Raw genomic sequence first — 72,089 nt, 5'->3', positions numbered from 1 at the left:
AAATATTGCTCAAAACAAAGCAGATGATAAATTTTTCGACTTGGACACCTTATTTTTTTACTTTGTAAGTTGCACATTGAAAAGTGGCTTAAAGACATCACACTCATACTAGCAAATTAATAAAGTCTTTATAACTAATTTTTTTTAAACCATTCTATTTTAAGTGACATACATCTTAAATTTTTTGCCAAAAACACATACACAGCAGGCCATGAAAGAAAGAAATAAATAAAAACCTACCAAAACCTGTATATCACAAAGAAATGATAAATGGACAGGTCACATAGTCCACTATTATGAAAAAAACTCAAGAACTTTTAACAGAGGCAATCATGACCAAAACCACTTATCTGTGCTTATTTTACATAACATATTCAAATTGTCATGTACAAGGTAGAGTCGAACACACTGAAGCTTCATCGTGGTAAAGCATAAACCATTAAAAGATGTAACCAACTTGCAATTAGGTCACTGAACTCAAAAAGTTTGCAAATGGTGATCCATTTGCAAACTTTTTGAGTTTCAGTGACCTATTTTGAGTGGCTATGAACTCTTATAATAGCCGTGTGCAAATCAAATATTAGCACAAGAAATATACCTTGTTCATGCAACCATAGAAGTCTTGTCAAGGAGTGTGTACATTGTGGATCTTTGTTTAAAGCATCTTCGAAGCATGTTGAAAGACGAATGTGGTTGTTGCTATCAAAATGCTCGAAAAGACTAGCTTTATATCTGCACAAATCATATATAGATTAAGCATGATATATTCATTCAAGAAATGAATATGCATTACGAAACATTGTCTTTCCCTTAATTTAGTTGCAAGTCTGTGACATATATGTCTAGTTCTTAGAGATGTAACAAAAACCAATCTAGTTTGAAGGAAAGAAAATTGGAATATAAATTTTCAATTCCAGAAAGAAAATAAATTGGGGAAAAAAATATTATATGCATAAACTGTCTTGATCAAATCATTATTACCAGATAGGATAAAGATATATTTTCCGTAGTCACTTGGCCTACAGATCACATCATCTAGCAGCGCCAAGGCCAATCCAACAACATACTTTTAAATTGGCAGCAATAAAAAAGGGTGATGCACAATTATTATGCTTATAGAGTTATAACTGTCATCTATTACCCACAGGTCTATGCATCGAGAACTCTATAACAGTTCAGCATAATAATTATAATCTCAATTGTAAGTCAAACATTGTGTTCCATGTACTTCAAAAGAAACAGTTCAGTAATTCAACAAAACACATTCTGTTTTACAGTGATCACCTTGCATACACTGGTGAGTCCGAACTAAACTTTTCAACTTCATCTATAGCTTCCTTGACTTGATCTCCAATAAGTAGCATCTGAAAAACAAACTTGCTTCAGATATAAGAGTGAAGTTCAGTTATTGAAAATGATAAAAGATAAAACTGCATGCTAGTACATGAAGAGCCACCTAAATTTTGTTTTCCTGCCCAGTAGGGGCAATGTCAAAAACTCAATAAATATACATTATATAATGGTATTTCCACGTCTATGCAACTCCTCTACGCTAATTGGAAAATGGTTTAGAATCTTTTTTTACATTATATATTGCCATGCTCAAAAGATTTTGGGGAGAAACATAAATAGTGTAAAAGAATATGACAGTGAAAGATGTTGATAATTTTGCATTATATGGTCACTAGAAAAACTATAAGCATTGCAACAAAACTTTTATACCCCTTTAGCCCAAACGAAATATCCTTATTGGTTTTGCCTCATCTTGAAATATATTTTCAATGATATTCTTGCCTCGACCAACACTTTCAGTCACTCCCCTGTGCATTCTCTTTCTCCATATATGCACTTCAAAAAATTTGACTTTACTTTAAATATGCAATAGAGTGTGCACTGTGATTAAATCTCATGGATATAGTTCTAGTTTCCCAAACATTTCAGGGGTATTATTATATTAGACAATTCACTATATAATTGTACTAAGACATATGAATCATCAATTTCATTAGGATGCCCAAAAAATAATCTATGACAATGATGAATATGAAATTAACAAATTGTCACATATTTTTATGCCAATATGTGAACTCAATGAACCAATGATCATAAGCATATGAGATGATAGTTAAAGTGAATTGGTTAGCCAAGGAACCCCATGGTCAAAGTATAGCGAATATGAAAAAAAACTAGTGTTGAACTTTCTAAAGCATTGTTGATTCATGTCCAACATTACTAATCAAATAGGATGATCTAAAAGTATGACAACACAAAAGCAAAACATAAAAATATAAACCAGTAGTAACGCGAATGATATCGGATGCGGTAGGATTCTTATATCTGTATGCTTTTTAATCTTTAGCACTAAAAACAACTCCCGTAGGAGAATGAGTGATTTCAACAACCTGGAAAATCAACTTTATATATTTTATTACCTGTACCAGAGGAAACAAGGCCTCGAGGGTTGGAGGGGTTGAATCAAGTGCAGCACGTAAATACTTCAATGCACCCTTGTATGACTCATTGTATACCTTCTTTTGCAAATAGAGGAATTCATCCAAATCTTTAACCGTATAAAGCACCCGGGAAGCAAGCCACCACGGTTCTAGACCTTTTTCAGAAAGGAAGGGCAACATTTGATATCTAGTTAGTTTTTGACAAAGTACAATAACTAAACATGTAAAAAGATAACACATAAACTTAAGATTTTCTTTAAATGACGCGAAGATATTAATATATATATATATATATATATATATATATATTGTCGCCATTGCCTTATAGACCCACCTTGGACATTGAAAATAGATGCATAACCAGAAAAGGAATCCTCTTCGTCATTTTCACTTGAATGCACATAAAAACTCTGTGGCCTATGAAAACTGTGAGGAGTTTGCATTTGGATGTCCACATTACTGGATACTTTTGGATCCCCTTCACATTCCATTTCTTTGTAATTCCCAACAGAGGCATCAGAATTGCACTTGACTGTGTGATTATCTTCTTGAAAGTCATCTGCAATGTAACTTCTGGGATCTTCAAATGACATTTCAAATTCAGGTTCTGACATCTCTGATTGATCGGGTGCTCTACGTAAGTTCAGAGTTGGAAACTCCATGCATAATGTGTCATACCATTCCTGACAATATACCAAGCCTACAACCAAGTTTGATAAGCGGTTTTTCTGGAATTCACGTTCTTGCCTTAACCTGATATATACAAGCATTGCAATCAATTACAAAACAAAGCTTGGATTCAGTTGGTTCACTGTTTGAAAACAGTGATATTAGAAGGATCCTATACACATCATTAAGAAATATAAACATAATTAACAGATGCATGTGTCAAATAAAAATTAAGGTAATACAAGCATACCATATGACAGCTTGACTTGCCTCTTCTGTCTTCCCTCGTGTTAGACAGAACATGATGTACTCCAACTGAACCAGAAATCTATCCTGCCATGATTGGAAAGTTGAAAAAAAAAAATCCAATGCAACTTGATTAGTTGATGACCTCTTTTTACTTTTTTGGTAAAATGTGTTTTTATATATACAATACATACATATATGCCTAATTAAAACTCTTCCATATATACTCATCATATATATAGATTCGCTTGTTTGAACATGGGCATTTGTTTATGTAAATTTCAGTTAAGGTTGCATTACATGTATATATTCTGGTCATAGATAGGACAGACAAGTGCCAAAGATAACTTATGTCATACATAAGTGCATGAGTTTGTGGTCAACATATAAACAAATAAGATACATGACATGATACCTTTGTCTGCCACTCTCTTGGTGTTGCAAGCTTTCTCATCCACGTTTCAAATACATCCTGGAATTTGTTTTTACTACTAGCTTCAGAATCAGTGTGCTGCAAAAGCTCCAAAGCAGCCTACAATATTGTACAATACAGTCATTATATATATACAATAAGCAAGCAAAAATAAGTATATCATCATCATCTATCCACATACATACCAAATACTTGGTCCGATTGAGAGACGGAGACCTGTCCTTACAAGTAGTCTTCATAAGCACACTCAAAACGCCACTTACTTCATCCCAATTCTGTCTCATCACAAGTTTGCGCAAGAACCCACGAAGCCTCGCCTGATGAAGACACTGCAGACTCTTCAAGTCAGTACACATAGTTGCCGATCCGCGCTGTAAATTATAGGAAGGCTTCGTTGCAGCTAGTTCTTTGCCCTTCAAGTCCCGCTTCTTCTTCGAATCAATATCTTTGTTTTTTCCATCAGTTTTTGATTTGCCTTTCTTCGATGCCTTGCTTTTCTTTGTTTTCTCCGATGACTCCATCGCTATGCTTTGCTTTGGCGACATGTAAATTATAGGACAACTGTTGGTGTGTATATATATACAGACAATTAGATGCCTTGCCCTAGGGTTTTCATTATTCTACTACCATTTTTTTTGCCTTATACTGTATTAGATATATGGTATTTTTCAAAATATAATCCAATTATATATTTTAAGACCAATCAGACCAATAATATTGCTTCTTTTAAATTTCCTTCTATTACTCTACCAGAATATGCACTTAACCAATAAAAAAGGAATTATTTTAGGAAGTCTTCCTCTCATTTATATTCATTAATTAACTTTCCTTTACTAAATTTTAGTCAAGATCTTAAGAAATACTCCCTCCATCTCAAATTGGATGAGCCAGTTGATTTCGGGCAGGCATTTTAAAATCTATTAACCGTATAGTTACGTTATTATTTTGAGAATTTTATTTTTGCAAATAAAAATTTATATATGAAATTTTGGTTTACAAAAAAAATTTTGAAAAATAAATTCCGGAACTATAAGCTTAATTTACCTGCTTAAAATCAACTAACTCATCTAATTTGGGAGGAGCAAGTACAAAAAACGATATTATTTGGACTAATAATAGTCAACCATAAATCAATACCCATTTAATAATAATTCATCGTTGTGATTATAGTAACTACCATAAATTTACTGTAGCCAATTATGGTAGCTACCAGAACTCAATGTCCTTCCCCAAAAACCTTTTCAAAAGGTTTTTGACTCCCAAAAACACTATGGTAACAAAGATGAGTAGAATTGGAAAACTGCGATACATTTAATACTTGGTGAATACAAAATGTTGTATACTAGTAATATGAAGAGATTTAATATGCTAAGGATGCCAACCGATTGAGTATTTTACAGTCGTCTATACATAATCAAAATTATATTATTTAAAAAAATCAAATAAAAATTATTAACAAAAGGGGGTCATTTAAAGTTAATCAAATATATATTAACAAAATTATTATACAAATATTAGCACGGGTAAACACTAATATAGATTACACAAATATTCTGTATAAATGACATATGTTCGTGCTATGCATAATAATTTGAAAACGTTTATTAAAATTTAATATATATTTATTGTTTAATGGTTCAATAAATATAATTTTGTATTACTTTTTAAATTAAGTCATTTGACTAAATGACTTAAACATCTTTTTCAATTTATGTAATCTTATAACCAATTTCAATAGATTTCTTATTCAAAGAAATTACTTAAATTTATATTTTTTTTTTAAAATCTTATATAACAGGTCATATTATATATTACAATATTACATATTAGAAATAATTACATATTATAATTTATAACACATAATTTGCATTTCCCAGTTCTGGATATCAAATCTTAACCAAAATCCTATAATATTAATTACTTATATTTTCAAAAATATTCATTAGAATATCGTATCACATTACAAGTAATAAAATACGTTAGCAATTTAAAACGTAACACACACATATATAATATTTTATTCACACATACACACACACGATGACGCAGAAAAGAAGTAATTACAATTATTAATTTTAAAGGCGCACATCACATAGTAATAAATTTAAATAATATGAAAAATACCAGTCACTTGTATAAATAGTGATACATAAAGCAATACACGACATACACTGAGGTCAAATAATGCATTTTTATTGTGTTATCTTTTTTTCAAAATAAATATTGATATATTGTGCTAACAATTTATAAAGAAAATTCAAATCTCTGAAAATAAAAAATAAAATATTATAAATATTTATAGTGTTATCTTTACATATAACTATTTTTAACATTGAACTGAAAAAAATTAGTAGAGAGCATATTTTGTGAATTATAATTTAGCATAATACGTTAAATCAATATTTTCATGATTATAAAGTATAAATTTTATACATAAGATAAGTAAAAAAAAAAGAAACTTCACACACACACATATATAATCATGTCACATAATAGCCGGGTTAAATGGCGTTTTGGTCACTCAACTGACCGAAAACTTTCAATTGGGTCATCCAACTCAAAAAGCTGTCAGTCACATCATTATACTCTTAAAATTTTTCATTGAGGTCACTAGCCGTTACACTCCGTTTAAAATTTGACGGAAAGCTGACTAAGCGTAGTGACTTCGCTTAAATAAATCCACCATGGCATGTACAGTCAGCTAAAGTGGCATTTTGGTCACTCAACTGACTACAAACTTGCAATGGGGTCATCAAACTCAAAAAACTTTTATTTAGGTCACTTTTCATAATATCTGTTAAAAATTGAAAAAACTTTTATTTAGGTCACTTTTCAAACTAGCTTTTTTTTCCCGTGCTACGCACACGGTATTGATTTTTTAATTTTTTTTTATCAACTTAACCTATACTTTCTGTCGTGATTAACTCCAAATTTGACGGGTAATCGGCGCAGTCAAACTATTTATTATCAGTTTTAAGTTATTAAAGTTCACGTGTTTATTAGTATTTTGGCCCGTACTACGTACACGGGTATGATTTTTTATTTTTTTATCTAGTTAACATATACATTTTTTTATTAACAAACAGTATGATATGAGATATAAGTTATGAAAGGCACGTATGTAAAAGTCAAAATACTCGAGTTATGTTATTGGCGATCAGTACGTTGTAGATGTTAAACATAATATATATGAATGTCGATTGAAAAAAAATAGAATCACGCAACAGATTTTATAACGACGCGGATATATAAATCTTTGTATTTAAAAGCATAAATAATTATTTAGTAAAAAAAAGCATAAATAATTATAACCTTGACCTAATTATGCAGATTATAAATCTTCCATCCATTCCTTATTTATTAAATTAAGGTGAATATGTTGATGATAGAGTTTCCACACGTCGTTAGTAAAGATAGATAAATAAGTTAAAAAACAATTAACCTTAAACATCAATAAAGGAATACATATGTAGTCATAATTCAGTTAAATTATTTAAATTATATGCTACAATTATTGCCTATACTGAAAATTGATGGTAAGAAGATATACGTGATAAATATCTATGGAATGGATACTGTATTGATTTTTTAACGGAATAGATTTTTCATTAGTATCATTAATATAACCAAATATTTAATATAATAATAATAATTCAAGTTTAGAATAAAAATTTATAAGTTTATGGATCAATAATCAAATCATTATTTGTATAGTTAAAATATTAAAAAAAAAAGGTAATTGTTTCTAAAATATTTATAAAATTCATGAAAATAGTAATGACTATATAATTAAGATTTCTCGGGGTCGCCTAACGGCGACTCCTCGTATCTTAAATAGAATAACAAAAAATTATAATAAACTATATGCAAAAAAATTTATTGTTAAGTTATTTAACTGAAAATATACTCATTTATCAAATTTTTATTTATATAAGAATATGCTCATAGCATTTCGGCCCGTGCCACGCACACGGGTATAATTTTTTGTTTTTTTTATTTAGTTAACATATATATTTTTTATCAACAAACAGTATGATATGTGATATGGGTCAGAAATAATATTTAATTATTATTGGATATTAAAAGCCCAAGAATACTAAAGCCCAGTTAAATAGGGCCTGAGACTCTTAGATATTAATTTCGTAATTAATAGAGGCCCAACTGTAGGTCCGGTTACAAATACAAGTTCTATAATACACCTGATTCTAACAGATAAACGTCTCGGAGTTCAGATAAATATCAGCAACGAGAGGATAAGAGTTCTATCTTATCTCTTGCCTCGAGGCACACTTCGATAAGAAGTCTGATACACGGAATCGTACTTCCATTCGAATTCTGACTCCGAAGCGCCTATATAAAGGGCTCTACCCCTCATAACTAGAACTACGTTTTGGACTTGATTCTTCTCCACGCAGAAGATACGTAGGCATCTCGCACCGAGACCAGTCCAAAGCACGAATCGCTCACCCCCGTTTTTAGTTCCACAACATTTGGCGCCGTCTGTGGGAATACAACAACAACCATGACGAACCCAACCGGACCACGTTCAGAAATCCATGTTCCACGCAGTCGAACCACCACCGGGGTCTCGACTGAATCAACCCCTGTAACTACCTCCCTCCCGCTTGGTACGACCATCGCTCAAACTACTACTCCCCTGACTTTTGGCTCGCTGCCCCCTCTGACTCGAGTAATTGCAACCGTCACCGACGCCGGCACACATTACTCAACGGTCACCACAACCACCCGTGGAGGCACAAGAGATGACTATGTGCATGTAACTGACTACGACTCTTCCGAATCGGAGCAGGAGCATGATACACCCCCTCGAAGGAGGAGAGATGCTGATCGACACCGTCGACGCCGCCATAGGCAAGAAACTAATGAGCCCCGGGGGCCAATAACTTATGAGGAAAGGATCCGGGCCTATGAAGAGGAAATCGCACGGTTAAAAAGAGACCAGGCAAGGATGCAACCCCCAGAATCTAGGGATGAAAACCCTCGTCAAACCGTGATGAATCAAATTCACTTGTTACCAGCAGGCGATCCTGATAACCCGGTTCCCCCTTTTACGCAAGAAATCATGGGTGCAAGGATTTCCCGAAAATTCAAGCTCCCAACCATTAAAGCTTACGATGGCACGGGTGATCCCGCTAATCATGTTCGGACCTTCATGAACGCTCTGTTACTCCAGCCCGTCACTGAAGCAATCAAGTGCCGCGCTTTTCCCCAAACCTTGAGTGGGATGGCCCAACATTGGTATAGTCGCCTACCCCCTAATTCTATCTCTTGTTTTGCTGACTTGAGCAGGGCTTTCATAGGGCAATTTGTTGGAAGCAAAACACATGCTAAGAGCTCTGCCTCTCTAATGAATTTGCATCAAGGTAAGAACGAATCACTCTGGGAGTATATGAATCGTTTTACCAAAGAAGCCTTGAAAGTCCCAGACCTTGATCAGAAGGTAGCCATGATTGCACTCCAACAAGGCACCACTGATGACAATTTTCGCCGATCTCTAGTCAAGAGGGCTCCGGACAATATGAACGATTTACAAGAGAGAGCCGGAAAATATATAAAGGCGGAGGAAAGTTTGAGAAAATCCCAGAACAATCAGGGACCGAATACCAACTTCAAGAAGCGTGGGAATGACACGGAGTATAATGCTGAGAATAAGTACTCCCGGAAGGAAGATGAGGAAAAATCGCCTGCTAAAAAGAAGCTGGGGCCGAGGTTTACTGAGTATGCCAGGCTTAACGCCCCGAGGAGTCAAATCCTGCTGGAAATTGAGAAGGATGAAAGTGTTAGATGGTCGAAGCCTATAAGGACTGATCCGGAGAAACGTAACAAAGATTTATATTGTCGATTCCACAAAGACACAGGACATAAGACCGATGATTGTCGGCAGTTGAAGGATGAAATTGAGTTTTTGATCAGAAGAGGCAAGTTATCCAAATTTACCAAAGATGGAGACAAAAATTATCGGGACAATGACAGCCGTGGAAGAGACAATGATGACAAGAGAACCCAGCCTCGAGGGCCTGTGATTAACGTGATCTCCGGAGGGCCTACAGCTGTAGGAACCTCAAGTAATTCACGGAAAGCTTATGCGAGGGAAGTAATGAGTATAGTTGGAGAACCCCCGAAGCGAGCAAAAATTGACTATGCAATGGCATTCGATAACGTTGACCTCGAGAAGGTAAAATTTCCCCATGATGACCCCTTAGTAATTACACCAGTGATTGGAAACTCGTCCGTAAAGAGAGTGCTCATTGATAATGGAGCCTCAGTGGATATTTTGTTCTATGATGCCTATGAAAAGATGGGATACTCCGATACTCAACTGACACCCTCGGATATGCCTATATATGGCTTCAACAATGTGGAAACCAAGATTGAAGGCATGATCCAACTCCCTGTAACTATGGGTACCGAACCTAGACAAGCCACATGCATGATAAATTTCTTGGTTGTTAAAGCTTCGTCGACCTATAATGCCATCCTTGGAAGGACCGGGATACACGCTTTTAAGGCAATCCCGTCCACTTACCACATGAAGATTAAATTCCCGACTATGAACGGAATTGGAGAAGAATTAGGAGATCAGAAAATGGCCCGAAGCTGTTATATTGGGGCATTAAGATCTGGAGGAGCCGGGGGGCAAGTATTACCTATAGAGGACCTTGATGTCCGAGAAGAAGAGGAAAGGAGAGGCAAGCCTGCCGAAGATTTGGTTCCAATCCAGTTGTATACAGAAGAACCTGAAAAGGTCACTTATGTTGGAGCATTACTCCAGGAAGATTTGAAACAAGAGCTTGTGAGGTTCTTGAGGAACAACCGTGATGTTTTCGCTTGGACAGCGGCTGATATGCCAGGTATCGATCCCTCATTCATGACCCATAAGTTGAATGTAAACCCCGAGAGGAAACCTATTAAGCAGAAGAAAAGGAACTTCGCCCCTGAAAGGCAAGAAGCCATTAAACAGGAGGTCGATAAGTTGTTGGAAGCGGGTTTTATCGAAGAAATACAATTTCCAGAATGGTTGGCCAACCCTGTTATGGTCAAGAAAGCTAATGGGAAGTGGAGGATGTGTGTAGACTTCACTGACCTAAATGACGCTTGCCCGAAGGATTGTTTCCCCCTTCCAAGAATTGATACACTGATAGATGTCACTGCTGGCCATGAGATGCTGAGTTTCATGGATGGCTTCAGCGGATATAATCAGATCCGGATGAACAAGGACGATGTACCCAAGGTATCGTTTATCACTGACTTTGGTGTATTTTGTTATTTGGTTATGGCCTTTGGACTTAAGAATGCAGGAGCAACATACCAACGCCTTGCAAACAAGATGTTTAAGCATCTGATTGGTAAGATTATGGAGGTATATGTAGACGATATGTTGGTGAAAAGCTTGAACTAAGCGGATCACCTTGAACACCTTAGAGAGGCTTTTGAAGTCCTGAGGACGCATAAGATGATGTTAAACCCAGCTAAGTGTGCCTTTGGGGTCGATTCTGGGAAGTTCCTGGGTCTAATGGTCTCAAAGCGTGGTATTGAGGCCAACCCCGACAAGATAAAAGCCATCCTAGATATGGAACCCCCAAAGAGTGTAAGGGATGTTCAGAAACTGACAGGAAGAATTGCAGCCCTGGGAAGATTTGTATCCAAATCAGGAGACAAATGCTTACCTTTCTTCAAAGCCTTGAAAAAGGTTAAGAATTTCGAGTGGACAGAAGAGAGCCAAGTAGCTTTTGAAGAGTTGAAGAAGTACATGGCAGAGCCACCTCTTCTATCGAAACCCATTGATGGTGAAACTTTGTATGTGTACCTAGCTGTTTCAGAACAAGCATTGAGCGCTGTATTAGTTCGAGAAGAGTCCAAGGTTCAAAAACCGGTATACTACGTGAGCAAGGTTTTGCATGGAGCAGAGCTCAATTACTCGGTGATCGAAAAATTTGCTTTGGCCATGATTACGGCCTCGAGGAAGTTGAGACCTTACTTTCAGTCTCATAAGATAGAAGTCTTGACAGACCAACCTCTCCGAAATGTTATACATAGCCCTAAGGCTAGTGGAAGATTGATCAAGTGGGCAATTGAGCTTGGAGAATTTGACATCCGATACAAGCCTCGAACGGCGATTAAAGCTCAGGCCTTAGCTGACTTCCTAGTTGAATGCACCATTAGCAACCAGGAAGTCGGGGGGCAAGGAGACAAGGTAGAAGAACCTACTAAGGAAGAAAAACCTAAAGAATATTGGCTACTATTTTTTGACGGGGCTTCAAAAACAAAAGGTAGTGGTGCAGGACTTGTGCTCCAAAGCCCTGATGGCTTTACAGTGGAATATGCTATTAAGCTAGACTTTCCGACCACTAATAATGAAGCAGAGTATGAAGCATTAATAGCTGGACTTGGTTTAGCTAGAACCTTGAGGGTAAAGAATTTGAAAGTCTGTGGTGACTCAAAGCTTGTAGTCTTCCAAGTGAATGGTGAGTTTGAAGCCCGTGAGGAGACTATGTTAAAATATCTAAGGATTGTAAAGACCCAGATGGCAGTATTCGAAGAATGCTTGGTAGAATATGTGCCAAGGGAGGAGAACACCAAGGCTGATGCCTTATCACAATTTGCATCCTCCGATGATGAGGTATGTTCAGGAAGCGTTTATTATCAGGTTTTGAGAACCCCAAGCATCGAAGCAAAGTTAGTTGCCCCCATTGACACAGGGGCCACTTGGATGGATGAGATTAAGTTGTACTTACAAAGAGGTCATCTACCGCCTAATGCCAATGAAGCACGAAAGTTACAGGTAAGGGCCCTTAAGTATGTACTCATTGAGGGGGTCCTATATAGAAAATCGTTTGTGATCCCTTATTTGAGATGTTTGAGGCCGGATGAGGCTCGAGAAGCCCTTAGAGAAGTTCATGAAGGGGTATGTGGCCAACACCTCGGTGGAAGAGCATTAGCTCATAAAGTAACTCGCCTTGGATTCTATTGGCCAGATATGCTAAAACACGCTCAAGACTATGTGAAAAGGTGTGATCGTTGTCAAAGGTTTGCCCCCGTTGTACGACAGCCACCTGAGATGCTGACATCTATCAATACTCCTATCCCCTTTGCAATGTGGGGGATGGATATTCTTGGACCGTTTCCACTTGCTAGTGCGCAGAGAAAGTTTCTATTGGTTGCGATTGATTATTTCACTAAGTGGATTGAAGCCAAGCCGTTGGCCAAGATAACCACTAAGCAAGTAGCTCAATTTGTGTGGGGGAACATTATTTGCAGGTACGGAATACCTCGAGTTATGGTTACAGACAATGGGACTCAGTTCAATAATGCCGAGTTTAGGAGTTATTGTGAGGATTACTCGATTGAGTTACGCTTCACTTCAGTTGCCCATCCTCAAGCTAATGGACAAGCTGAGGTGGCCAATAGGATAATCCTCGATGGACTGAAGAAAAGAGTTGAGAAAGCCCAGGGATCATGGGCCGATGAGATACTCCCTATACTATGGGCATATCGAACAACTTGTAAGGTTTCAACCGGGGCAACCCCCTTTCAGTTAGCTTATGGAGCTGAGGCAGTTGTGCCCCTTGAAATCATTCACACTTCCTCAAGGGTACAGCAGTATGAGCCAGAAGCCAATGAGGAAGGAATGAGGCTTGCACTCGATATGATTGATGAAATCCGCGATGAGGCTCATGCTAGAATCGTGGAAAACCAGAAGCGAGCTTCCTATTACTACAACCTACGAGTTAAGGAACGATACTTTCGAGAAGGAGACCTGGTGCTTAGAAAGATTGAAGCTTCTGGAGTGGGTCCCAAAGGCAAGATGGCTCCAAATTGGGAAGGCCCATACCAAGTTAAGACTGTCACAGGCCATGGCTCATACAAACTTCAAACCTTGGAAGGAGTTGAAGTCCCCAGAAGTTGGCATGCGACCAACTTAAAGATATATTATATTTAATGTCTACTCTGTGATAACAGAAGTTAGTAGTTACCACAAAAATAAGGTCATGTCGACCACTGCCATGTAGTTGATTTCCGGAGATAGTTATTTCTTTTGCTATAATAAAAAAGTCCCGAGGATTATCTAGCTTGTTTTATCCAAGTCATTTTTGCTTGTACTTGTGTCTTGTTCGATGGAAAGTTCACAAAGTCTGGTCGAACTTACATGTTGGAAGATAAAAATCCTAAGTTTGGACTCTGAAATAGTCAGTTTCAGAGTTTAAAAATTCTAAGTAAGAATAACTCTGATTAAAGTCCCGAGGATTATTCTAAGATTTAAATTAATCATACGAAAAGTATTCTAAGTAAAGAATGCTGAATATGCAAGAATAAAAGTAAGACAAAGGAGAATTTAAATATATAAATTAAAACCCCGAAGGGTATAAATATCCGAACGATTAAATAATTACAGAAAACAAGCCTCGCGGGGCTGGAGGAAGGCCTAGTCTAGGGAAGCCCATCATCGAAAATATCTTCCTGGGCCTTCTCTTGCTCTTGGGCCTCCCTCTCCTGGAACTCCTCGTCTTGGGCCTCGACCCCCTCCTCGAGATCTTCCTCGACCCGCTTGGGATCCTCGATCACAAGAGTCTCGGTAGGGATTCCCCCATCTTAGGAATCAAGTGGGTGCGAATCACCGAGATCCTCTACCGCCATCGGAGAAGGGGTTTCCTCTCCGGGAAGTGTAGGAACCGGGAACCGCTCCAATGTGACCCCCTCGACTTGGGCCCCCACCTCATCTATGATTCTCTCCCAGCAGGACTTGAAAGTCTCGTGGAAGGAAGCGTCGTACTCCGCCGCAAGGAGATCGGCGAACTCCGGCGACGCCTTGTAGTCCGCGATCGCCTCCCGGCGCACCCTTTCCAACTCGGCCTCCAACGACCGCACCTTCTCCTGCTCGGCCACCAGTTCGGCCTCTGTCTTCCTGAACTGCTCGAAATTGGCGGCTGAGGCTTCGAAGTAGCGATCGCGGTCACGTTCCGCGATCGCCTTCTCCGCCCTCACCGTTTTCAGGTTGTGGACGGCCGCCTGGAGATAGGTGTTCACCTGCCAGGAAGCAAACAAAGGATGTTTAAGTAAGACGAAAAGAAGGAAAAATTCCTAAGTAAAAATATAACATCGAAAGAGAAATGGGCCTTACCGTCGCCACGGCTTGGGCCCCCAACATCTCTATTTGAAGGTCCTCTGAGGACTCGACCACGTGGGCCCGGTCGCGAGGGCTCACGACGTTCTTGGACCACTCAGCAGCGGTCCGGGCGTCGCCCACAATGGTGTCCTTGTTCAAAAGGCCCCATTGGACTACATAAGGACTCGGGTCCTCGTCTACAGTCTTGGGCCTTGGAGCCAAAAAGGTAGGGACCTTCTCCACTACCTCTTGGGCCCCCACTCTTCCTGGGCCTCTTGACTCGCTGGACCTCGGCCGGTACAGCCTTCGCCGCGGCCTTCTCCCTTTTTGCAAAGATTGTGTTCAATATTTCTTGGGCTGCGAACACAAAGACAAGAAATAATTAGAACACATGATAAATAGATACGGCCCAAAAAAAGGAAGGGGTAAAAGTAAAATACCCTCTGGGCCCAAATCGCTAAGCCCGTGTTCCTGGAGCGAGGCCTCAGAAACAAGAACGGAGCAATGGTGGAGGCAGTCCCCGGTCAAGATTTTTATCGCGGCCTCTTCCTCCACCCCCAACTTTAGGGACCTAACAGGCCCATCTTCGGCTCTGCTAAAGTCCGAGTAAAAATAGTCGGCCCAATTCCCCTCGTTCAAATATAAATAAAACCACTGTTTTTTCCAGTGGGGAAGTGAGTCGGGGGCGGTGCCTGAAACAAAGATGCTACGGGCCAAGGTCCTATATTGGATCTTGACCCAACCCTCATCGTTGGGCGCATTAACGAATTTGAAGAGGTATCTAAACACCGAGACACTGGGCTCGATGCCGTGCTTTTTGCACTGGACTAAAAAACAATAAATAAATTTCCAGCCATTGGGCTGGAGTTGGGTCGGACAAACGCGGGCCTCGGCCAGTAGTCTAAAAACAAACTCTGGAGGAGGCAATCTGAAGCCCGCGTAAAAAGTTTCTTTGTAAATTCTAAGGGCCCCAGGTTTGGGATAGCAGGCTCGGTCATTTGGGCCTGGGGCCACGGCACTATAAGGCCCATTGATGCCAAAAAGATAGGCTATGGCATCAACGTCCTTTTGATCATATTTGGAAGGAAATTTATATGCATCTAAGTGGAGTAAATTTGGAAAAGCTTGGCCGAATTCAGAAAGCAAGTCACGAAGGGAAAAAACACTTGCATGAACGAGAGATTTTTTACCTCGATTGACCTTGGCGGTGGCCACAGGAGGCTGGGATAGCTGAGATTGTTGAGATTGTTGGGAGGATGAAGAATCCGCCATTGATCTTCAAAGGAATGAAGACTGAAAACCCAGAAACTGATGAAGAAGAGATGAAGATTAATCGGAACCTGGGAAATCTTTGAAGATCGCCCGGAAAACTGGAAAATGCTTTGAATGTCGGCCGGAATCTGAAAAAGGTTTGAAGATTGCCGGAGATACGCCTAAATATTCGCCGAAAAACTAGAGGATTTTGAGAGTGTTTGTGGCTCTTAAAATTTGGAAACTGTTGTGTGAAATGAGAAATGAAATCTCAAGTCACTCATTATATAGGAAACCCTCAACCCGTTCACTTGTCGGTAAACCCTAAAATAAACAGGTTACTACCGGCAGCGTGGGCTTTGGGCCGGTCACAAACCTGTATCACAGGCGGGAAGCCCATGAATTTGAAAAGTTCGAACCTATTCTAGAAGGATCTCGAGAATTCTGGGGGACACCCACAAAAAAAATTAAAAGAAAAATAAGCTATATAGGCCTGACAAGTTATAGACTAAGGCCCACAGCATATAACACTACTTGGCTCCCAAAACACATCTTCTACGCGTGGCACCTACCATGTCTCCTTGGCGGGGCATGCAACTGTAACAACCGCAAAATTTCAAGTACGTAAATAAATTAGTTATTTAATTTTATGCGGTTAAAGTTATTATTTAAATAAGTGTGAAAATTATTATTTTAATAAAAAAATATTGGTCCGTAAAGCATTTCGGGCTAGTACAAGGTATTTTTATATTGGCTAGCTAATTAAATCTATATTTGTACCTTTAAGATTTAAATATTGGCTAGATGTATAGTTTTATGTTGACCCGGAAATTATAAATATTGCGGGTTAGGTAAAATAAATATTTCTTTATAATGTTAAAATAATTATTGAAGTGATTATTCTAGTATTTTATAACCACGGATAATATTTGGAGTATTAAAATAGGAATAGTTAAATGAGTCGGGACTGAAATATTGGTAAATAAACGAAACGGGAGTAATTAAAACGAGATGTAACTGCGATGCGAGGTAATAATAATTATTAAATAAAATAAAATAAAAATAGGAAAATATAAGCAAACCTCGAAAGTTGTGCACACCTTGGTGCCCAAGAATTTTGTGTGCTGCCCAAGTAAAAAAGAATAAACAAATAATAGATTAGAAGGTCATTAAGTGTTAATGACGATTAGGAATGCCTATAAAAAGCCAAAGGATTTGCCATTTTATCACTCCCATTTCCTTATATAAAAAAGAGGGGAAAGTATATTGAGCAGAAGTATAAACCAGGAGGTTAACTTGGAAAGGATCAGTTTCAGCACAATCTTAATATAAAAAGGTATTACTTCACAAGCCATCATCTTTCATAAATAGAAAGTTGATTGTACATGGCTTTTAATGGTAATATTTAAACTCGGACCCCTTTCCCTTATTATATTGGTACTATTGATTTACTATTGATTAAAAGCAATCTAAATAAACCAAACTAGTGTATTTCTTGTATTAGAGAGAGTTGTGCCCAGAAACTTTATCAAACTAGGATAGAGTTCTTGAATGGAGTTTGGGGTTTTGTTGATTATTGTTGGGTAATTGAATTGAAGGAGGGTTGGGATATAGTTGGTTTAGTGGGTGGAGACTCGGAGCAGTAAAGGAGGCGGAGCGCGGCCGTGGCTTGCGCCGGCAAGGCTGACGGAGGCGGAGGGCGAGCTTCATCGGAGGGAGGAGGCGACGTCGTTGTTAACGGCGTCGAAGGACGGTGACTCGCCCGAACTCGGTGGAGTCTGGATGGAGAGAGAGAGAGAGAGAGAGAGAGAGAGAGAGAGAGAGGTCGCCGCCCGGACTTTTCCGGCGGAAGAGGCGGTGATGGGGGAGAAGAGAGAAAGTGATGGGTGGAGAAGATGGGTGTGAGGGCAATATAGTAATCTCACCAGCTGGGTAGTATTTTAAATAATGATTAAAATAGAATTAATGAGTAATAAAGAGAAAATGAAATAAAGAATTAAAGGATGGTAATTTTTAATGTCAACAAAAACAGAAAATTTTGATTTGAGTATTAGGTAGTCATAAGCTTACAGTAGTAGGTTGATTTGGAAATTTAGACGTAATTTAGGTAATAATTTCGGGAGAGAATTTAATTGAATCAGTAGGGTAGTAAGTTCTAATAGGAATTTCATGATTTACTTAATCATTTAATTAAGGAATTTGGGATTTAAAAAGGTAACTAGTTAAAAGATTATTTGAATCTAAGTGAGAGATTGTTATAAAGTCCGAAAAGGAAATTTGATTTAATTTAAATTTAAATAAAGGAATAATCTAGAAAGAGATGGATTTATAAGATAGTTAAATAATTGGAATTTTAGAATAAGTAAGTTGCTAACGAACAATAAAATATTAAGAAATATAATTTAGTCAGCTTAATAATAAAGATACTATTCATTATAAGTGGATAATTGAGTAATACATGAGAAGGATCTTTTGTTAATTAATGGACATGTGGGAATATGTTAAGAGAACTATTAAATATAGGATGTAGTAATTAGATGGTTAATTAATTAAATTAAAAGAACTAAAGCATTATTTTGACTTGAGGTGTAGTTGTTATGTATTCATATAATTATTTTTGAAATCTTTTTCCGTCAATGAAATTACTAAGTGTTATTATTTTATATGTGGTTAAGAATATAAAGGGGCGGAGCATAAATATAAGTATTAATTCCGAGGAAAGATATTGTCAAGCTAAGGACCCGAGGCAAGTTCACTATCCTTATCTCTATTTAAGTTGTTTAATTACCATAATTATTTGATCAAATAATATTTTAAATACCTCGATTATGTCCTTCGCTCCAATATAAGTTATAAATCATTAAAGTGAACTCCTAAAATTGATTACGTAATTCAACCTTCCTTTTGTCCGGGAACTGTTAAAGAATTATTTCTGATAGAAGGTGTATTGTTCACATCTTCTGACCAATACTGATTTATTGATTGATTAAGGATTTGTTTCTGATAGAAGATGTATTGTTCACATCTTCTGGCTAATAATGATTGATTGATAAATCAGAAGAGTTTGTTCGGAGAGTGTTCTTTCTACTCGGAGAATTCTTGTTCGGCTGGTCAACACGAATTTATTAAATTCGTGGTAGAGATGAAAGTTCCTATCTGGTAAGGCAGATAGTAGGGTTCCAGTGTTAAACCCTGATGCTAGCAAAGAGAGTGTTGGTGTGTCTTTAGTGGTGACGATCAGACCACTAGGACTACACAGGAGAACGATATTCACGAAATGGTATTTGATCGGACCATGTAGTGGTATCGAGAGGTTGGAAGACCAGCAATTCTTTGATTTAAAACTTGTTCTGGTATTTGATGATTTGTTGATTTAAACTATTTTCTGTGCCCTAAATGCATAAATTGTTAAATGCTATCTACAATTATGTGAGCTTGCTGAGCATGTAAGTGCTCATTCTTGCATCTATGTTTTATCAACTAGCAGTAAAAAGCGAGTATGGCACGAATCAAGTTAACCGCTCGGAAGCGGGTGCGAGCTCGGATAAGGGAAAGACACATCACTCCAGCTGAAGCTGCCAGACAACGAAGAATAGTAGGAACTCGAGCTGTAGTTGTTCTCTTTTGGTTTCAACCCTTTTCATATGTAATCATATTAGTAGTTTGGATGTAATATAGACGATCGACCCTGGACTTGTGGGGCGAGAGTCGGATATTGTATAATATTAATATCTATGCAAGTGTTGTTTTGATGTCAAATGCTAGTGATGAGCCAGATCTGCGGGAAGCGGATTTGGGGTCGTCACAGGTTTGGTATCAGAGCTATAGTTATATCCTTAGGATTTGGAGAAACCCTAGGAATATAACTAGCGAGTACGACACAAAGTTTAAGATAGGTACCCTTGTTGAACCTATCCCGTATGTTAGAGTACATACGCAAGGGGGTTAGTAAACCCTATAAGAGTATATTTATAATTACGAGCAATCGTATAACAACCCTTAGTAATGATATTTATGTGATTTGTAGATGTCTGGATACGAGGCAGATTCAGATAGTGATCCATCATCCCAGATACCACTTAGCGGTGACTCATCCTTGGATACCACACTGATGGGGTTAGATTCCAGCATAGAGAGTGATCCTTCTATGGATATGATGATCAGTGACAGTGATTTAGAGGATTCTATGGACATGATGATTAGTGATAGTGAGGACTCTTCAGTTCAGATTATCGAGCCACCGGCTCCAGAGATCATTGATCTCGTGTCTGATGATACTGGTGACATTATGGGGATGATAGATTTTGAGACAGATATGCATCCAGAGGTGACCACTACGCCACTTCCTACCACTCCAGTTGCTCCGATTACTACTTCTACACCAGTACCAGCCACAGATGAGGGAGAGCCCACAGTTTTGGAGTTACTTAGTCAGTTTGAGTCGACTCCTTATCCTCCGACCCATGAGACACATACAGTCATGGATCATTATCACTTTGATACTATGGTTTCAGCCCCCGTGGAGGATCCAGTTATACCACCACCTATATCTACAGTGCCACCGCCAGTGATTTCTGCTCCTATACCACCCATCTCTGTTTCCGTCCATGCTCCGATGACTACATCTTTTCAGATTGAGGGTTCTATTCCATTACCAGCTACCACTGCTGCTGGTGATGATTTTGCTCCTCACCTTGACTATCAGACTATGTATCAGCCGTGTGTGCAGGCAGGAGGGTCAGTTGTGGGACCATATATGGTTATTCAGGGATCTCAGGATCCTCCGCAGGTGGTTACAGGACTTGTGGCACGAGCGGTTGGGTCGGAGATTATGCAGGATATTGCAGTGTCTGTATTTCAGAGCCTTCGCACTAGTATTCGAGGACTACCTTCTACCAGCCAGGGGTTTGTTGATGGAGTCACAGTTGCTAGGATGGTGGATGGAGCTTACCTTGAGTTTCTACGACGAGTCTCAGGGATCTTCTACTGATAGATAGTTGTATATGTATAGACTTACTTTTGGGAGATAACACATGTAGCTGTGTGTATCTCATATATATATAGTCTTGATCCTTAGATATTTCTGGCAGTAGTGCTGTAGTTAGGACTCTTTTGTATACTTTTGGCCAGACTAGATCCGATGTAGTAGGGATTACATGTTTTTGTTGTATTTTTGCTCCATCATGACTTGTACTCCTTAAAACTTCGGATATTATGACCACTTTCATGATATTTTGTCTTGTTCAGCTACTTTCATTCTGTTTATTTGCACTCTCTACTTGTCATTTATCTTTTACCTACTTCATGATTATCAAATGTATTACATGTCAATGATCAACTGGAAAGTTTTTCTTAAAAAAAAAAGAGAGAGAGAAAGAAAGGAAAAAAAAAGTGTTTTCAAAATACTTGATTTTTGAAAAGAGTTTTTTTTTTAAAAAAAAAAAAAAGGTTTTCAGAAATATCCAACTTTTACAGTTTCTTAAAGAATTTTCAAGATATACAAACTTGGCATAAGTTTTCAATAAAAGACTACAACTTTGTTTTCTAATTATATGTTGAAATTGACAACTGTACCCTGTCTACTTGCAACTAAACCATGCTTTTATATTCTGAGAAAAATCTATTAACCTATTTTGTCTCTTCTTAGAAACAAGATGAATCCAAGCCAAAATGATGAACCAGTTGATGAACAAATTCCCGATGTTCCACCTGGATTTCAACCCCAAACAAATCCTGTTCAAATGCTTGTTAATCTTCTTCAACAAGGTTTTCAAGCCAACCCTGGGTCAAGTTCTTCAAGTCAAAATTTCAAACCTTCTATTGCATTCAAATCTTTCAAAGCCCTACAACCCCCAGAATTCAAAGGAACAGTAAATCCGGTCGAAGCCAAGATATGGCTGACGGAGATTGAGAAAACTTTTGAGATAGTTGGAGTAGAGGAAAATAAGAAAACTATATTTGCTGCTTTCATGCTTAAAGGTGAAGCCAATTATTGGTGGGAAGCTAAGAAGAAGTTAGAAGGATCTAACGTGATACCATGGGCTAGGTTTACAGAGCTATTCCTAGAAAAATACTTCCCTAAGCACTTAGAAAATCAGATGGAGATTAAGTTTCTCGAGCTTAAGCAAGGTAATATGTCTGTGGCTGAATACGAAGCCAAATTCACTGAACTTTCAAGGTTTGCGCCGTATCAAGTTGATACAGATGAGAAGAAAGCAAGACGTTTCCAGCAAGGTTTGAAGCCTTGGATTCAAAGCAGAGTTGCTGTTTTCGAAATTACAAGTTATGCAACCTTAGTACACAAAGCGTGTATTGTTGAAACAAGTGGAGAATTGGCTGCCAAGGAAAGGAATGAAAAGAAGAGAAAAGCCCCACACACTTACCCAAAGTTTGAGAAGAAACCTTGGAACTTCAATAATAAGAAACCTTTTGTGAAAAAGGAGACACCACCAGTGGAAAATAATCAGAAGCCTAGATCTTCGCAAACTGCAAATGTGCTACAAGGAAGAACCACATTTCCTGAGTGTAAAACCTGTGGAAAGAAACACCCACCCCCATGCCATCAGGAATCTAAAACCTGCTATAGTTGTGGGAAGAAAGGTCACTACGCGTCAAGCTGCAAGGAGAAGGCGATCATATGTTTCAGTTGTGGAAAGAAAGGGCATATGGCAAGGGATTGTCCACAATCCCAGAAGGAAGGTTCTACACCAAAGATTAATACACCACTTGAGGGCAAGATCACTAAGCCTACTGCTCGGACTTTCAATATGACTCTGAATGAAGCCATGGTTGATAACAACGTCATATCGGGTACACTTTCTGTAAACTCTTTGAATGCCTGTGTGTTAATTGATTCTGGAGCAAGTAGATCTTTTATGTCTATTCAGTTCATGCATAAGTTGGGATTGGAACCAATACCTTTAGAAGAAACGATGAGCATAGAAATAGCTAATCAAGAAGTAATCACCGTAGATAAAATCTGCCCAAATTGTGAGATAGCTATTGAGAAACAAAACTTTGCTATAGATCTTATCCCTATAAAACTTGGAGAGTTTGAAGTAATTCTTGGGATGGATTGGTTGACTAAGTATGATGCGCAGATAAATTGTAGAAAGAAAAGAGTAAGTTTGAAAGGAAATGATGGAAAAAGGATAATAATGAGAGGGCAAAAGCAAGTTAAGAAGTTTTTGACAGTAATGCAAGCGAAAAGATTACTACGACAAGGATGTCAGGCATATCTAGCTCATGTAGTAAATGTAGAAAAGCCAAGTCCTAAAATAGAAGAAATTCCCGTCGTTAAGGAATATAAAGATGTCTTCCCTGAGGAATTATCTGGATTACCACCTGATAGGCAAATAGAATTCACAATTGATCTTGTACCTGGTACAGCACCTATATCTAAAGCACCTTATAGAATGGCACCTGCAGAAATGAAAGAATTAGCCACGCAGATACAGGATTTACTAGATAAAGGAGTAATTCGACCAAGTGTGTCTCCATGGGGAGCTCCGGTACTATTTGTTAAAAAGAAAGATGGAACTATGAGATTATGTATAGATTATCGAGAGATAAACAAGATGACCATTAAGAATAGATATCCTTTACCTAGAATTGATGATCTGTTCGATCAATTGAAGGGAGCGTCCTACTTTTCAAAGATAGATTTGAGATCTGGATATCATCAATTAAAAGTTAAACCTGAAGATGTACCTAAGACAGCTTTTAGGACCAGATACGGACATTATGAGTTTTTAGTGATGCCATTTGGATTAACCAATGCACCTGCAGCCTTTATGGATCTTATGAATAGAGTGTTCAAGAAATATCTGGATAAGTTTGTTATCGTTTTCATTGATGATATTTTAATATATTCTAAGACTAGAGAAGAGCATGAGGAACATCTTAGGATAACTTTAGAGACCCTAAGGAAAGAAAAGTTGTATGCAAAGTTTTCAAAATGTGAGTTTTGGATGGAACAAGTACAGTTTTTAGGTCACATAGTTTCTAGAGAAGGAATCTCAGTAGACCCAGCAAAAGTGGAGGCAGTATCGAATTGGGAAAGGCCTAGAACCCCTACAGAAGTGAGAAGTTTTCTCGGATTAGCTGGATATTATAGGAGATTTGTAAAGGATTTCTCTAAGATTGCAACTCCTTTGACTAAGTTAACCAGAAAAGAAGAAAAGTTTGAATGGACTCCTAAGTGTGAAGAAAGTTTTCAGGAATTGAAGAAAAGACTCACAATGGCTCCAGTACTAACTCTACCAGATGAAACTGGAAACTTTGTGATTTTCAGCGATGCGTCTCATAAAGGTTTAGGATGCGTTTTGATGCAGCATGGAAAAGTGATAGCATACGCGTCTAGGCAACTTAAAGAATATGAATTGAGATATCCTACCCATGATTTAGAACTAGCTGCTATAGTTTTTGCCTTAAAGATCTGGCGACATTATCTTTATGGTGAGAAGTGTGAGATATACACTGATCATAAGAGTTTGAAGTATTTGTTTACTCAGAAGGAACTGAATATGAGACAAAGAAGATGGCTAGAGTTGATCAAAGATTATGATTGTACAATTAACTATCATTCAGGAAAAGCCAACGTAGTTGCTGATGCTTTAAGTAGAAAAGAAAGAATCAATGTGATGTCGTTACCAAAAGAATTGATTAGAGAGCTGGAAAAGTTAAATTTAGAGGTTAAGGGTTCAGACCCTAGAGATGGGAAGATATTTGAGATGATAATACAACCAGATTTGTTAGAAAGAATCAAAAAGAGTCAAGAATTTATGATTGAGGAAAAGCGTCCTGAGTTGTCAGGAGATGAGTATTTAAGTGTAAAGGATGATAGAGGAATTAGGAGATTTGCAAACAGGATTTGGATTCCTAACATGACAGATCTTAAAAGAGATATTTTAAGTGAAGCACATGAATCAAGATATTCTATTCACCCGGGAAGCACCAAGATGTATCAGGATTTAAAGAAGAATTATTGGTGGCCCAACATGAAAAGAGAAATTGCTGAGTGGGTAAGTAAATGTCTGACTTGTCAAAAAGTGAAAGCAGAGCACCAGAGACCTAGTGGATTATTGCAACCATTAGAGATCCCGGAATGGAAATGGGAACACATCACCATGGATTTTATTGTTGGATTACCAAAGACTCGAGCCAATCATGATGCTATTTGGGTAATTGTAGATAGGCTGACGAAATCTGCACATTTCCTTCCTATTAGTGAAAAGTACACAATGGAAAGATTAGTGAAGTTATATATGAATGAGGTAGTGACTAGACATGGAGTGCCAGTGTCAATTGTTTCAGACAGAGATGCAAGATTTACTTCAAGATTCTGGCAAGCTTTTCAAGAGTGTTTTGGGACTAAGCTTAATTTGAGTACCGCATATCATCCACAAACGGATGGACAAAGTGAGAGAACAATACAAACCATAGAGGATATGTTAAGAGCTTGTTCATTGGATTTCAAAGGAAGTTGGGATGATCACTTACCATTAGTGGAATTTGCTTACAACAATAGCTATCATTCGAGTATAGGAATGGCTCCTTATGAACCGTTATATGGTAGAAAATGTAGATCACCTCTTGTTTGGGATGAAGATGGAGAGAAAAAGATATTAGGACCTGAATTAGTCCAACAAACCACCCAGTCAATCGAGAAGATACGTAAAAGATTAGTTGCAGCTCAAAATAGACAAAAGAAATATGCAGATTTAGGAAGAAAAGAGAAAACATTTGAGATCGGAGAGAAAGTACTTTTAAAAGTATCACCTTGGAAAGGAATAATCAGATTTGGAAAAAGAAGCAAATTAAATCCAAGATATATTGGGCCATTTGAGATTTTGAGAAAAGTTGGAGCTGTGTCTTACCAACTAGCTTTACCTCCAGATCTACAACATATTCATGATGTGTTTCACATATCTCTTTTGAAAGCTTATAAGTCCGATGATCGACATGTTCTAAATTATGAGCCAGTAAACCTTCAGTCAGATTTAACATATGAAGAAAAGCCAGTAGAGATTGTGGACTCAAAATATCAAGAATTGAGAAATAAGAAAGTAAAACTAGTTAAAGTAATTTGGCGAAATCAAGCTGTAGAAGAAGCCACGTGGGAACTGGAAGAAGCGATGAAAGAGAAGTATCCAGAGTTGTTTCAATATCAAATCTGATTCCGAGGTCGGAATCCTTTAAAGGAGGGAAGAATGTAACAACCGCAAAATTTCAAGTACGTAAATAAATTAGTTATTTAATTTTATGCGGTTAAAGTTATTATTTAAATAAGTGTGAAAATTATTATTTTAATAAAAAAATATTGGTCCGTAAAGCATTTCAGGCTAGTACAAGGTATTTTTATATTGGCTAGCTAATTAAATCTATATTTGTACCTTTAAGATTTAAATATTGGCTAGATGTATAGTTTTATGTTGACCCGGAAATTATAAATATTGCGGGTTAGGTAAAATAAATATTTCTTTATAATGTTAAAATAATTATTGAAGTGATTATTCTAGTATTTTATAACCACGGATAATATTTGGAGTATTAAAATAGGAATAGTTAAATGAGTCGGGACTGAAATATTGGTAAATAAACAAAACGGGAGTAATTAAAACGAGATGTAACTGCGATGCGAGGTAATAATAATTATTAAATAAAATAAAATAAAAATAGGAAAATATAAGCAAACCTCGAAAGTTGTGCACACCTTGGTGCCCAAGAATTTTGTGTGCTGCCCAAGTAAAAAAGAATAAACAAATAATAGATTAGAAGGTCATTAAGTGTTAATGACGATTAGGAATGCCTATAAAAAGCCAAAGGATTTGCCATTTTATCACTCCCATTTCCTTATATAAAAAAGAGGGGAAAGTATATTGAGCAGAAGTATAAACCAGGAGGTTAACTTGGAAAGGATCAGTTTCAGCACAATCTTAATATAAAAAGGTATTACTTCACAAGCCATCATCTTTCATAAATAGAAAGTTGATTGTACATGGCTTTTAATGGTAATATTTAAACTCGGACCCCTTTCCCTTATTATATTGGTACTATTGATTTACTATTGATTAAAAGCAATCTAAATAAACCAAACTAGTGTATTTCTTGTATTAGAGAGAGTTGTGCCCAGAAACTTTATCAAACTAGGATAGAGTTCTTGAATGGAGTTTGGGGTTTTGTTGATTATTGTTGGGTAATTGAATTGAAGGAGGGTTGGGATATAGTTGGTTTAGTGGGTGGAGACTCGGAGCAGTAAAGGAGGCGGAGCGCGGCCGTGGCTTGCGCCGGCAAGGCTGACGGAGGCGGAGGGCGAGCTTCATTGGAGGGAGGAGGCGACGTCGTTGTTAACGGCGTCGAAGGACGGTGACTCGCCCGAACTCGGTGGAGTCTGGATGGAGAGAGAGAGAGAGAGAGAGAGGTCGCCGCCCGGACTTTTCCGGCGGAAGAGGCGGTGATGGGGGAGAAGAGAGAAAGTGATGGGTGGAGAAGATGGGTGTGAGGGCAATATAGTAATCTCACCAGCTGGGTAGTATTTTAAATAATGATTAAAATAGAATTAATGAGTAATAAAGAGAAAATGAAATAAAGAATTAAAGGATGGTAATTTTTAATGTCAACAAAAACAGAAAATTTTGATTTGAGTATTAGGTAGTCATAAGCTTACAGTAGTAGGTTGATTTGGAAATTTAGACGTAATTTAGGTAATAATTTCGGGAGAGAATTTAATTGAATCAGTAGGGTAGTAAGTTCTAATAGGAATTTCATGATTTACTTAATCATTTAATTAAGGAATTTGGGATTTAAAAAGGTAACTAGTTAAAAGATTATTTGAATCTAAGTGAGAGATTGTTATAAAGTCCGAAAAGGAAATTTGATTTAATTTAAATTTAAATAAAGGAATAATCTAGAAAGAGATGGATTTATAAGATAGTTAAATAATTGGAATTTTAGAATAAGTAAGTTGCTAACGAACAATAAAATATTAAGAAATATAATTTAGTCAGCTTAATAATAAAGATACTATTCATTATAAGTGGATAATTGAGTAATACATGAGAAGGATCTTTTGTTAATTAATGGACATGTGGGAATATGTTAAGAGAACTATTAAATATAGGATGTAGTAATTAGATGGTTAATTAATTAAATTAAAAGAACTAAAGCATTATTTTGACTTGAGGTGTAGTTGTTATGTATTCATATAATTATTTTTGAAATCTTTTTCCGTCAATGAAATTACTAAGTGTTATTATTTTATATGTGGTTAAGAATATAAAGGGGCGGAGCATAAATATAAGTATTAATTCCGAGGAAAGATATTGTCAAGCTAAGGACCCGAGGCAAGTTCACTATCCTTATCTCTATTTAAGTTGTTTAATTACCATAATTATTTGATCAAATAATATTTTAAATACCCCGATTATGTCCTTCGCTCCAATATAAGTTATAAATCATTAAAGTGAACTCCTAAAATTGATTACGTAATTCAACCTTCCTTTTGTCCGGGAACTGTTAAAGAATTATTTCTGATAGAAGGTGTATTGTTCACATCTTCTGACCAATACTGATTTATTGATTGATTAAGGATTTGTTTCTGATAGAAGATGTATTGTTCACATCTTCTGGCTAATAATGATTGATTGATAAATCAGAAGAGTTTGTTCGGAGAGTGTTCTTTCTACTCGGAGAATTCTTGTTCGGCTGGTCAACACGAATTTATTAAATTCGTGGTAGAGATGAAAGTTCCTATCTGGTAAGGCAGATAGTAGGGTTCCAGTGTTAAACCCTGATGCTAGCAAAGAGAGTGTTGGTGTGTCTTTAGTGGTGACGATCAGACCACTAGGACTACACAGGAGAACGATATTCACGAAATGGTATTTGATCGGACCATGTAGTGGTATCGAGAGGTTGGAAGACCAGCAATTCTTTGATTTAAAACTTGTTCTGGTATTTGATGATTTGTTGATTTAAACTATTTTCTGTGCCCTAAATGCATAAATTGTTAAATGCTATCTACAATTATGTGAGCTTGCTGAGCATGTAAGTGCTCATTCTTGCATCTATGTTTTATCAACTAGCAGTAAAAAGCGAGTATGGCACGAATCAAGTTAACCGCTCGGAAGCGGGTGCGAGCTCGGATAAGGGAAAGACACATCACTCCAGCTGAAGCTGCCAGACAACGAAGAATAGTAGGAACTCGAGCTGTAGTTGTTCTCTTTTGGTTTCAACCCTTTTCATATGTAATCATATTAGTAGTTTGGATGTAATATAGACGATCGACCCTGGACTTGTGGGGCGAGAGTCGGATATTGTATAATATTAATATCTATGCAAGTGTTGTTTTGATGTCAAATGCTAGTGATGAGCCAGATCTGCGGGAAGCGGATTTGGGGTCGTCACAGCAACGCCTAGGGCACATTCACTTGTTGAGCAAAAGCATCGTTTACTTGAAAAATAAATGGCAATTTCATTAAGGCCATAAAGTGACTATGTATTCTTGGCGTGGGTTCAAAACTGTGCTTTTTAGGCGAGGCATAGCACGCCTAGGAGACAACTATTTCTTCGATCTGTGGCAAGTTACACTCATCCACGCCCAGGAGACACCCTGAGCAAACATGTCTCCTTGGCGTGCCCACGCACGCCAAGAAAGCATCAATTTGACGGGCCAAAGCAGGCATCAACTACACACGCCCAGGAGACACGTCTCCTAGGCGTCGCGTATATCATGCCTCCTTGGCGTTGCTAAGCACGCCAAGGAAGCAACATAGCACTCAGCTACGGGTGGCTAACTCATCCACGCCAAGGAGACATGCCTCCTTGGCGTGGCAGGTGACATGCCTCCTTGGCGTGGCAAGACACGCCAAGGAAGCACCACACGAACCAGCCTTGGCTGGCTTAAAGCAACCACGCCCAGGAGACATGTCTCCTAGGCGTGGCAGTAAATATGTCTCATTGGCGAGGCAAAGCACGCCCAGGAGACACATTCCATTCAAGGGCTGATTGATCAGATTAAAGAATTATTTAATTCTTTGATTAAATTCTGAGAATTCCTGAAAAATCAGGAAAAATAGTAAAATTGGGATTTTAATTTCAAAAATATTTTGAAAATTCTTTAAAGGCTCAAAAAATTCTAGAAAATTGGAATTTAATCGCAGAAATTCCAATTTAATTGAATTAAGCCTTGAAAAAAAATACGGAAATGCTCGAGAGCACCATTACAAGCATACATCTGAAAAGGATACTTGTTGTACAAATAAAAAGGACCCGTAATGATGCAGACACTACTCATAAGGTCATAAAAAGGACTCGTATCTCCTGATTTTCCAATAAAAAATGAAATGCAATCCCGAAGGATACGAAACAGAGCTATCTTTACTATACAGTCAATTCAAATCATCTCTCGAATTATCCCAAAGTAGTCAAGATCGGTGAGATCCTTGCGCTATTTATGGAACTTCAGACCTTGGGTGATAAGAATTGGCAGAAGTTAGCTTTCTCGCGTAATGAAGGAAGCTCGGAAAGCCGATAAGGTCTCAGCAACTTTTGAAAAGTTTCTACGAAACTTGTCGAAAGTTGGGGGGCAAGTGATATGGGTCAGAAATAATATTTAATTATTATTGGATATTAAAAGCCCAAGAATACTAAAGCCCAGTTAAATAGGGCCTGAGACTCTTAGATATTAATTTCGTAATTAATAGAGGCCCAACTGTAGGTCCGGTTACAAATACAAGTTCTATAATACACCTGATTCTAACAGATAAACGTCTCGGAGTTCAGATAAATATCAGCAACGAGAGGATAAGAGTTCTATCTTATCTCTTGCCTCGAGGCACACTTCGATAAGAAGTCTGATACACGGAATCGTACTTCCATTCGACTTCTGACTCCAAAGCGCCTATATAAAGGGCTCTACCCCTCATAACTAGAACTACGTTTTGGACTTGATTCTTCTCCACGCAGAAGATACGTAGGCATCTCGCACCGAGACCAGTCCAAAGCACGAATCGCTCACCCCCGTTTTTAGTTCCACAACAATATGAGATATGAGTTATGAAAGGCAACGTATGTAAGAGTCAAAATACTCGAGTTATGTTATTGGCGATCAGTACGTTGTAGATGTTTAAGATGATATATACGAATGTCGATTGAAAAAAAATAAAATCACGCAACAGAAATTATAACGACGCGGACTATATATATCTTTGTATATAGAAACATAAATAATAATAAACTTAACCTGATTATGCAGATTATAAAGTTTTCATCTATTCCTTAATTATAAAATTAAGGTGAACATACTGATGATAGAGTTTCTCCGTCCCTAATAAAAATTGATAAATAGGTTAAGAAATAATTAACCTTAATAGAATACATATGTAGATATAATTCAGTTACATTACAAAAATTATATATGCTATGGTTATCGTCTATATAGAAAATTGATAATAAGAAGATATACGTGATAAATATCTATAATGGAATAGATTCTATATTGATTTTATATAATATTTTTAAAATATTTATAAAAGACATGAAAATAGTAACGACTATATAATTAAAATATCTTGGGGTCGCCTAACGGCGACCCCTCGTATCTTAAAAAAATAACAAAAAATTATAATTAATTGTATGTAAAAAAATTTATTGTTAAGTTATTTAAATGAAAATATGCTCATAGCATTTTGGTCGTGCTACGCACGTGAGTATGATTTTTTTGTTTTTTTTTATCTAGGTAAGCTATACATTTTTTATTAACAAATAATACGATATGAGATATAAGTTATGAAAGACAACGTTTGTAAGAGTCAAAATAATGGTGTTATGTTTTAGGCGATCAGTACGCTGTAAATGTTAACGATAATATATATGATTCAATTGAAAAAAATAAAATCACGCAACAGAAATTATAACGACGCGGACTATATAAATCTTGGTATTTAGAAACATAAATAATTATAAACTTAAACTGATTATACTGATTATAAAGTTTCCATGCATTCCTTAATTCTAAAATTAAGGTGAACATGCGATGATAGAGTTTCTCCGTCCCTAATAAAAATTTATAAATAGGTTAAGAAATAATTAACCTTAAAAGAATATATATGTAGATAGAATTCAGTTACATTACTTAAATTATATATATGCTACAATTATTGCATGTATTGAAAATTGATGATAAGAAGTTATAGGTGATAAATATCTATCATGAAATAGATTCTTTATTTATTTTATATAATTTTCCTAAAATATTTATTAAGACATGAAAATAATAATGACTATATAATTAAAATTTCTCGTGTTCGCCTAACGGCGACCCCTCGTATCTTAAATAAAATAACAAAAAGTTACAATTAATTGCCTGTAAAAAATTTTATTGTTAAGTTATTTAAATGAAAATATGCTCATAACAATTTGGCCCGTGCTACGCACATGTGTATGATTTTTTGTTTTTTTATATTTAGTTACAATATACATTTTTTATTAACAAACAGTATAATATGAGATATGAGTTATGGAAGGTAACGTATGTAAGAGTCAAAATACTCGAGTTATATTATTGGCGATCAGTACGCTGTAAATGTTAAATTTAATATATATGATTCGATTGAAAAAAAATAAAATCACGCAACAGAAATTATAATGACGCGGACTATATAAATCTTTATATTTAAAAACATAAATAATTATAAACTTAACCTGATTATGAAAATTATAAAACTTCCATTCATTCCTTAATTATAAAATTAAGGTGAACATGCTGATGATAGAGATTTTCCGTCCCTAATAAAAATTGATAAATAGGTTAAGAAATAATTAAAATTAAAGGAATATATATGTAGATAGAATTCAGTTACATTACTAAAATTATATATATGCTACAATTATTGCATGTATTGAAAATTGATAATAAGAAGATATAGGTGATAAATATCTATAATGAAATAGATTTTGTATTAATTTTATATAATTTTTCTAAATATATTTATATAAGACATGAAAATAGTAATGACTATATAATTAAAATATCTCGGGAAAAAAAATAACAAAAAATATAATCAATTGTATGTAAAAAATTTATTGTTATGTTATTTAAATGAAAATATGCTCATAGCATTTTGGCCCGTGCTACGCAGATGGGTATGATTTTTTATTTTTTTATCTAGTTAAGCTATACATTTTTTATTAACAAACAATATGATATGAGATATAAGTTATGAAAAGCAATGTATGTAAGAGTCAAAATAATCGTGTTATGTTTTTCGCGATCAGTACGCTGTAAATGTTAAAGATAATATATATGATTCGATTGAAAAAAATAAAATCACGCAACAGAAATTATAACGATGCGGAATATATAAATCTTTGTATTTGGAAACACAAATAATTATAAACTTAACCTGATTATGCAGATTATAAAGCTTCCATCCATTCCTTAATTATAAAATTAAGGTGAACATGCCGATGATAGGTTTTCTCCGTCCCAAATAAAAGTTGATAAATAGGTTAAGAAATAATTAACCTTAAAGGAATATATATGTAGATATTATTTAGTTACATTACTAAAATTATAATATGCTACAATTATTGCCTTTATTGAAAATTGATAATAAGAAGATATATGTGATAAATATCTAAAATAGAATAGATTCTTTATTGATTTTATATAATTTTTCTAATATATTTATTAAGACATGAAAATAGTAATGACTATATAATTAGCTGTCAGATATAAAAGATTAAAATTGAATAATCAAACCAATTACCAACAAAATGTACCAAACCAATTACCAATAAAATGTACCAAACCAATTACCAACAAAATGTACCAAACCAATTACCAACAAAATGTGAAATAGATTCCGTATTGATTTTATATAATTTTTCTAAAATATTTATTAAGACATGAAAATAGTAATGACTATATAATTAAAATTTCTCGGGGTCGTCTAACGACGACCCCTCGTATCTTAAATAAAATAACAAAAATATTATAATTTACTGTATGTAAAATTTTTTATTGTTAAGTTATTTAAATTTCTAATATGCCCATTTATCAGATTTTTGTTTAAATAAATATATACTCATAGAATTTATATAGCAATCTCTGCCTAACTTCAACTTGCAACACAACTTAGCTATTTCTGAATAACCATTTCAATCACTTCTCTATCAATGCCTCGATCAACGTCTCGTTCAATTCTATATGATAGCAAAATAGTATTTCAGTCGTCCGATCAGACGGATTAACTAAGCTCGAAAAGCATTAAGAGCTATTATATATTTACTCTTCACATATACATACCACATATTCTAATAAACACATAGCACATAGTTGAACAATTAACTTTTATAGCTATTAAAAGTCAATATTGATAAGTTAACATATAACATGTTTTAATCAGCCATGTCGTCTTATTTTTAACTATTTAATATCCTTTAACAAGTAAAACACATATAATTTTTAATGAAAATTCGGCAGCACCTCCTCTATTTATCGGACTATTCACCTTTTTCCCTATACTATTCAACAAATAACCAACTCAATAAACCAATAAACTACCATATTATATCTTATACGATTACCATATAATCATTTAATAGTCATGTCAGAAATTTGACAGCACTCCCTCTATTTATATAACAATTGACCTATTTTAAACTAATACCAACAATCCACAAGAAAACTAATACCAATTTATATCAGATGCAATCACACTCAAGTAGTCATACTACTTATTACGTTCAAAAATAGACTCCATTTAAATTTTCTAATTTATATTAACACATATGCAGTGGCGGAGCTAGGATAAAAATCCAAGGTGGGCCAAATTAACTACAAGTATGATATTTGTTTATTTTTATCAGATATATAAAAACTTCCTAATTAGAAGTTATAATTGTTGAGTGAAAAAATACTTTATTAATCGAAAACCATAACTGAAAGTTTTAATTTGAAAGTTGAATGTGTTGAAATGGAAACTGCACAAATTATATGAAAAAACATTGTAGTAATATATGCTAAAATTAGTGAAAATTAAATTAAGTTTGATTACGTTTTCTTATTTGCATATGAATTATAGCTTGTTAGATCCGTATATTTTAAAATTTAAAAAATCTAATATATAAAAATTTCATCATCAAGAACTAAAATTGTGGAGTTAAAAAGTATTCCATTGATATGAAATAATATAAAAAAAGTCTAGTTTTGAAAATTGAATGTGGTGAATATGGAAACCAGTACATATATTAGAAAAAAGGATTGTAATAATAAATGTCAAAATCAGCAAAATTCAAATAAACATCGGCTACCTTTCTTTATTTATATATGAGTTATAGCAGGCTAGACTCATTTATCTGAAAATTTAAAAAGTCAAATATAAAAAAACTTACTTATCAAGAGCTAAAATTGTGGAGTTAAAAGATACTCTATTAATAATGCAATTATAACAAAAAATCTTGATTTTAAAATTGAATATAATGAACATGGAAACCGCATAAATTAAACGAAAAAGTATTGTAATAATAAATGTCATAATGGAAATCAAATGAAGTTTGACTTCTCTCGCATATAAGCTTATAGCAGTCCAGATCCATGTATCGAAAGTTTGAAAATTCTTGTATATGAAAACTTCCTTATCAAGAGCTGAAATTATGAAGTGAGAAAATACTCCATTAATTTGAAATTATAACAAAAAATCTTGATTTGCTTATTGAAAAGCAACTATATTTTATACAAAAATAATAATAAATGCCAAAATCCTTGAAAATGCACTAAATTTTGACTATGTTTCCTTATTTACATATAAGTTATACCAGACTAGATTCATGTATCTGAAAATTTAAAAAGTCTAATATATAGAAACTTCCTTATCTGGAGTTAAAATTGTGGAGTGAAAAAAATACTCCGTTAATCGGAAATTACAACAAAAAGTCGATTTGAAAATTGAATATAGTGAAAACAGAAACCGCACAAATTATACGAAAAAATATTGTAGTAATAAATGCTAAAATAAGTGGAAATCAAATTATATTTGACTATGTTACCTTACTTGCTATGAGTTATAGCAATCTATACGCATGTATCAGAAAATATAAAAAAACTAATATATACAAATTTATTATCAAGAGCTAGAATTGTGGTGTTAAAAAGTGTTCCATTGATTAAGAATTATAACTAAAAATCTTGATTTGGAAATTCAATGTATTGAATATGAAACCAGTATATATTATACAAAAAAAGAGTGTAATAATAACGGCCAAAATCAGTTGGTGTTAAAAAGTGTTCCATTGATTAGGAATTATAATTAAAAGTCTTGATTTGGAATTGAATGTATTTAATATGGAAACCAGTATATATTATACAAAAAAGAAGTGTATTAATATCGGCCAAAATCAGTTAAATCAAATAAACTTTGACTATTTTTCCTTATATAAATATGCGTTATAGTAGGCTACACCCATGCATCCAAACATTAAAAAATTCGAATATATAAAAACTTCCATATCAAGAGCTAAAATTATGGAATGAAAGAAATACTCTATTAATTTGATTTACGACCAAAAGTCTTGATTTGAAAATTGAAGATAATGAACTTGGAAACTGAAAAAATTAAATGAAAAAGCTTTTTAGTAATTAATGTCAAAATCAGTGGAAATCAAATAAAGCTTGACTTCCCTATTTGCATATGAGCTATAATAGTCTAGATCCATGTATCCGAATATTTAAAAATCTAATATATAAAAACTTCGTTATTAAGAGCTAAAATTGTGGAGTGAAAAAAGACTCCATTAATTTGAAATTATAACAAAAAGTCTAGATTTGAAAATTGAATATAGTGAATATGGAAACCACTACATATTATACAAAAAAGGATTTGTAATAATAAATGCCAAAATCATTGAAAATCAAATATATTTTGACTATTTTTCCCTATTTACATATGAGTTGTAGCATGCTAGATTCATGTATCTAGACGGAAATTGCGTCATATTCATTCTCGGTATATCTTGTCAAAAAACAATGTCACACGATAAGAAGTTAAGAAAAACTCTAGATCAATAAAGAAGATGTTGAGGAAAAGTGAATACAAATTTTCACACGATGAGTATCCGATGGTGGCCTGGACGAATCATGTAAGGAAAACTCAATATCAAAAAGAGGCTCAATAAATACAGTGGAGGACATATATGCATCATCATAATCACTATCAATACGAAAGGAAATTATGTAAAAAAATTTAAAAAATTAATTACAAATTATCATGTCATCTATACAATATAAAAAAACTCAAAAACTGGAACAAAAATACAAAAAAAAGAACATACACCAATGCTAAGCTACAATTCCATATGTGTAGGTCGTATACTTTCATAAAAGCCTCTCCGTCTTTCCAAACTTTCAGCCAGCGGCTGCCTTAATCCAATATCAGGTGAATCAAATGAGCGCCCCACATGAGAACACTTATTAAATAACAGACACAAACTTATTACAAATTGTTGTATATCACAAAAATGATTCTGCATGAAGTTAACAACGATACAATCATTTCCAAGGCTTTTCAGAAATCAAGATCAAGAGTACCGTATCTTGAAAATAAATACTTAAGGAAACTTTACTCTAGTGTGGAAATCAATTATGAACTCATTTTGTGATACTTGAACCGATTTCACTCTAAGATCTTCATTCATTTCTTTTAACATTAATCTGAAACACAAATAGATATTGAAGAGATTAACATGTTGGGAATAAAAAATATATTGTATGAATCAAACAACACAAAGAACAGACAATTTAGTTTAGGCATTCGAACAAACACTTTATTATCTATGAATTATACAAATAATAATAAATCAGAAATCATACATGACAAACTATAACAAAATCAAAATAAATTGAAATCAGAAGAATTAAAAAACAAAACACTAAGATTAATTTTTGCACAACACAAATCCCAACACGAAGAGTTAAACATGATGTTCAAAAAATATCTCAAGTTCTATATCACATCAGAAATCTTTCATTTGCACTAAAGTGTTCGAACCTTTTCTCAAATTCCCGGAACATGAAATCAATAGAAATCGCGAGGACAGATCTCTCAACTTTTCTCTGTAGCAAATTATCAAACATGTTAAATACAAAATCATGTACTGATTATGATACCTGCAGCGTTCAAACAACAAACTTCAAAACCCGTTCAAAATAATAAAATGAACGAATATACACAATGGAGCATATATTGTAAAGTAAGATGGAAATAGTGCAGACTTATTTCACGGCCAATGGTGTTATTCTCTTTTTGACTTCGAGACATCATCCTTTGTCGAAGCATCGTCACAAGAGGACTTTGACGGATACTACCTGATGCATACACGGATCAACGCGATTTGTGCAAGATAAGTAGAATTTGATTATACAATATAGTAAATAAGCGCAAAGCAAAGTCCGTAAATAGAGAAATTAATGTGTAAAGAAAGCCAAGATCAGTAGTCTTGCAGCAAAATCCGACCGAGGACACAAATCAGTTCGAAAGCCAAGCAAGAAAACATACCCGTTGCGATTAGAGGCGTGGAAGAAAGAATGATTTCGAATGTGAAATTTAACTTATCTGCTTTGATCTAATAAGAATATCATATGCAAATAAGTAGTTAAGCTTAAATCTGAACTGACGTCGTGATTAGTGGCACGATTCAAGGATGCGTGATTAATGCTATTTTGAAATTCTTATCTTAATATGATGATCCTGATATGATTTGAATGAGCTCGTAATGAGTAGCTTGATCGAAGGGACTGCATTCAATACTGCGCTACTGATATGGTAAGAACATACTGCATATCCAGTATTATCCGGGTCAGGTCACATAAAGATCCGGAATATCTTTTCATAGTGTTAATTTGAATGAGGAAGATGCTGGGTCGATCCAGAGCTTAATGGGTTGATCCAAGAGCATGTGAAATTACCATATCAGCCTTAAAAAATGACTCATGCTTTAAGAATTATATAGATATATACTGAATTCCAAATTAAATACATTTAATTTCCAAATCAAGACTTTTGTTATAATTCCTAATCAGTAAAACACTTTTTAACACAACAATTTTAGCTCTTGATAGTGAAGTTTTTATATATTAAATTTTTTAAATTTTTCGATACATGGGCATATGCTATAACTCATAGCAAGTAAGGAAATGTAGTGACATATATTTTGATTTCCACTTATTTTAGCATTTATTACTACAATATTTTTTCTTATAATTTGTGCGGTTTCTATTTTAACTATATTCAATTTTAAATCAATTTTTTGTTATAATTTCAGATTAATGAAGTATTTTTCACTCCACAATTAGAACTCTTGATAAGAAAGTTTCTATATATTAGACTTTTAAATTTTCAGATACATGAATCTAGCTTGCTATAACTTATATGAAAATAAGGAAACATAGTCAAAGTTTATTTGATTTTCAATGATTTTGGCATTTATTATTAGAATCCATATTTATATAAAATGTATTGTCTTCCGTATACACTATATTCGATAAGCAAATCAATAGTTTTGTTATAATTTCAAATTAATGGAGTCCTTTATCACTCCATAATTTCAGCTTTTAAGAAGGAAGTTTTCATATACAAAATTTTTCAAAAAATCATACCCGTGTGCGTTGCACGGGCCAAAATGCAATGAGCATATTAATATTTAAATAAAAATTTGAAAAATGAGCATATTCTAAATTAAATAACTTAACAATAAAATTATTTACATACAGGTTATTATAAATTTTTGATATTTTATTTAAGATACGCGGCGAGCAGAGAAATTTTAATTATATAGTCATTACTATTTTCATGACTTTTATATGTATTTTACAAAAAATTACGTAATATATTTTATTAGAGTAGTCATAATATAATTGATTTTCATTGATTTTTGTATTTATTATTACAATCCTTTTTTGTATTATATGCAGTGGTTTCCATATTCACTATATTCAATTTTCAAATCTAGATTTTTTGTTATAATTTCAAATTAAAGAAGTCTTTTTTCACTCCACGATTTTGACTCTTCACAAGGAAGTTTTTATATATTAGATTTTTATATATTCAGATACATGATCTAGACTATTATAGCTCATATGTAAATAAGGAAGTCAAACTTTATTTGATTTCCACTGATTTTGACATTAATTACTAAAAGGCTTTTTCATTTAATTTTTGTCATTTCCATGTTCATTATATTCAATTTTCAAATCAAGACTTTTTGTCATAATTTCTAATTAATAGAGTATTTTTTTTTACTCCATAATCTTAGCTATTGATAAGAAAGTTTTTATATATTCGATTTTTTGAATTTTTTGGATGCATGGGACCCATATGTAAATAAGGAAAAATAGTCAAAATTTATTTGATTTAACTGATTTTGACCGTTATTATTATAATCCTTTATTGTATAATATATACTGAATTCCAAATTAAATACATTTAATTCCAAATCAAGATTTTTGTTATAATTCCTAATAAGTGGAACACTTTTTAACACAACAATTTTAGCTCTTGATAGTGAAGTTTTTATATATTAAATTTTTTATATTTTTCGATACGTGGGCATATGCTATAACTCACAGCAAGTAAGGAAATGTAGTCAAATATATTTTGATTTCCACTTATTTTAACATTTATTACTACAATATTTTTTCTTATAATTTGTGTGGTTTCTATTTTAACTATATTCAATTTTAAATCGACTTTTTGTTATAATTTCCGATTAATGGAGTATTTTTCACTCCACAATTTGAACTCTTGATAAGGAAGTTTCTATATATTAGATTTTTAAATTTTCAAATACATGAATCTAGCTTGCTATAACTTATATGAAAACTAGCTTTATAGTCCGTGCGAGGCACGGGCAAACTTTAAATTGACATTCCGTAAATTTCATATACGAGTGAAAAAAATGCAATATCTGATTTGTTATGTGTGTGAAACTTTTTAATTAGAGATATCCTGAAAGAGATGCAAGTCCTACTTAGATATGTAGCTTTGAAATGTAAGCAAACTTGTAAATACTAAAAGATGACTTCCAGGGTTTGCCGTTTTGAGAGTCGACTCCAAGTTCTAGCCCCCACTTCTCCGCTGTTCATCTTTCATCCCCTCTACTGATTAATCATCTTCGCTCTTCCATCTTCTCTTATATTTATTAGTTTTATCAATAAAACCAAGATCTCATCCTTTTGGGTGAGTTCTTGTTGAGTACCTTGTTATCAAGGTCGTGCCCATTTTTTTGGGATGTTTGTGTCTATTTTGATGTCTCTGTGTGTTTTGTTATGGGTCTCGGTAACGTCTCTAAGAAGGAGTTGCATGATATTTTGGGTAATCCGTAAGGCTTGTATCAGATATGGCACGGTGGTGAATATCGTAAGAGCTTACCTTTCACGACATAAAATTGTTCATCTTTTGGGTTCGTTTGTTGATCCAATATCAGTTGATGTAACTGATAATTCTGAACATTGGGCTACAGATGCTGCTGCTTATGTGAAGGTCAATTGCGATGCTACTATGTTCACAACTGATGTAGGTTGGATTGTTCGAGATTTGATTGTAATACTTTTTAGTTTGAAGAATTTAAATATTTTATTTGTTAAGCGATCTGAAAACAAAGCGGCTATATGTTTAGCTCGTTTTTTGTTTCTTAATCAGGTTGTAATTGACAGTTCAAGGGTTTGTCTCGGCTGAGTTTCAGTTATTTATTAAATTCTTAGCTTTTCGTCAAAAAAAAAAAAGATGACTTCCAATTATAAACATTAGGTATCCATATTAAACATCAACAACCTTTGTACTTGGGCAGTAATACAATTTGATTCAAAGATTTTATGATGCCAATATAGTTTTGCAATCCCTATTAAGCATCTCACAATTATCCATCTCAAATGAAATTGTCGAAAGAAATTTTGACATGTACGACTGTACGTGGTTACAATGTTGGCTCTGGAATTGGCGCATCAACATGGGCTTTAAGCAGCTTCACTACTATAACAATGTCATCAATATAAAAGCAGGCTTTGCTTGGCTTTCTCCCAACATTATAGGTAAAGACCTCTGAGTAGGAATGGATGTCGATAGAATTGTGCTTAAGATGCTCCAAACATATCTTCATCTGATTTGTCATTTTCGATACACGTGACAAAATTTGGAGGTTTTCCACCACCGAACATAGCTGACGGAAACTTCTCAACAACCAACCATTTGTTTATACCCTGCATATTTGTAAATTACAGTAGTGGAGTTGTGCCCTGTGATGTGATGCGATTTGAGAATATAGGCTTTCTCATATAAACACACGCATTTTCAACCTTCATATAAACAGTTTATCCCATGCTATAACTTTTATTTCTATTTTTTGGTATTTTTTTAATAATTTTATTTGTTGGGCACTTCTTTTCTAAAGAGACACACATATACGTAGTTTATGTATTACATATACTTTATGCATATATATATATAATAAGATAGAGAGAGTGACTTTATACATGTGACTTAACCTCGAAGATATATTGGCCTCTTTTAACAACTACGATGCTCATTTCCAAAAAATCTTTCCCAAATGACAATTCTTTTGCATGGCAGGATCCATCCTGATGACGTCATATCAAAGCACTCTTTCTACGCAAGAGCCATCTGTAGATTTTGTGTACAGTTTGCTGATAGGTTCTAAAATTTCTTTCCACTTAAGGTCTATTGTTATGGGGTTGCACTCCCAGTCAGAAATCATGTTCGGCTTGCTTCATATACATATGTGTGTGTGTGAGAGAGAGAGAGAGAGATTAAAAATATCCTCATGAAACTCTAACACATAAAAAACTCAAGTGTAAGGTTGTCCAAACAACCCCTCAAGTAATATAAAAAAGTGAGAAATATTGTCTACACGAATAATTTACAAGTAGTATATGATTAAATCTAATGAATATTTGGATTATAAATATAATAAATAATTGTTTTATCCTAAGCTTGATCCATTAGAAAAAGATGCAACCTTAATGGAGATATGGCAAAATCCAATCATGTTAATATTCAGAATCAATTAACTCAAAAACATTTTCTTAAAGTTATACATTAATAATATATTTTTAAAATGACAAAGCTAATATAACTTACTAATAGTATCAATCCCAAATAAACAAATTATGTAGTTGGGCTTTTTTTTCTTATAAGCATGTACTTGGGTTTAAGGTACGATAAACAAATATTTACAGAACATGTTGATTATATCATACATTCATACTACAACTTTACAACAGTCATAGTCACATGAAGATATAGTTTCTACTAACCAGCAGTAATTGATTTATTTCCAGAATCCGTGATCCCCAAATATGTTGAGACAAAACCTTGCATTTGTTGTTGACTTAACTGTTGAAAATAAAACATAGTAGTATAAAGTATAGTAATATTACTGGATATCCGTTTGATATTTAAATTTCTTTATGCACAACTGTACAGGAACATGTTTTATTTAGATACATGTGCTGTGTACTATTTGGCTACTGAAATATTACCGGTTTTCACGTTTTTGCAATGATTTCTTCTTTGTCTTCGCTTCATGTTTCTGGTTTTGCCTCTTGTGATCTGAAAGTTTTTGGTATATGCAGGCCATCTAGACCGTCGCTTGTTGGTTTTTCTCATTCTTGTCAGGCTACTAAACCGTCAACCACCAGTTTTGATAAATTTGGAATAAGGAAATGGGGTTTGCTAATCAGACCTGCTGTAAAACAATACAAGTGACAACCATTACTCTTAAAATATAATTGCATTGGCATGCTGTTTGAAAGGGCATGTTTAGAGGGTGTGCAGCAGAAATGTAATCAGAATATATACCAGGAATAGAAAGACTAAAGATTCCCTTCTTTTCAAATGTTTTTCTTTCATTTTATTTCAATTGTTACAATTATTTTTATTTATTTTTTTGGATTATAATGGTAGTTCAATCTAGTCTACTCAGTACATAAAACTTTGCCTTAGCATTAACATTTTCCAGGAGTTTCAGTTTCAAAATATAGAAAATATAATCAAAGCATTTATATGCAAAATATAAGTATATATGTATAGAAGACTATGACTGGAGTCTGGACACCAAGTCAAGTCCTGTTGAATAGCTCATATGTTCTTTTTGCAAAAAAATGGATCGTTGAATTAAGATCAAATAGTCTAGGAAATTACCTTGTAGATCTAATGTATTTGAAAGCTTTATCACCATCGTCGACACCAAGGAAAGTTGCAGGAAGAGGGAAAAGTTTGGTGTTATCTCTATTTTCTGCATCTCTCATTATGGTCCCAGCTACGCCAGACAAAAAGATCGATTCCCCGTTGCTTAATTCATCACACAGTACAATTTTACCCTTTACTAACTTTGAATCCAACGAATTTTTTCTACAATGCCTGCAGATTCACAACCATATTTGAGCATTTTGTATTGAAATCAACTTCCTAAAGCTATTTCTTTATTCATAATATAGCTTAATAATCACCTAGAATCGAACTTTAAAAAACCAGCCATAGCATTTGGCACATCTCCACCATAAACCAGAGGGTACTTCCCATTTTTGCTAGTAAATGTGTTCACAGACACTCCCTACGGAAAACAACTCAACCTAATCACTATGAGCTTTTTATACATATTAGAAAAAGTTATGTGAAAATACAAAGCTGAAAAAAATAGCTGCCCTCATAATTTTAGAAGTTTATTGGAATGTAGTTTGTTTTTAAGTGTTTCAAGGGTTTATTTAACTAAGTGGCTATCTATTAAACACAGATGAGTTCTACTTTATGCCTATAAGTTTCTGTTTTCGATGCTTAAGTCAGGTAGCAAGCAAGTCAGGAAGCATAAGCTCGGACTTGATGGAACTTGCAAGTTGCAATACAAGTACTGCTAAATGAGATATTAAATTGAATATGTTCGTATGTGGTTATAATTTTAAGGTGATGCAGTGGATTGCAGAGTACAAGTACGATCCTTCTTAAGTGATGTTTATATCGACTTGAGGACCAGACTGAGATCCTTCTTTGGTGAGATTGAAGATCAGACTGAGATCCTCCTGACTTCTGAGTAAGAATCTCTTCCTTATAGTTCTAAATTAAGTAAAAGTGAGAATACTGATATCCAGTGAACATATAGATTATCCAACTACACATTCTATGACATCTTCTAAACTTTTTTTTGGTAATCAAGATGTGAAAAATGGCCAAATATAAACCATTCGAGTGAAATGTGTAAATTCCAACACTATGAAAGGTCAGTACATATACCACCCCATTTGCACATGTAGGAAGGGCAGGCTTATCTTTACAGTTAGGTGCTTTCTGAAGGATAAGAGCTATTTAATGATGTTCCTAAAATTCAATAATTAAATTTTACGTTTTAGAAAAAAGTTATCGAGATTACAAATATATAAACCTAAAGTAAACATCACCTAGTACATGATACGACCAATAACCGATTCAATTGAAACAAACATACATTAAAAGTCAGCAAAATCAGACAAGAGGGGACGGCAAAAAAAAATACCTCAGGAGTCAAATTAGCAGAGAATCCACTGGCAGCATTTTTATAGCTATAAAGTAAAGCCTCTTTTGCAGCATCCTGACTACAGATTTAAGAGGCACAGTAAAAATAACGTTTGTCCTCAAAAATGTGTCTCAAATATTAGTAACTGAAATATACGTAACTAATTTCCCAAGCATCATAAATTAATGCACAGGTGTCATCTGTTTCGTAATTAAATTTTTGCACACACAAAAGCTTTTACAGACACAAAGTATGGATTTATGGAAGGAGAAACTAATTATTCCTATTTCATATTTGTTAAACAACATGAGCCATTTGGAGGGAGGCAAAACAATTTCTTGTAAGCACAGCTGTCTTGCAAAGTTAATGAACAGTCTTTCCTATGACCTATCTATGTGTTGAGTTTTTGTAGTTAAAGGTAGTTTCGGTGAATAATTGAACGAATAGTAAGATACCAGTAGATTGCTATAAAATATTTCAGAATTCAAAAGAATATTCTCTTCACATTTTCTAGAGGTCTGTTATGTAATTGGTCAGGTTTAGTGTTTCACTGGTTCCACACTTCACTCTAAAAATGATGCCTATGCTGGTACTCAAAAATTAACTTTATATTAACCACTTGTCTCCCCCTAATCTCTTCTTACTTCCTAGTTCCTCCTATATCTTTTTTCTTTCCCTGCACGTTTGGGGTACCCATTAATTAAGTCAAAGAACCAATCAGAACACATTCTCAAAGCAAATATGTAAAAGTCACCATTAAGGATATCCATCTTACCTTAACAGCAGGAGATCGAGGATTTAAACCTCAGTGGTGCACCGTGTGTGTATCTGAATTACCGTAATTGATCATAACCAAAAATAAGAGATAATAAAAAAAAACAAAAAGCAATACTCTACAGGTGATATATTAGCTTATATCACACCTAGCGCTGCAGAGCTGCATATTAAAATCAACACCAAGAGAAGAGGTTACAACAATACAAAGCCTAAAGAGTTTATATGAATTTGGTCAGATCTTCATAGATATGAATAAGCAGTTTCTTGCTAAAAACTTATATATTAAACAATGAAACTTCCCCTGCTGCGTCCGGCATGTATAACCATTTCCAGAAGCTTCCTAATTAATGCCTAACTTTATTTCCTTAACCTAGAGCTTTTTTTCAAATATTGTGGAGATATTTTAGTGAGAAAGAGAGAATGAACTCCCTCATCTCTCCGGCTTGGAGCATCTGTAAACTTTGTTTTAAGAATGAATGTTTGAACAATATTGAACGATCCTTTAAGGTTATTAGTCTTGAAATATACAGAGGGATTTTTTTCTGGAGCAGCTAGTCCATCAGCTTCAAGTCTTGTTCTTAGGCTAATGAGGAAGAACTTGATGGTGGTCAATTAAGATACAGATGCATTCCTGCAATATAGGCAGAACCTTTCAGATTTGATGAATCCACAGCCACATTTGTAGTCCAGTAGAGTTGCAAGACTTTCCTCTGATGGAGTTGAAACTGGGAGAATGGAGGGAAACTGGGGTATATATCGGGGGCAGCTAAATCACGTTTTTAACCTCTAATTTGTAAAACCTAAACACAAGTCACGGCGTTAGGTGCATTTTAACAGAAGTGGGCAGAGCCACTAAATTGGCTAATGAAAAATAATTTAGCCATCAAGCTAGCATGAAAATTATTTTAGGCATTTCCTTACCAACAGAAATACCTCAAGTATGCAAAGTTCAATTTAGTCGTAATTAAATTAAACTCCATAGATAATGAATTCAATATCATTCAGAAGGTGCTAATGACATTAAAAATTAGATTTTGATTAAATTTGTTGAACAAACTTTACAAACATAAAACAAAGAGTTATAGAAAACCACTCACGAGGCCTTCTTCTGGTGGAGAATAAGTTTCAAATACGATCTTGTTGGGACTTAATCTCCCCAGGTTCTTTCTCTCAATTTGCCAACCCCTCACAATGGAGGGTTCTCGTTGTATTTATATCTCAGTTTGCGGGCTTTTCCCTAGACCTTGGGCTTTTCCTGGGAATTGGGCCTTTTGTCACTGGGCTCCTCTGGGCTTGGCCCAACATTTGTCCCCCCCGTAGTTGCAGTGGATCTTCAGATGCGCTGGTTGATAAGTGGATTTTATATCCACTTGGAATGCGTTCGTTTCGACTTAAATTGATGGTTTGGCTTCAAGTATGTGGTGTTTTTGATGTGTTCTTGTGGTGTTGTGTAGGTTTCCTAGAAGGAGGATGAAGGGTGGATTCAAGGCTAAAAGGTGGAAGAAACGACGTAGGGATCGAGCGAGCAAGGAAGGAGAAAAGAGAAAGGAGGTTCCAAAAGCATTCGGGGCTGCCCAAATGGGGTCTCCACCCCATTTACGGGGTCTCCACCCCGTTCTGAAGAAGAAAAATCTGCCAAGATGGGGTCTCCACCCCACTGATGGGGTCTCCACCCCACTTCAGCAGAATAGAGGCTGCCAAGACAGGGTCTCCACCCCACTGACGGGGTCTTCACCCCACTGACGGGGTCTCCACCCCATTGATGGGGTCTCCACCCCATTCTGATGGGAGAAAAAGCCCAAATTGCCTATTCTTGATCCGTTTGAAGGCCCGATCGCTGTGGGACTTAAATCAAAGCTCAAGGGAGAAGTCTAATAACCTAGAAACATTCTAAGGAGCACGTGACGGCTACGGAGAAGATCAAGATCGAATTTCATTGTTTTTACTTTTGTGATTCTTCGAAGGAGGCGTAACTTTGGATGCTCATTCGGATTTGTTTCAAAACTCTTGTTTTACTCTTTTGATATTGTTTAGACTATTCAGCACCATGTTTACTCTTATTCCCATGATGATGAGAAGTTCGATTATGAACTAATCATTATCGTGGGATTCTAGCGGATTTATATATGGATTTCATTAGTTGATTTGCCTTAATTATTTGTGTGATGAATGTTTGATTTCTTCGTATTGGTTGTGCTTATTCTTCTTGGATGCGTAGCTAACATCTAAGTTGTGGGTTAATCTTTATTGAAGCGACAGTGGATATATTGATTTAGAACTTGCCATACGAACATAGGATTATGTATTCGATATACATGATTAGTGGTGTGATTTTAACCATCTTGCATCGCCCTATGTAATCTTGATAGATAACTTGTTCTTCAACCATTATGTTTTCAAATTCTATAGACATATAGGGTCTAAGCATAATTGGTGTCTGTTTACCTTCTATCTTAATTGTGGATGTGTAGCAGTATGGTGCACGTATAACGACAGTTAGCGTGTATCAGTATCGTGTTATCTGATTAGTTATCAACCATCACATATCGATAAGGCATAATTCTGAATGAAGTATATGATGAAGTTAGAATCCCATATATTATTCTCATAAGTAATCCAGTTAATCACTTAGTTATAATTAGACTTAATTAGTTAATTTAGTTAAAACCAACCAAATTGTTATTTGTCTAAGCATTGAATAATAATCATACATTGGTGCATAAGTGCATATTTCTGAATACACCAGTCTCTGTGGGAACAAACTGAATTTGATTCTATACTACTTGTGACCACGTACGCTTGCGTGATTTTGTGCGAACAAGTTTTTGGCGCCGCTTCCGGGGACTCGGTGTTATATTTTAGTTTATGTGCTTGTCATTAGTGGTCGTTAAAGTTCAGTGACTTGGATTCTTTTTTCACTTTGTTTCGTTTGTGTGTGTTTCAGGTACTTGAGTGACGTGTATGCGAACACGCTCTCAGGCCCGTAAAGAAGCATTGGCAAAAGCAGAAACGATAGTGAACAATACAATGGGCGACCAACCACCAGCACCACCAGGGGGAAATGATACTAAGGCTCTTAAGGCTTTCTCTGAGCCTAAAATCAATGACATTCAATCGAGCATTATCAGGCCAGCAATTCAGGCCACCACTTTCGAGATCAGACCGAGCACTATTCAGATGGTACAGAACTCAGTGCAGTTTGGGGGTTCTCCGACTGAGGATCCTAATATGCATATTCGGGATTTCATTGAGATCTGCGACACTTTCAAGTTCAATGGGGTTACTGATGAGGCCATCAAATTGAGGCTATTCCCATTTTCTCTCAGGGATAAAGCTAAAGGATGGTTGCATTCTCTTCCTGCAGGATCTATTACAACATGGGAGGATCTGGCTCAGAAATTTCTTACCAAGTTCTTCCCTATGGCTAAAACAGCTGCAATCAGGAATGCTATCACTCAATTTTCTCAGCTGTCTGGTGAAACTTTATGTGAAGCTTGGGAACGCTACAAGGAGATGCTTCGAAAGTGCCCACATCATGGGATGCCTGATTGGATGGTGATAAATTGTTTTTACAATGGGTTGGGTCCTCAATCGAGGCCAATGCTCGATGCTGCATCAGGTGGAGCTCTATGGGCTAAGAGCTATGATGAGGCTTATGAGTTGATCGAGATGATGGCCGCGAATGAATATCAGAATCCTACTCAGCGTCTTCATCAGAGCAAGGTAGCAGGGATTCTGGATGTTGATGCTACTTCAGCCATAGCTGCTCAGCTTAAGGCTCTTACTATGAAGGTGGATTCTTTGGCAAATCTAGGAAATCAGCAGCCACCTTCAGTTTGCGAGCTCTGTGCTGGAGCACATTCTTCGGATCAGTGTGCTATATCGAGCGAATCCGCTCAGTTTGTGAGCAACTTTCAGAGGTCACAACAGCCAGCTCCGGCCACTTATCATCCTAATAATCGGAATCATCCGAATTTCAGCTGGAGCAATAATCAGAATTACATGCCACAACAACAGCAACAGTTTCAGCAGCAAGGAGCTGGACCTTTCAACCCTTCTGGTTTTCAACAACAATTTGCACCGAGGCAGCAATTCCAACACCCTGGATTCCAGCAACAAAATCATGGGGTGGCTGGACAGTCTTCCAACGAAAGATCAGAATTGGAAGAATTAAGACTAATGGTAAAAAGCCAATCGGTGTCAATCAAGACTTTGGAGAATCAGATTGGGCAAATTGCTAATGCGTTGATTAATAGACCACAAGGAACTCTTCCTAGTGATACTGAGGCCAATCCGGGTAAGAAAGAGATGAAGAAACAGGTACAGGCTGTCACCTTGAGGTCCGGAAAGGTTACGAAGGAAAAAGAATCAGCAACAAAGCGAAATAAGGAAGAGAGTGATCAACAGGTTAAACACTCGTGCTCTCATCTAAGTCTAATAGTGGAAAAACTGTTGTTGACGCTGACAAGAAAGAATTCAACGAGGAAGCAAGCAAGGAATCAGCCGAGAAGTCTAGTCCTAAAGCTGATATTGGGGTCAAGCAAGTATATCCATCCCCCCTTTTTCCGAAGAAACTACGAAAGCATAAGCTCGACAAGCAATTCGCTAAATTTCTAGAGGTTTTCAAGAAATTACAAATCAACATACCTTTTGCGGAAGCTCTAGAACAGATGCCGAGCTATGCTAAGTTCATGAAAGGTATTCTATCTCGGAAACTTAAACTTGAGGACTTGGAGACTGTGGCTTTGACCGAGGAGTGTAGTGCTGTGTTGCAGCAGAAATTGCCTCCGAAGCTGAAAGATCCGGGAAGTTTCACAATCCCGTGTACTATTGGGCAATTGTCCTTCGACAAGTGTTTATGTGATTTGGGAGCTAGCATCAATCTAATGCCCTTGTCTGTCTTCAAGAAACTTGGGCTGCCGGAGCCGAAACCTACGAACATGTCATTACAACTGGCTGATCGGTCCATCACTTACCCACGAGGTATAGTGGAGGATGTCTTGGTTAAGGTGGATAAGCTCATCTTCCCTGCTGATTTTGTCATTCTAGACTTTGAGGAGGATAAGAAGATTCCTATTATCTTGGGAAGGCCGTTCTTAGCTACAGGCCAAACTTTGATCGATGTGCAAAAAGGAGAGCTTACAATGAGAGTTCAAGAGCAGAGTGTCACTTTTAAGGTGTTCAACGCAATGAAATTCCCAACAGATGAAGAAGAATGCTTTAAGGTGGAGCCACTAGAAGCTGTTGAAAAGTCTGAGATGGAGGAAAAGCCAAGGCTATGTACCTTAGAGAGCGTCTTAACAGGGGATTTTGATTTTGAAGATGAAGGAGTAGGAGAGCTTAGAAATTTTCAGGAGCATCTTAAACCATCTATTGAAGAAGCTCCCATAATCGAACTCAAACTACCACCGGATCTCTTAAGTGATGTGCAGTTTAGAAGGTTGTCACGGCGCATAGATGACATGCATGACATTCACCGCCGTTTTGCAAAGGATTTGACTCAAGCTCTTGGGAGTGCTTTTCGAGCCATTGGTGTTGAGGTTGATTGGCCAGTGTTTGGAGATGGCATGGTATATTCACCACCTGATCCTCCACCCGAGGAGGGTGATCCTCCCGACATCTAGGTACGTGCCTATCCTTATTATCACCTTCAATGAGGACATTGAATATTTTAAGTTTGGGGGTGGTAATCTAAGGATTAGTAGTAGTGTGTGTTCATATAGGTTGCATGTTGCATATAGTTTAGCATAGTATCTCATACTGTTTGCATATTTGTTAGTTTTTATTATATATGCTTGTGTTTAGGATGTGTTAGTAGTTTCATATAGTTGTTTTTGCATGAATCATGATAGTTGTATTCCAAGTTGATTTCCTATGATGAGTTATGTGCATAATTTCTTGGCTAGTAGTCTTGATCGCATGTGATGCCTCGTTACTTGGAAGCTGCTTGTGTAGAAATTGTAATTACACTTATGCTCTAGAGATAAGATTTAGACTAACTTATTTCTTGAATCCTTGCATTGAGTCGGGCGTAGAGTTTGGATTATTCCCTTTTTGAACTTAGAGTTTGTAAATCTTAAGTTTGGGGGAGTTAAGGGATGAATATGCCTTTCTAAAAAAAATGAAAAAAAAAGAAGAATAAAAAGAATAAAAATTATCAGGTACTCCTTTGAGGTCAATGGGTAGAATGCAATGTCATGTGAAAGGGACGATCCATGTACTTGTGCTGGTATTAAGTGCAAATGTATTAGAATAAGCAAATTCTTGGTGACTTTTCACAACCCTTGATTACTGGAGAATTACTTGATTTAAAAAAAAAAAGAGGAAGAAGAATAAGCGAAGTCGAATGGCGGTCGTGACTCACTTACACTGAGAAGCGTCCTAACCTTAGACTTAGCAAGAAAAAGAAAAAAAATAGAAAAAAATAGGAAGGGCATAGGAATTCTTTAGTGACTCTAAATTGTAGTTGACTCTTTAGTAAAGAAGTGTTTAAGCCTGATTTTGATTAACGGCTCATAGTGAGGACTCTGTTGAAGTTTGATAGTCTTTGTTTTGTTTCACTAGAGAGCATGCTAGCACACACGATGCACTTCACACTTGTAGTGGAAGAGAACATGGCTAATATGTGAAAGAGATGAATGCTGAGAATGTTGCATATTCTGAGGATTTTATGTTAACACGGATGACACTTCATGATTCGAGTAGATGTAGGCATATAGTTGCATTCATGCATTGCATTAGTAGTTTGTGTGTGTGTCTATGCTTGAGGACAAGCATCGGTTTAAGTTTGGGGGTGTGATAAGTGGATTTTATATCCACTTGGAATGCCTTCGTTTCGACTTAAATTGATGGTTTGGCCTCAAGTATGTGGTGTTTTTGATGTGTTCTTGTGGTGTTGTGTAGGTTTCCTAGAAGGAGGATGAAGGGTGGATTCAAGGCTAAAAGGTGGAAGAAATGACGTAGGGATCGAGCGAGCAAGGAAGGAGAAAAGAGAAAGGAGGTTCAAAAAGCATTCGGGGCTGCCCAAATGGGGTCTCCACCCCATTTACGGGGTCTCCACCCCGTTCTGAAGAAGAAAAATCTGCCAGGATGGGGTCTCCACCCCACTTCAGCAGAATAGAGGCTGCCAAGACAGGGTCTCCACCCCACTGACGGGGTCTTCACCCCACTGACGGGGTCTCCACCCCACTGATGGGGTCTCCACCCCATTCTGATGGGAGAAAAAGCCCAAATTGCCTATTTTTGATCCGTTTGAAGGCCCGATCGCTGTGGGACTTAAATCAAAGCTCAAGGGAGAAGTCTAATAACCTAGAAACATTCTAAGGAGCACGTGACGGCTACGGAGAAGATCAAGATCGAATTTCATTGTTTTTACTTTTGTGATTCTTCGAAGGAGGCGTAACTTTGGATGCTCATTCGGATTTGTTTCAAAACTCTTGTTTTACTCTTTTGATATTGTTTAGACTATTCAGCACCATGTTTACTCTTATTCCCATGATGATGAGAAGTTCGATTATGAACTGATCATTATCGTGGGATTCTAGCGGATTTATATATGGATTTCATTAGTTGATTTGCCTTAATTATTTGTGTGATGAATGTTTGATTTCTTCGTATTGGTTGTGCTTATTCTTCTTGGATGCGTAGCTAACATCTATGTTATGGGTTAATCTTTATTGAAGCGACAGTGGATATATTGATTTAGAACTTGCCATACAAACATAGGATTATGTATTCGATATACATGATTAGTGGTGTGATTTTAACCATCTTGCATCGCCCTATGTAATCTTGATAGATAACTTGTTCTTCAACCATTATGTTTTCAAATTCTATAGACATATAGGGTCTAAGCATAATTGGTGTCTGTTTACCTTCTATCTTAATTGTGGATGTGTAGCAGTATGGTGCACATATAACGACAGTTAGCGTGTATCAGTATCGTGTTATCTGATTAGTTATCAACCATCACATATCGATAAGGCATAATTCTGAATGAAGTATATGATGAAGTTAGAATCCCATATTTTATTCTCATAAGTAATCCAGTCAATCACTTAGTTATAATTAGACTTAATTAGTTAATTTAGTTAAAACCAACCAAATTGTTATTTGTCTAAGCATTGAATAATAATCATACATTGGTGCATAAGTGCATATTTCTGAATACACCAATCTCTATGGGAACGAACTGAATTTGATTCTATACTACTTGTGACCACGTACGCTTGCGTGATTTTGTGCGAACAAGTTTTTGGGCTGGTTTTTTGTTTGTTCTGTCTGTTGTTTTTTTTTTATTTGCGCCCGTTTTGTCTGCTTTATCCGTAGTACGACTGGCGTTTGACGGGACTTAGTCCGTCCCTTTAGCTTACCTTTCCTCCACTTTCCCGGGGAACATGCGTGGAGTGTCTCGATTGTCCCCCGCTACGGTTTCCAAGACTTCTCCACTCCCCGGGCTGATTTCGTTTACTCTTATATAAATTTTGACAGTTTTCACTTGCCAAGGAGCTTTCTTTCTTCTGTCGTTCCAGCTACCACCCGTGCTTTCTTTTCAAGGTACTTTCTTTCCTTTCTTCCTTTCTTGTTTCTTTTTTTTTGTTGCCATGTCGTCGTCTCGAAAAATCACCACTCGAGCCTCTGGCTCCCGTGTTGTCCCTCTTTCTCCCCAACTTGAAGATGATCTTTTTGGAGATTTGACCCCACTGGCTCCTGTCTCCATTCCACACTCTTCGTCGCACAGCCTTGCCTCTTTAGAGGAAGATTTTGAATGTTTGGATAGTACTGACCCTTCCTTGGTTCTTGTCGATGATGAGGGTTTCCTGGGTAATGACTCGGTGTCTTTGATTAGGGGTATTTCTAGTGAGGATCGCGAGCTATTCCGCTCGAAATCTTTCTTTAACTGTAATAGTATTCTAGATCCACGGTCTTCAGATATGGAGAAGTTTTTATCAGGGAAGTCGTGTGATTTTAAAATGGGTTTTAAGTATCATTTTCCCCAACTCAGAGACTGCATGTGGGACCCGCCTCAGGAAGGCTGGCAGGCCATTCCCCTGCTGTTTTTTGAGCTGGGCTTTCGCCTTCCTATGCATCCTCTGTTTAGTGTCGTCCTTGAGGCGTTGGGTTGTGGCATAGCCCAGTTGACGCCTAACGCGGTGGCCCAGATTGTTGGTGTGGCGGCTCGTGCCCATGAGATGAAGGAGGAACCCTCTACTGACTTGCTCTTTTTTAGTTTTCCGTGTTAAGAATTCTGGGGGTCAACTGTATCTTGACAAGAAGGGTAAACGAGCTCGACTTGTGGATGTGCGCACTTCCAATAGTGGTTATCACACCAAATGGTTGTACTTTGAGGGTCCTGGTTTGGAGCTAGTGAAACCCTGGAATAATGTGTCCAAGGCCTGGCTGAAAGCCATCAATCACCTTCCCTCTCTTCCTGATGCTTCTCTGAAGCTCTTTCATGGGAGTGAGGAGAAATTTACCTCTGAGGATTTCGCTAAGGGCGGTTTTTTGGCTAAGCGCCGTAGTAAGAACTTTGTATTTTTGATCTTGTATTTTTCTCCTGTACTCTCTGATCTGAATTGTGTGTTTTTGTTTTGATGTTTGACAGTGTCTGGCGATCCCTTGAAGGCTGTCACTCGTACTCATCCTGATATGATAAGTAGCAGTTTGAAGGCTCTTATGGTGAAGCGTGGAGATTCTTCGATGGTGGGGCGAGGCCCTGATGAGCACGGGCCGGAAGAGACCTCGAAGGCCTCCACTGGGAGACGTTTGGTTGATCTGACTCCTTCGTCACCTATTGAAAAGATGGGTGACACTGACACTGGTAGTGGTGACTTATCCCTTAAGGAGAGGAAGCGGTTGCGTCGAGATGAGGACGTGACTCCTCGTGTGCGTATTAAGCGGCCTAGGGATGTGTTGCCACCTCCTTGTGAGCGGTCTGATGTTCGTTCTTCTAAGCAGAAAGAAGTCGAGGTGGTCTTGTGTGACGCCGAGCCTCCTAAGTTGGATGTTGCTATGAAGAATGCCCGAAGAAGCTTTGATCAGGTAGCTCTATATGTATATATTTTGTTTTGTTCTTGTCCTCTTTCTCCTTTCCCCATTTTTGGATTGTGATATCATGTACCTAAGTGCTTTTGTTTCCCCCCCTTTTTTTGCAGTTTGTGGGAGACTTTGAGAAGTTGATGTTGGTTCCTCGCCCTCGTGGCGGTGATGTTGAGCTGGCGGGGCTACGAGCCGAGGTGGCCGGTCTGAAGGATTCACGTAGAGATGCTGAGGCGAAGGCCTGTGATGCCCTGAAGGTGATTGAGGCGTTAAGAGCTGAGAAGAAAGGTTTGATGACTGACAAGGCTGCTTTGAATGCTCTGGTGGTTGCCTATCAGAAGATTGAAAAGGATCTTAATGATTCTAAGGGTAAGTTGATCCAGGAGAAGGCCGAGCTTTTGGCGTCCTTTGCTGCTGAAAAAGCCAAGCTGGAAGGCGAGCTTGCTTCCGCCGCTGCTGCTTCTGCGAAGAGTGCTGAGGAGGCCTTTAAGTCTCTCGAGAATGGTTATACTCTCTGCTGGGAGCGGGCTGTGGTGGCTGGTTATAATATGGATAATCACACCTTTCAAAAGTACTGTGAGGAGACTGCTATGGAGGCTGATGGTGCGCAATCGTCCAACCATGCCGGTGATGGAGCCGTGGTGGGATAAGCTTCGCCTGGGGGATGCCCTACAGGCCTTTTGTAATTCCTTTTGGTACTTCGTTGAATCTTGCTACTTGCATCATTACTCTTGCTCTCTTTCTTAACATTTGGATTGTGCTCTTTATGCTCTGTGCAGCGGATTATGTTATCTATCCTTGCCGTCCAAGCCTGCCTTTCCTTTATTTCCCTGGTTTATTGTTTAGATGATGTGGAGCGTTTCTTATTATTGCATGCTTAGCTTAAGTTTATTGTGATTGGGTGCTTTGATCATGACTACTTGTGGGGGGATTAAGAGAAGGCTTTTGCGCAGATAAAATCGGCTTAAGCTATGATTTTACGAGTAGGCTGTGGCGAATTGGTTTGTTTTTGTCTTGAATGCCTGCGGATTGGCAGGTCCCCTTATAATTTACTTTTCTGTTTGCGAGAAAATAGGAAGTACCTTTGTTTCTTGTGTGTTTTTTTTTATAATTGTTTGCTCATGTTTCGGGGCTACTACGAACGAGATTTCTCGAGTGGCAATTTTAGTGCCCATGTACACATTTCACACTCTTGTCATTAAATAGTTAGATTTAACAAATTACATTAGATCTGAAAAGCCAGATGTATATCTCCTCCTCATGTATATACTTGTATGCTTCTTCGGCTGTGAATCGACTGATTCAATTATTCCGTTATTGATATCGTACATCATATGTTGTTGAATGCTAAATGTGTAGGATGTAAATGTGTAATACATGATGTATGTTTTTAACCAGTGTTGCCTTGAACAAAGATTGTTATGCTTTTAACCAGTGTTCTTACAATTTGATCATGTGCATAAATATGAGGCCGACTCATCTCGCCCGACCTTTCGTTTTGATCCACTTGGCCATAGGCAAGCATAAAACAAAGTGCATTTTAACTAAATATCTATCATTTTGACATTTGATATAGCAGATTGGCCTGCGCCTTAGGGAATATATAACTTGGCTTTTGCCTTAGGTAATATGTCTTAACATTCAGGATAAAAAAAGGGTGGTGCTAATATGCCACTTGGCCTCATCGGTTGTGCGGGGTCCTTCAGAGATCCCGCCTAGATGCCCTACTGATAAAATTTCTTGAGATGAACGGCGTTCCAAGTACTGGGAACCGGAGTACCGTCCATGTTAGCGAGGCGATAGGTTCCTGGCCTGACCACTTGAATTACCTTGTATGGGCCCTCCCATGGAGCCGGCATTTTTGAGGCCTTTGCGGGCATTGAGGCCGCTGCTTCCCTAAGGACCAATGAGTTGACTTGAAACTCGCGCATCTTTACTTTGGAGTTGAAGTAACTGGCTGTTTTTTGCTGATACTGGGCCACTTTGAACTGTGCCTTGCTCCTCGTTTCCTCGATTAGATCGATGTTTGCCTTCAAACCCTCTTCGGATGTTTGTGGGGAGAAGTGTTGAACCCTGGCGGAACCCATGCTTATTTCTAAGGGCAAGACTGCTTCAGTGCCATAAACCATGCGAAAGGGTGTTTCGCCGGTCGTGCTGCAAGGTGTAGTTCGGTAGCCCCATAGGACGTTGGGAAGCTCATCCACCCAATCTGTCTTGGCATCTAAGAGACGCTTTTTTAACCCTTGCAGGATGATTTTGTTTGTTATCTCAACTGGACCGTTTGCCTGTGGATATGCAACTGATGACTTGATGTGTTTGATTTCTAGTTGTGTTAATGTTGTCTCAAAGTCTTTACCCGTGAACTGGGTTCCGTTATCCGTTACCACAATCCTTGGAACCCCGAATCGAAAAACGATAAACTCCATGAAGAATTGTATCATTTCTGTTTCTCTTATGCGGGCGAGTGCTTTTGCCTCTACCCATTTGGTGTGATAGTCCACCGCGACAACGAGGAACTGTTTCTGCCCGGCTGCCTTGGGCAAAGGACCCACAATGTCAATTCCCCACATAAAAAAGGGGCATGGGGAGACCGAAGGGGTGAATGGTACTGATGATATGTGATTCATGGGGCCATAGAGCTAGCACGGATGGCAGCGTTTGGTGAATTCTTCGCAATCCTTCCTAATTGTTGGCCAATAAACTCCGTGTCGCAGAATTTTTAGGGCCATGTTTTTCCCTGCTAAGTGCTCTCCGCATATCCCAGAGTGTACCTCGTTCATTGCCGTTTGGGCTTCTTCCATCCCTATGCAACGCAACAGCGGCTCTGTTAGGGCTCTTCTGTACAACTTTCCTTCTAGGATGCAGTAATCCTTTGCTTTGCTTGCCAATTTTTTTAATTCGTTCTTATCAACTTCTTCCACCGTATCTTGAATGAACTGGATGATAGGAGTTCTCCAGTCTGAGACTTCTTCGATGATGCATACCTCCTTAATGTTTGTGGATGGTTGTGAGAGCTCTCTTATATATACGGGCTCGGTCGTGGGGGTTGCCGAAGAGGTGGCGAGCTTTGACAAGGCGTCAGCCCAATGGTTTGCTGAGCGGTCGATACAGCTTAGAGACCATGATGCGAATTGGCTGAGTAGTTGGGAGCAGATGCTTGCATAGGAGACCATACGCTCGTTGAGGATCTTGAATTCCCCGTTTATCTGTTTCACGACCAGTTGAGAATCTGAGAAAATCTCTATTACCTTGACCTCAAGATGCGAGGCGAGTTTTAGCCCCGCGATTAAAGCTTCATATTCGGCCTCGTTGTTGGTGACCGAAAAGCCGAAAATGACGGCCTGTTGGACCTTGAACCCTTCCGGGCTTGTTAAGATGATGCCTGCCCCTCCGGCGGACGTGGTGGATGATCCATCCGTAAAGAGTGTCCAAGACTTGTCCGTGGGAGAGGGCTCTTTGATGATACCGAGGTCGGTGGAAAAAGTGCATTCTGCCACGAAGTCTGAAAGAGCTTGAGATTTGACTGAGTGTCTTGGCACAAACTCTAAGTTGAACTGGCTTAACTCGATGGTCCAGGCCGCTAAGCGTCCTGACATGTCGGGTCGATGGAGTATCCTTCGAAGTGGCTGATTTGACATTACAGAAATTAGCCGACCTTGGAAGTAGTGTCTCAACTTTCTACTGGCCATGACCAGGGATAGTACCATCTTTTCTACATTGGAGTATCGCACTTCTGCCTCTTTTAACATGTGACTCACATAATAAACGGCTTTTTGTTCGTCGTTTTCCTCCTTTACTAGAACAGCGGCGGTAGTCAGATCAGTTGCTGATAAGTAGATTTTCAAAGGCTCACAAGGATCCGCTTTAGCCATTATGGGTGGTGAGGCTAAGAACTGCTTGATCTCAGTGAAAGCCTCTTCGCACTCCGGGCTCCATACGAAGGTGTTCGATTTTAGGGCCTGTTTAATGGACTCATGGAGCGGAAGGGTTCGCTTGGAGGACTGAGGGATGAACCGTCTAAGAGCCGCGATGCACCCTGTCAGAGTTTGCAGCTCTTTTAAAGACTTAGGGAATGACATGTTCTGAATGGCCTTGACTTGTAAAGGATCTGCTTCGATGCCTTGTTGCGTCAGCAAATAGCCGAGGAACTTACCGCCTGATAGACCGAATGAGCATTTTGCTGGGTTGAGCCGGACGGAATGAGCTCTTATCCTATCGAAAGTTTCTTTCAAATCTGTGAGATGATCGGAGCTTTTAGGCGATTTTACTATCATGTCGTCTACATAAATGCTCATGTTTCTACCAATTTGGGGAGCAAAAATTTTGTCCATTGTTCGTTGGAATGTAGCACCGGCGTTTAGTAAGCCAAACGATACTACAAGGTATGCAAAAACTCCACGATGAGTTATGAAGGCGGTGCTAGTTTGGTCTTCTTTGGCCAATTTGATTTGATTATAGCCGGAGAATGCATCCATGAAGGATATTAGCTCGCTTCCCACGGTGGAGTCTATTAGTTGGTCAATATTCGGCAAGGGATAAAAATCTTTGGGGCATGCCCTGTTTAAGTCCGAATAGTCCACACACATGCGCCACTTACTGTTACTCTTTTTTACCAACACGGCGTTTGCTATCCATTTGGGAAACTGTACCTCTTTGATGAAGCCAGCTTCCAGAAGTTTATTAACTTCTGTCTCAATGGCCTACTGCTTTTCTGGTGAAAAAATTCTCTTTTTTTGCCGTACTGGCTTGACATTGGATCTGATGTTTAGGCGGTGGAGTGCTATTTCTTCCGGGATGCCCGGCATGTCGGTGGCTGTCCATGCAAATATGTCCTTGTACTCCTAGAGTAAGGTGATGAGTTCGGCCTTGATAGTTGGAGCTATATTTTTGCCAATTTTAACCACTTTAGTCGGGTCGTTAGCATGGACGGAGACCTCTTCGATCTCCTCAATCGGTTCACATAGCATCTTCCTTTCCTGGTCAATAGACTCTAGTGGTCCTTCGGGGATGGGGCTCTCAAGCTCTGTTTTGACCCAATTAACCGATTTGCTTCCTTTCCTCTTAGGAATGATGCTATCACCGTAACACTGGCGTGATACCGCTTGGTCGCCACGCATTTCTCCTACTCCAAACTCAGTTGGGAATTTCATTTTTAAGTGAGTAATGGAGGTGATGGCCCGAAGAGCTGATAGAGTTGTACACCCCAGAATGGCGTTGTAGCATGACACTGAATAGACTACGTGAAATTTCACAACCAGCCATCTTTGTTGTGGTGCATATCCGAACAAAACCGGGAGGTCGATTGTGCCCACAATCCTGACCTCATTGCCCGTGAATCCATAAAGTGCTGTTAAGTCCTTATCACAAACTTTCCTTTCTCCAATGTCCATCCTAGATAGGGCTCCCTGGTAAAGGATGTCTGTGGAGCTTCCGTCATCCACTAATATCTTTTTTACAGTGTTGACCCCGATTTTGGTTGTAATGACTAAAGCATCCTGATGAAACTCTGTCGAGTTTGGAGCATAGTCGTTATCAGAGAAGAAGATTACTGGATAAGGGTTCTTTTTTGGCCTTTTGGAGTCAATGCGAAATACCTCATTTTGGGATCCTTGTGCCCGAGGAGTAGCCTGGAGGGAAGGTTGAAAGCCTCCTGAAATTACGTCTATTACTCGATCTCGAGACGGAGTGTGTGCTCGGTATTGTTCTTCTTTGACGGCAAAGTGCGCTAGCTCACCACTCTTGACCTTATCCTCTATGAGATTTTTTAGCTGGAAGCATCTGTCTATAGTGTGCCCCGTATCCTCATGATACTCACAATAGCGGGTACTCGGGGCCCTGTTAGGGTTCATCGGCCTCGGGGGTCGATAATTTGGATCCGTTTTTAGAATTGCCAGTATGGAATTTATATCTGTGGTCAGCTTGGTGAATTCTTTCTCCTCTCTGGGCGGCCTTGGAGGCCACTGTCGCCCGGATCTTTGCTTCGCCGGAGAAGCGTTGTGGCGATCGCGCCTTGGAGTTCATGCCTGGCCAGACTCAGTCTTGTCGTCTCGGCCCAGTGCTCTGTTATCCGCCCGTCTTGATTCCCACCAGGAGTTCCTTGGTGATAACCTTTCCTGGTAACGACCCGATGACCTGTCGGACCGTCGAGCTGGGGGTGATATTGCTTGTATACTCCCCACAGCCTCCTGGAGAGTCAGCCTCCGCTCGAATATCTGCATAGCCGCCTGCAGGGTTCGAGGGTTCTTTTCGAAGAACTCCTCCAGCAATGGGCCATGGCGGCGCTTATCCACTCCTGCGGCTAAGTAGTTAACTGCCAATTCATCAATGAGATTGGGTATGTCTGCCATTTCGGTGCGGAACCTTGCTAAAAAGTCTCGCAGTGATTCGGATGAGCGTTGGCGTACCGTCATTAACGACGCTGTTATTTTACCTCCTCGTTTGTTGCTGGAGAATCGTGTCCGAAAATTGACCTTTAGCATTGCCCATGAGGTGATGGACCGTGGCGGTAGGTTCTGGAACCAACTAAGTGCATTGCCTTTCAAACATGTGCAGAAAAATCGGCACCTTGTGGGGTCTGTATGACCGTGTAGGCTCATCCTTCCATCAAATGTGTTCAAGAAATCCGCTGGGTCGGTGGTCCCATCGAAATGGTCCATCGGTGGGAATTTCAAATGGCGATCCACTGGGGCATTCTCGATGTCCTCCGTTAGAGGGCTGTCGTTGAGGGTCTCAAACCCGCCATTCTGATTACGTACATAGTCCTTGCACACAGCCAGATCGTCCTGAATCTTGGAGAGCTCGGGAATGACCACTTTACTGCCTCCTTCGCTCCAACACGTTTCAGCCCCATGTTCCGCCACACTGGAATGCTTCTTCCGGTACTGTTTTGAAGTAAATGAGGCTGTTGATTCACTCCTCCCGGAATAGGCACTATCAGCAGGCGCTCGCCACGTTGGGTCGCGAGTTGACGTTCGCCCCCTGGACATGGTTTGGTACTCCGGAGTCGATACGCCTTGATGCTCGCTCACCCCTAGTTTTTCCTGCAACCGCATAATTTCCTCTTTTTGCTGCACTTTCAATTCTAGGAGTTGACGCCGTTTGTCTAGGGCTTCTACCTCTGCCATTAAGTCGGCGTTAACCTCCTCCGTCACGGTGTCCAATACTTGCCTCTTCCTCTTTAGTTTCTCCAAGTGTAGGCGGGCATCACTGGATAATACTCTTTTACCCTGTGGTGTTTCCACCAAGGTGCGGTGCTCCTGCCGGCGGGGTTTTTTCCTCCCCGTCGGATCCGAGCTAACTGGCCTGTCCCCGGAGCTGTCCGACGCGTCGCTTACAAATAGCTGTCGAGACGCCGGGGGCCTGCTTGAATTTTTGATGGTATGGAAGATGCGGGTGACGGGAACACTAGCGCCGTCGTCTCCGCCGCTACCGCCACCTCTCTCTTGCTCGATTATCATACTTTGTTCTTTGTTGGCTGAATGAGAGCTCCTTCTAGCGCCAAATGTTGGGACTTAATCTCCCCAGGTTCTTTCTCTCAATTTGCCAACCCCTCACAATGGAGGGTTCTCGTTGTATTTATATCTCAGTTTGCGGGCTTTTCCCTAGACCTTGGGCTTTTCCCGGGAATTGGGCCTTTTGTCACTGGGCTCCTCTGGGCTTGGCCCAACAGATCTTAACAGAGAAAACCCCTTATTCGCATTTGAGCGACACTGATGACATTGCTTGGAATTTGAAGTTGTCCATAACACAATTGCGGATTCACATGAATTTCTGATACACCTACCAGTAGTATGTGTATCTGTTTATAACAAAACACGTAAGTTGAATTGATTAGATAATTTATCAAATAAATTGTGGCACTAAATACCTGGTATACCCGATAATCTATCTGGGCAATAGATTGGCTTATGCAGATGGTGTAGCCTCGGTGCCTCTTTCGTGAAATAAGCTCGATGTTTGACAAGGCTATTTGTGCTCGATACAAGAAAGATATTAGATATTTAGATTAGTAGAAGGGTTTAAGCGAGTGGACAGAGAGCGAATAATATAGAGCATACATACATATAGAATTGTACACCTGATAGATGTGTCGGAAGCACACAGGGTAAAGAGCGCTGACGACCGGTAGAACTTCCCCAGGAAAGTGAGATTAGATGAATGAAAATTGGGGTAAGAAGGTCATTTCAGCTGGCTTAAACATGGGTAAAAAAGTAATTTTACACTGATTTTATTGGCTCATCAAAACCCATGTTGCAGTATTATATATATAATAGATAAGGAAACATAGTCAAAGTTTATTTGATTTTCAATGATTTTGGCATTTATTATTACAATCCATTTTTATATAAAATGTATTGTCTTCCGTATACACTATATTCAATAAGCAAATCAAGAGTTTTGTTATAATTTCAAATTAATGGAGTCCTTTCTCACTCCATAATTTCAGCTTTTGAGAAGGAAGTTTTATTTTTATTTAAATAAAAATTTGATAAATGAGCATATTTTAATTTAAATAACTTAACAATAAAATTATTTACATACAGGTTATTATAAATTTTTGTTATTTTATTTAAGATAGGCGGAGACGCCGAGAAATTTTAATTATATAGTCATTACTATTTTCATGACTTTTATATATATTTTAGAAAAAATACATAATATATTTTAGAAAAAATACATAATATATTTTATTAGAGTAGTCATAATATAATTGATTTTAAATGATTTCTGCATTTATTATTACAATCTTTTTTTGTATAATATGCAGTGGTTTCCATATTCACTATATTCAATTTTCAAATCTAGATTTTTTGTTATAATTTCAAATTAAAGGAGTCTTTTTTCACTCCACAATTTTGACTCTTGACAAGATAGTTTTTATATATTAGATTTTTATATATTCAGATACATGGATCTAGACTGTTATAGCTCATATGCAAATAAGGAAGTCAAACTTTATTTGATTTACACTGATTTTGACATTAATTACTAAAAGGCTTTTTCATTTAATTTTTGTCGTTTCCATGTTCATTATATTCAATTTTAAAATCAAGACGTTTTATCATAATTTCTAATTAATAGAGTATTTTTTTCACTCCATAATATTAGCTATTGATAAGAAAGTTTTTATATATTTGATTTTTTAAATTTTTTGGATGCATGGGTCCCATATGTAAATAAGGAAAAATAATCAAAGTTTATTTGATTTAACTGATTTTGTCCGTTATTATTATAATCCTTTATTGTATAATATATACTGAATTCAAAATTAAATACATTTAATTTCCAAATCAAGACTTTTGTTATTATTCCTAATCAGTGGAACACTTTTTAACACAACAATTTTAGCTCTTGATAGTGAAGTTTTTATATATTAAATTTTTTATATTTTTCGATACATGGGCATATGCTATAACTCATAACAAGTAAGGAAATGTAGTTACATATATTTTGATTTCCACTTATTTTAGCATTTATTACTACAATATTTTTTCTTATAATTTGTGTGTTTTCTATTTTAACTATATTCAATTTTAAATCGATTTTTTGTTATAATTTCAGATTAATGGAGTATTTTTCACTCCACAATTAGAACTCTTGATAAGAAAGTTTCTATATATTAGACTTTTAAATTTTCAGATACATGAATCTAGCTTGCTATAACTTATATGAAAATAAGGAAACATAGTCAAAGTTTATTTGATTTTCAATGATTTTGGCATTTATTACACTACACCATAGATTGGCTATTGCAACCACTCAAAAAAAATAATCTCAAAATCGTTGCCTTTGAAATAAGAAAATCAATATATTGCAATGCCGAGAAAATCGTTACAATAGATTACCGTTTTTGTTAATAATTTTGAAATGAGTATAACTATTGCAATGTTATTATTTGGCGTTGCAATAGATCTTAATTTTGGGGCCAAAAATTGGCGGGCCAATGAAAATAGCGGTGGCGGGATAATGAAAATTATTTTGCCGGTTTAATTGAAATATACACACAAAAGAGAACTATACACTAAAAAGAAAGTATACATCCAAACACTACTTCAGACCTCAGTATAACACTAACTCACAAACATATACTCTCATCGAAGAGAAGGCAAGAGAGAGAAGGGAGAAGGCGATCCATCGAGAAGAAGGCGAAAGAGAATATAAAGAAGGCGGGAGAGAAGGTACACTACCCTATACTCTCATTTTTCTCAAATAACCTATACTCTGTTTGATTGAGTGCATGTGTATATGTATTTTATCGTGTTTAATTTGTATATTTGCTGTTAATTAAGTTTGTGTGTATCTTCTGGGTTATCTTCTTAATTTATGGGTTAAATAATGTGTGTATGTTAATTTAGGGGTTAATCTGTGTATGTTAATTTAGGGGTTTAATTAGGTTTTTGATTAATTTGGTGTTATTGTTTTTAAGTGGGTTCATATGTAAGAGTTGGGTTTATGTTCATATGCTTTGTTTAAGTTGAAATTGGTTTAATTACTTTTCAAATATTAGAATTTGTGTCCTGTTTAGGCTACTTTACTGCTGTTCACATGCTTTTGTAGTTCCTAAAACATATATTCATCCATATTTGAGTGCAAAATTTATACATGACAGTGAAATGTTAATTTACAGGGGTTTAGTTATTTTTATAGGAGTTTATTAAATTTTTGTTTGTTTCTCTTTGAACCTGTGTAGAAATTCAGTGATGAATTGGGCATTACTTCCAAAGTATAGTGAAGAATATATAAGAGGGGTGAAAGATTTTGTGTCGAATGGTTTTGCAAATTTTGGTGTAGGAACTGAACTTAGGTGCCCTTGTAAGAAATGTATTAATCGGTTCTGGCACTCACGAGATGTCGTTCAAGATCATCTTATATGTCAGGGGCCATATCCAGAGTTTGTCAACTGGATATATGAGATTTCAACTTCTAAGTTCAAGAAAATCAGTGAAACTAATGATGATATGGAGTGTGATCAGGGGGGTTTGGTTTGGGGGATGATTTTGATGAGATGATCCGTAATTCATATAAAAATGACATTGACACTAGTGGTAAAAATCAGATGAACAAAGATGCAATTAATTGTTATAGGCTAGTGGAGGAGGGCAAACAACCTTTGTATCCGGGGTCGAAAACTTTTACTCGTTTAAGTTTTGTAGTTAAACTTTACATGTTGAAGTGCACTTGTTGATTTACCGAGTCAGCCTTTAGTGCAATACTTGAGCTGATAAAAGAGGCCTTCCCCAACTCAAATTTGCCTCCTTCTTTTAGTGCTGCGAAGGGGATGATTAAAGAATTAGGCCTTGATTATGAGAAGATACATGCATGTCCTAACGATTGCATGCTATATTGGGCTAAAAATAAAGATGAAAATATATGCAAAGTGTGTGGAGTTTCAAGATGGAAAGCTGTAGATAATGATAAAAATGATATATTAGAGAAGGATGATAGGAAACAATATAAAGTCCCTGCCAAAGTTGTGAGATACTTTCCGTTGAAACCTAGGTTACAAAGAATGTTCTTGTCTAAAGAATATTCTGAACTCATGACTTGGCACGCAACGGGCCGAATAAATGATGGAAAGTTAAGACATCCTGCCGATGCCAAGGGCTGGAAGTCAATGGATGCAAGTCATCCAAAATTTGCTCAAGAAAATCGAAATGTTAGGTTGGGGTTAGCGGCAGATGGGTTTAATCCTTACCGTACTATGAGTATATCTCACAGTACTTGGCTTGTGATGCTAGTTAATTATAATTTACCACCTTGGTTGATTATGAAACCTGAGAATATAATTCTTTCAACTCTGATCCCTGGTCCTACACAGCCTGGTAATGAAATAGATGTGTATTTGCAGCCACTTATAGCTGAGTTAAAAGAGTTGTGGGAAACTGGTATAGAAACATATGATGCCCACTTTAACAACACTTTTACCTTGCACGCGAGCCTGTTATGGACAATAAGTGATTTTCCTGGGTATGGGGTTTTATCAGGTTGGACCACAAAGGGATACCTTGGTTGTCCCGAATGTCACTATGAAACATCATCAACCTATTTGAAGCACAGCCGTAAAGTTTGTTACATGAGCCACAGAAAATTCCTACCTCCTGATCACAAGTTTAGATTTGACACCAAAAGATTTAACGGGGAAATTGAAACAAATCTTTGTCCTGAACCTTTATCCGGAAATTTCATTGTTAGACTTCTGGTTAAATTTAGGAATAATTTTGGAAAGCTGAAGGGTAAGAAAAAAGATGCAGATTGTCCTTGGAAAAAAAAGTCGATATTCTTTGAGTTACCGTATTGGAGTGATCATTTAATTAGACATAATCTAGATGTGATGCATATAGAGAAAAACATCGTCGATAAAATCTTAGGAACTTTGTTAAACATTGGGGGCAGAACAAAGGACCATCTAAATGCTCGTCTAGATTTGCAGGAGATGGGGATTCGTAAGATTCTTCATCCTGTGAAATCTGCTGATAACAATCACTTTGAAATTAGGGCATCTTGTTTTGACATGACCAAAAAAGAAAAAGAAGACTTCTGTTCAGTGCTGATGAATGCTAGACTGCCATATGGATGTGCGTCTAATATCAGCCAGTGTGTGCAATTGAATGAAAGAAAAATTTCTGGTTATAAAAGTCATGATGCACACTTTCTTCTTCAATACCTACTTCAATTTGCTGCCATCAAAACCTTAAAACCCGAGGTCGCGATACCTTTGATTCGACTTGGTTCCTTCTTTAGGGGCATATGTGGAAAAGTAATACAGTTAGATGACGTAGAGAAGTTGCAAAACGAAATCATCGAAATACTTTGCCAGCTTGAAACTATCTTTCCCCCGGCATTCTTTGATATTATGGTTCATCTGCCAATTCATTTATGTAAAGAAATTGAATTTGGAGGACCTGTGCACCTTAGATGGATGTTTGGGATTGAAAGGTATTTGAGTAAATTGAAGTCATATGTTCGTAATTGGAGCAAACCAGAAGGCTGCATAGCTGAAGGGTACATGGTTGAAGAATGCCTAACGTTTTGTTCTAGATTCTTAGCTGATGATAGCAAAAACAAATTGAACTCTGTGAAGTCAAATGTTGGAAGTCATATTGGTTCAAGGCGAAACAAGGATGGAAAACCTATACATTTGGCAGAAAAGATATGGATTAATGCTCATCGATACGTATTGTTCAACTGCGACAACATGGAAATAGAGCAACTTATAGAGTAATGTCTTTCCCCTGGTTTTTACTCAAGTTTATATAGTAATTTATAATACTACCCTGTTTAAATATTTGAAATTTGACATAACTGCAGGGAACACCGTTCCTTATATGACAATCAAGTGAAGTCAAAGTTGTATAAAAGAAAAAGAGAACACACAAAGGAATTTTATAACTGGTTGAAGGATGAGGTTCAAAAAAAGGAGGAATGCTCACCTGAACTATTAGCTTTGTCAAAGGGGCCTCAACGAGCAGCAAGAAAATTTAGTGGTTATATAATTAATGGATTTAGATTCCATACAAAACAAAGAGACGAGAAGTGTACGACACAAAACAGTGGTGTTTATATGACCGCGCAGACTACTAGTTTTGCTAGTACTAAAGACAAAAACCCCATTGTTGCAGATGTTAGTTACTATGGAGCCATTGAAGAAATTATCGAGGTTGATTATTGGGGAGCATTGTCAGTAGTTTTGTTTAGATGCATTTGGTACCAAAAGGATAAAGACTGTCATGGATTGACAAGGGTCAACTTTAACAGAATTTATCAAAAAGATGACCCATTTGTTTTAGCTACACAAGTACAACAAGTTTTCTACATTCAAGATTGTTCTGAGAAGAACTTGTATTTTGTTGTTAAAAAACTGCCAAGGGACTACAATGATATGGAAGACGAAAGTGATCCACTTGAAGAAGTTAGTGGACCTACAATGCAGCAAGAACTAATTTTTCCTGTAAATACCCTACCTGATGATGATAGTTGGTACAGAGATGATGTGCCGAATAGACAAATCCCTGTTACGCCAACTGAAATGGAAGAAAATGATGAAATCTGCGAATGAGACTTATTAATTTATCGTATTTCAAATATATGTCAAATTTTAGGAGTTCATGTTAGTTGTAATGTACCAACTCTATTCCTTGTGTTGTGGCATATTATTGTGAAAACAAGGTTGTAATTTTATTGTTTTTAATTAGCTTGCTATTTCTTATCTGCTTTTTAGTTTTTGCACCATTTTAACTATTACTTACTTCTGTTAGTTTCTTACTAGCTTCCTAATTGCTTTTAGCTTATTGATCCTACAAGTCCATCAAAGGTCTAACATTTCTCTTGGGATTATGTCCATTTTCAGGATGGCAGAGTACTTTTATCTGAGGTTCTACCACAAAGGACAATTTGTAAAGAACAAATACTTGTGTGGAAAATGTATGAAGATACCAGTTGCTATTGAAGTTGACAGATTTTCCTTCTCCGTGCTTATGGAATATGTGAAGGACGACGTGGGGTACACTGAAATAGGAGGGATTTATGTTAAGAAGCAAGGTGGTGGCTGGAAATTAGTCTCTTCTGATGCAGATGTGGGTGAGCTTGTTAAGGGTTTACTAGATGGTTGTCACTTAGATTTTTACATTGACACTGTTGTGGACAAGGCAATAGAGCCGGTGAAGCAGATGCAACCTCATGTGATCATGAGGCCAAGGACAAGTTTTTTTGAAGGTAAAATCAAAAGTTTTTGGAATTATTTTGGTGTGAGTCTTGGTATCGTTATTTGGTTTTCTTTCTCTCGAATTACATGTGTGTAAATAATACTCTTGTAGGTCTGGATAAAGTGAAGACACAATATGTGACAATACATACACTTCAAAAGGATCAAAAGAATAAGAAAAAAGAAGCTCATGAGGACTTGAATTTAGTTGGTAATGAGAAGGTGCAATCTCCACCAGAAATTGAGGGAGATGACATCAACAAGAAGAAAACTACTAAAGCTGCTGAATTGATTGTTAATGAGGAGAATGTGGAATCTGCTGCGCACATTGAGGTTTACGAAAAAAGCAAGAAAAAACTTACCAAAAAGGCGAGTTTATTGATAAAACACATCTCTGACATATATTATTGTATATTATATATGATCATGCAACAACTAATCATGTGTAATTTATTTAGGATATTCTTGCTGATTTTGAAGAAAAAAGAAAGAAGAGAGTCGCTGAAAACAATCAAATGTTGGAACGACTGAGAATAAAGAAATTGAAAGCTGATCTTGAAGGTCAAAAAACAAAAAAGAAAAAAGTAGAAGAAGATATTGGCAATATATCAGACCTAGAATTTGATCGAGAGTATGTGTCGGGACAGGATAGCCTCCCAACTAGTGAAGAGGAGCAACCGGCGAAGGTTTGTATAACTTATTCAAGTATTAATTCAAGCTTTGCAATTAATATTATATATAGAAGTTTAATATATGATTCTAAATTAATTAGCGGACCAAAAAAGCTCCATCAGTGAAGGTTGCCACCAAACCACCGACAACTCGTTCAAAAACAGCACA

At 36.8% G+C, this 72,089-nt stretch overlaps 3 protein-coding genes, 1 long non-coding RNA gene and 1 other non-coding gene across 6 annotated transcripts in view; 1 reads left to right on the top strand and 4 right to left on the bottom strand.

The window, feature by feature from the left end:
• Nucleotides 1-4,529, bottom strand: part of LOC108192343 (uncharacterized) — a 5,790-nt gene extending 1,261 nt beyond the window's left edge. Inside the window, exons 1-7 of one of the 2 annotated variants that reach the window (XM_064091278.1) lie at nucleotides 4,065-4,529; nucleotides 3,784-3,900; nucleotides 3,373-3,455; nucleotides 2,788-3,206; nucleotides 2,433-2,608; nucleotides 1,285-1,364; nucleotides 599-732 (exon numbers count right to left, since the gene is read on the bottom strand). In XM_064091278.1, coding sequence (XP_063947348.1) covers nucleotides 599-732; nucleotides 1,285-1,364; nucleotides 2,433-2,608; nucleotides 2,788-3,206; nucleotides 3,373-3,455; nucleotides 3,784-3,900; nucleotides 4,065-4,346 — 1,291 coding nt within the window. In that variant the 5' untranslated portion in view covers nucleotides 4,347-4,529. Of the gene's footprint in view, nucleotides 1-598; nucleotides 733-1,284; nucleotides 1,365-2,432; nucleotides 2,609-2,787; nucleotides 3,207-3,372; nucleotides 3,456-3,783; nucleotides 3,901-3,986 lie in introns of both variants that reach the window. The other variant, XM_017372171.2, reaches the window with a different exon arrangement.
• A 4,640-nt stretch (nucleotides 4,530-9,169) lies between these two features.
• Nucleotides 9,170-11,221, top strand: LOC135152204 (uncharacterized). Its single transcript, XM_064092042.1, has 4 exons — nucleotides 9,170-9,262; nucleotides 9,707-10,462; nucleotides 10,595-11,053; nucleotides 11,114-11,221. The coding sequence occupies exons 1-4, from the start codon at nucleotides 9,170-9,172 to the stop codon at nucleotides 11,219-11,221; spliced, it is 1,416 nt and encodes a 471-aa protein (XP_063948112.1).
• A 33,112-nt stretch (nucleotides 11,222-44,333) lies between these two features.
• LOC135151957 (uncharacterized) lies at nucleotides 44,334-45,867 on the bottom strand. The gene is made up of 3 exons (XR_010290945.1): nucleotides 45,734-45,867; nucleotides 44,697-44,800; nucleotides 44,334-44,607 (listed from the first exon to the last, which is right to left on the bottom strand). It is a non-coding gene; the product is annotated as an uncharacterized LOC135151957 (long non-coding RNA).
• Nucleotides 45,868-49,945: 4,078 nt separating this feature from the next.
• On the bottom strand, nucleotides 49,946-50,052 carry LOC135152512 (small nucleolar RNA R71). Its single transcript, XR_010291687.1, has one exon. It is a non-coding gene; the product is annotated as a small nucleolar RNA R71 (small nucleolar RNA).
• Nucleotides 50,053-61,389: 11,337 nt separating this feature from the next.
• Nucleotides 61,390-62,397, bottom strand: LOC108203330 (uncharacterized). The gene has a single exon (XM_017372163.1). It carries the CDS (start codon nucleotides 62,395-62,397, stop codon nucleotides 61,390-61,392), a length of 1,008 nt encoding a protein of 335 aa, XP_017227652.1.
• Nucleotides 62,398-72,089: the final 9,692 nt, after the last annotated feature.

This window comes from Daucus carota, chromosome 4 (genome assembly GCF_001625215.2).
Source record: "Daucus carota subsp. sativus chromosome 4, DH1 v3.0, whole genome shotgun sequence".
Lineage (NCBI taxonomy): Eukaryota > Viridiplantae > Streptophyta > Magnoliopsida > Apiales > Apiaceae > Daucus > Daucus carota.
The sequence above is the reverse complement of the archived record's forward strand: the minus strand, read 5'-3'. Positions and strand labels throughout refer to the sequence as shown.

Excerpts from the sequence above, each read along its gene's own strand:
- LOC135152204 (XM_064092042.1), top strand. The coding sequence starts at position 9,170 with ATGAATTTGCATCAAGGTAAGAACGAATCACTCTGGGAGTATATGAAT. Across the intron at positions 9,263-9,706 it reads TCCCAGACCTTGATCAGAAG|TTGAAGGATGAAATTGAGTT; the intron begins GTAGCCATGATT and ends GATTGTCGGCAG. Across the intron at positions 11,054-11,113 it reads ACAAGGACGATGTACCCAAG|AATGCAGGAGCAACATACCA; the intron begins GTATCGTTTATC and ends TTTGGACTTAAG.
- LOC108203330 (XM_017372163.1), bottom strand. The coding sequence starts at position 62,397 with ATGAACCCTAACAGGGCCCCGAGTACCCGCTATTGTGAGTATCATGAG.